This window comes from Mandrillus leucophaeus, unplaced genomic scaffold, assembly GCF_000951045.1.
Source record: "Mandrillus leucophaeus isolate KB7577 unplaced genomic scaffold, Mleu.le_1.0 Scaffold986, whole genome shotgun sequence".
NCBI lineage: Eukaryota > Metazoa > Chordata > Mammalia > Primates > Cercopithecidae > Mandrillus > Mandrillus leucophaeus.
The window spans coordinates 363,810-432,799 of record NW_012110763.1 but is presented as its reverse complement, the minus strand read 5'-3'; the positions used below and the strand labels follow the sequence as shown (position 1 = coordinate 432,799).

At 51.2% G+C, this 68,990-nt stretch overlaps 4 protein-coding genes across 7 annotated transcripts in view; 1 reads left to right on the top strand and 3 right to left on the bottom strand.

Annotated features, from left to right (window-relative positions):
- The window catches only part of CD6 (CD6 molecule), a 57,467-nt gene extending 50,487 nt beyond the window's left edge, over positions 1-6,980 (bottom strand). For all 3 annotated transcript variants that reach the window (XM_011971097.1, XM_011971099.1, XM_011971098.1), the window contains exon 1: positions 6,709-6,980. In XM_011971097.1, coding sequence (XP_011826487.1) covers positions 6,709-6,757 — 49 coding nt within the window. In that variant the 5' untranslated portion in view covers positions 6,758-6,980. The remainder of the gene's footprint in view (positions 1-6,708) is intronic.
- An 18,547-nt stretch (positions 6,981-25,527) lies between these two features.
- Positions 25,528-39,972, top strand: SLC15A3 (solute carrier family 15 (oligopeptide transporter), member 3). Its single transcript, XM_011971095.1, has 8 exons — positions 25,528-26,309; positions 30,302-30,591; positions 33,246-33,393; positions 34,928-35,038; positions 35,788-35,956; positions 37,442-37,600; positions 39,036-39,191; positions 39,686-39,972. Exons 1-8 carry the CDS (start codon positions 25,752-25,754, stop codon positions 39,838-39,840), a joined length of 1,746 nt encoding a protein of 581 aa, XP_011826485.1. The 5' UTR covers positions 25,528-25,751; the 3' UTR covers positions 39,841-39,972.
- TMEM132A (transmembrane protein 132A) lies at positions 39,896-52,969 on the bottom strand. Its single transcript, XM_011971096.1, has 11 exons — positions 52,508-52,969; positions 49,816-50,030; positions 49,376-49,594; positions 48,091-48,422; positions 46,381-46,530; positions 45,178-45,373; positions 44,936-45,079; positions 43,295-43,497; positions 42,286-42,562; positions 41,610-41,801; positions 39,896-41,192 (listed from the first exon to the last, which is right to left on the bottom strand). Exons 1-11 carry the CDS (start codon positions 52,605-52,607, stop codon positions 40,149-40,151), a joined length of 3,072 nt encoding a protein of 1,023 aa, XP_011826486.1. The 5' UTR covers positions 52,608-52,969; the 3' UTR covers positions 39,896-40,148.
- A 791-nt stretch (positions 52,970-53,760) lies between these two features.
- Positions 53,761-63,641, bottom strand: TMEM109 (transmembrane protein 109). Of its 2 annotated transcripts, XM_011971092.1 has the most exons (4): positions 63,248-63,641; positions 57,269-57,513; positions 56,214-56,316; positions 53,761-55,430 (listed from the first exon to the last, which is right to left on the bottom strand). In XM_011971092.1, exons 2-4 carry the CDS (start codon positions 57,503-57,505, stop codon positions 55,039-55,041), a joined length of 732 nt encoding a protein of 243 aa, XP_011826482.1. In that variant the 5' UTR covers positions 57,506-57,513; positions 63,248-63,641; the 3' UTR covers positions 53,761-55,038. The 2 variants fall into 2 exon arrangements, with proteins under 2 accessions (XP_011826482.1, XP_011826484.1); XM_011971094.1 differs by lacking the exon at positions 63,248-63,641 and having other exon boundaries at positions 57,269-57,516.
- Positions 63,642-68,990: the final 5,349 nt, after the last annotated feature.

Here is a 68,990-nt window from a genome sequence, read left to right as displayed (position 1 = left end):
TGCAGTGAGCTATGGTCTTGACACTGCACTCCACCCTCAGCAACAGAGTGAGACCCCATCAAAAAGAAAGAAAGAAAGAGAAAGAAAAGAAAATAGAAGAGAAGGAAGAAAGGGAAAAGAAATGGGTGCAGTGGCTCACACCTGTAATCCAGCACTTTGGGAAGCTGAGACAGGCGGATCATGAGGTCAGGAGATCGAGACTATCCTGGCTAACATGGTGAAACCCTATCTCTATTAAAAATACAAAAAATTAGCTGGGTGTGGTGGCACGCACCTGTAGTCCCAGCTACTCAAGAGGCTGAAGCAGTAGAATCACTTGAACCTGGGAGGTGGAGGTTGCAGTTGTTGGAACCGAACTGTCGATTCCCTCCTGGGCAGGGGTCGCCGCGAAGGATCACCGACACGAGATTCACAGCAGAGAGTTATTTATTACTAGCGCGCTAGGGTCCCAAGCTCTAAGTTGGCCCTGGGACCCCGAGTGCTTGTTACAGGTTGTTTATATAGGCAAACACAAGTTCAAACACAGCTTAAGGCGCGAAATTCAAACAAAGTTTTAGGCGCAAAATGATTGGGTCTAGCTATAGCCTGAGCAAGGGGTCTTGTTTTAATTGGTTAGAGCAGGACCTTATGAGGTTTTTTCCTGGAGTTGTTGATTCCGGGAACTTCGAGGCAGGGTGGGACCCCTGGAATTGGCAGGGTGGGACCCCATGAAGTTGTTTCCCGGAATTGGCAGGGTGGGACCCTATCAGGGTGGGACCCTATCGAGGCAGGGTGGGACCCTATCTAGGGCCACCTGGTGCTAACTTTTTAGGTTTTATGAGGCCTAGTTTCACAGTGAGCTGAGAGCGCATCACTGTACTCCAGCCTGGTCAACAGAGCGAGACTCTATCTCAAAAAAAAAAAAAAAAAAAAAAGGAAGGAAATTACGTTAAGCAAATTGCCCGGTGGATGATGCGTTGGCCAACACAACACTGGGAAGGTGGACTGGAATAAAGTGCTCTGGGAAGAGCTACTCTGGATAACTTACCATGAGTCTGGAGAGGGGCCAGTGCTGAGGACAGGATGGAGGGCCTGGAGGCCATGGTGGCTGAGGCAGTAGATGCAGCCTGGGGATCCCAGCCCCACCAGGGTCTGCTCAGGGCAGGCCTGAGCACATGGCATGGATGTTAAAGCTCGTGGTGTCCCATGTGTGGTCCAGGCAAGTAGAGGGTGGCCACACACCTGGGAGGTTTATCCTTCAAGCTCCTGTCCCAAAGGACAGTTGGGGCCACCTGTTTATTCCTCTTTGCCCCAGAGAGAAGGCTGATTCCTTAACTCAGAATCTAACAGCTGGGGGCCAAATTTAATTCTTGAATGTTCTATAAATATAATAAATAAGGCCTTCATGTGGTCTGAATGAGGAGGGCCGTGGGCAGTGTTTCTCACTCATTCTAGATCCCTCTGTAAAGTCCGAGCTTCAGCACCCTAGAAGCTACCCCGTTCCATGGCCCCAATACAGTGAAGGCCACGCTAACTGTCCTCATCAGTCATTGACCTGTGGCCAGAGAGCTAAGCTGGGAGAAAGATGCAGAAGCCTGTCATACATTATTTATGTATCTATGAGATGAAGTGTTGCCAGGCAGGAAGAATGTGAAAAGAGGTCAGCATAGAAAAGTAAACATGTGTGTTTAATTCAGTCCAATCAAGCGATAAGGCCAGATGCAGGGCAGATGTAGGGGATTAGGTTTGTATAACTTGGATTCAGAGGTCATAGGTCAAGAAGCCAGCCCAGTTGGAGGGCACAGACTATCAAAAAGGGCAGAAGCGCATCCATCAGCAACACAGGGGAACCGTATCTTATGTTTTGGCAAAACAACAAAAACGCCGACCTCAGCTCAGTCCACTGAGATGGAAAACTTCAACCTGCTTGGCGTACCCCAAGTTACCTGCAATGGCGACATTGTTTTCTCCTTAGTCAGTGGCTTTTAAACCCAGGAAGATTAGAATTTAGAAAATAGAGATGATTAAATAAACAAACACTCATAGTATGTATCCATTGGTGTTAAATGTAAGTTGAGTCAAGTTCCGTGAGTTGTATAAAATCCTATATTTGTGATATTTAAAAACATTTGGCCACTGAGTTCCTCAGGAATGTGAGCAGGTAATTGACTTCGGTTCAATTTTGAAGCAGAAAATTTAAAAGAATTCGACAATGTCTGTAAACATTAGAATATTTAAGAGAAGTTGATATTCGCTTTAATAACTCAGAAATAGAAAGTCAAACACCACGTTCCCACTTATAAGTAGGAGCCAAACAACGTGTACTCACGGACGTACAGAATGGAGTGACAGACATCAGAGTCTCCAAAAGGTGGGAGGGTGGGAGGGGAGTGAGGAATTAAAATTACTTATTGGGTACAATGTACCATATTCCAGTGCTGGGTACACTCCAATCCCAGACTTCACCACTACGTAATATAGCCATGTAACAAAACTGCACTTCTACCCCCATAGCTATACAAATTTAAAAAATAACTTAATATTCACTTCGCTTATGCTAGCTTTTTAGTTCTGAAAGCGTTTTCTAAAATTCTTGGGAACATTTTGTTTCTTGCTCTATAAAATATGGAATTCATTATATTTGTAAATGTGGTTTAGAATATCAAAGGCAGTGCTATCCAATATAAATATAATGCAAGTAACGTATGTAATGTTAAATATTCCAGGACAACCCTCCCCCTGCTTTTTTTATTGAGACAGGGTCTCCTTCATCGACCAGACTGGAGTGCAGTGGCACAGTAATGGCTCATTGTAGCCTCAAACTCCCGGGCTCAAACCATCCTCCCACCTCAGCCTCCTAAGTAGCTGGGACTACAGGCTTGCACCACCACTCCCAGGCTAATTTTTGTGTTTTTTGGAAATACAGGGTTTTGTCATGTTTCCCCAGCTGGTCTTGAGCTCCTGGGTTCAAGTGATCTTCCTGCCTTGGCCTCCCAAAGTGCTGGGATTATAGGCGTGAATTACCACAACAGACCAGGAACCTCATTTTTAAAAAGTAAAAAAAAATATGTAAACTTAATTGTGATAATAAAATTCATTTAGCCCATCATATCAAAAATATTATCATTTCGACATATAAATCACATAAAATTTGTTGAAATATTTTACATTCTTTCTTGAAACTCATCTTCAAAACCTGTTGTATATTTTACACTTCGCACATCTCAATTTGGACTCTCACATTTTAAATGCATGATTGTAGTGGCTACCCTATGGAACAGCACAGAACTAAGGGAGTTTGATTAGCTACGTTTGTGAGGGTATTTATTATTTAAGGATGTTAGGTCTGTTCAACTTCATTTGCTCAAATATTAAAGGCCCATTGTAAATCATCGATCAAAATAACAGGGCTTATAAAATAAAATATGATTAGTATGTTGAACTCACAAGTTAAGAAAAAAGTTCTTAAAAAATTGTTAATTAAAGAATTACTATTTTTTTTAAAAGTAGCCACAAACAGCCCTCGAGGACCTCGCCAGCCAGAGCGCAGATGGAGTTAGAGTCACGGAACTCAGCACTGCCCTGGCGGGAAAGGCCTGGGTCTTTGTTACTGCGTCATAGTGTCAGATCTGGCCAAAAGCTTTCTTGTAGATTGTCTGAACAAAGCACCCCCCTTCCACTGATGAGAAAACACGGCTGGCGAAGAAAAGCAGCACAGTCACATGGTGAATTAGAGGCAGGACCAGGGCAGAACCTGGGGTCTCATGATGCCACCCCAACCTCCCCTGTCAAGGGCTTCTAATTCATTCTCTCTGTTCCTTCATCCTGAGTTGTCTGATAAGGAAACTGCAAACTGGAGGCTTGCATCTCTAAGCAACAGAAACCAACAACACAAACCAAGTCCAGGCCCAGAACCCGGGCCGCCTGGGCAGGGGCCCAGAAGATAGGGCCTCCTGCTAGGGTTAGAAAGGGAAGAAGGAGGCTGGGCACGGTGGCTCACGCCTGTAATCCCAGCACTTTGGGAGGCTGAGGTGGGCGGCTCACGAGGTCGGGAGATTGAGACCATCCTGGCCAGCATGGTAAAGTCCTCTGCTAAAAATACAAAAATTAGCTGGGCATGGTGGCGTGTGCCTGCCATCCCAGCTACTCCGGATGCTGAGGCAGGAGAATCACTTGAACTCGGGAGGCGGAGGTTGCAGTAAGCCGAGATCGGGTCACTGCACTCCAGCCTGGCAACAGAGCAAGACTCTGTCAAAAAAAAAGAAAAGAAAAGAAAAAGAAGAAGAAGAAGGAGAGGGGAGGTCTGCCCGAGCACAGCAAGTCCTCAGCCAGGTCTGCCAGTGCAAAGGAGGGCAGGGTTCCACCTGCCTGTGGTCCCAGGGCAGAGCCAGGGAGCCCCACCCCAAAATAGTTCTTGGGGTAAAGGCCTGGAACTTCCATACGCACTTCATTCTCCCAGCTCCCTTTCCTCCCTCTTTGCCATCATTTTTCTTTCTCCTTCTTTTTCTCCTTGGAGGTCCTAGTCTCCTTTCCCCAATATGTTAGGCCGAACACAAACTCCCACAAGCAGATGTGGGTCAACCTTGCCCTCTGAGGTTGGGTTCTGCTAGGGTTTGGGCCTGCTGAGCCAGACACAGAGGAAGAAAAGCTGAGGCAGGCCTGGGGTGCAGCAGCTCAGTGTCCCTTGCATCAGCCCTGGAGAGAGACAAGGGGGTTGCTTGAAGGTGCCGTCTTCCTCCTGCCTGGAGAGGCCATATTTTTCAGCAGTAGGACATACACCTCTAGCAACCCTCAGGAGAGTTTACAGAAGCCGCGTTTAATGCTCTGAAATCACAGAGTGAGGAAATTATTCCCTGCCCACGGAGTTTTCAGTCCTTCTGCAAAGTCAAGAAGAAAATAGCTACTAGAGCCAGGAGGCCATCTCCTCTCCCCTCCCTCGTCACCCCTTTCACAGAGAGGACGAGCTCTGGGTCTTCACGATCTTTTCACTTTTTGCTAAAGCGTAATAGAAATTGGGTTTTGCCACCATTTGTTTTTATGTTTCTCTTTACCTTTCACCTATGGCAAGTGATACTGATTTTCCACTTATAACAGTGATGTAAAGTTTCCTTTCAAAACTGAGCTTGCATTGATAACAACAAGTGAGTCAAGTAAATATCAACACAGTTTCAAAAACATAAAGTGGATGACAGTACTGGGAAGGAGCAGGTCGGGCGAGAGCTGCCAGGGCGGGACACACTGAACGAAGGAGCTTGGAGGCTCCAGGACTACTTTGCTTGACCTCCCTGAGCTCTGCCCAGGTCTCTGGGTTCCCGCCTCTCCTGTGGGCACCATTCAAAGCCAGTTCTCCTGGCTGGCTGCTGGGCCAGCTGCCACGGCTCGGACGCCAAGGGCACCAATGCCTAGCTCAGCCCCTGGCCCTCATTCCCACTGGGAAGCTGAGAAGGAGCTGGTCTGAAGCCCTGGGTCAGGGAAGATCTTTTGGACCCGACTTTACTCCGGAGCCTGTGGCTGGGCTTCATGGGGAAGAGGAAAGGGGGCCGCTTTCGGACAGTCTGTTTCAGCTCAGGGGCAGAAGGCAGCCGAAATTCCAGAGCTGCTGCTCTGGAAAGTCCTGGTAGAGTTAGCAGGGCAAAGCTACACGCACAGAGCTGAAGGCACACAAACTCCAGCTCCCAGAGCCGAATGGCTTTGCCTGAACCAGTATGAGGCCACGGGCTTGGAACACAGGAGATCGAGGCAAGGGAGAGGAGATCAAGGCAGAGAGGAGGGCACCCCCTGCCCAGAGTCTCCCGACATATACCCAGTCCTCCAAGCCAGCTCGATGCCCCCTCCTGACTGGGTCTTCCTGGGTCTCCCCCATCACAAAATGAAAGCACCTGGCTCCCCGGCTGCAGGGTGGACCCAGATTCCCCTGGCCCAGAATTCTGTTTCCACACCGGTCTCCCAAACCCCAAAATGTGAGAGCTCAATGGGGTCAGGACCTCTTACATCTCCAGGCCCCTGCCCAGCTCCGGCCAGCTTGGACCCTGCGTTCAACAGGGGCCAGCAAGTATCTGGGGAGCACAGTCTAGTGCCCCAAACCTTCTGGTCATCTGATTCCCTGGCCCGGGTGGCCAGGTGCCTTGTCACTTGGGGACAGCTTGAGATGTGGGGGTGGCCTTCATGCTCACTTATGCCCTAGACGACCCCAACTGGTTGTGCCGAAGCCATGAGCGCCTGGCTGTCCGGAGCTCTCCCTGGCTTCCCTGAGTCCTGTTTCAGGGGGTGCTGTCCCGTGATTGGCCTAAGCCTGCCGACCCCAAGCCTCAGCTTCAGCATGGAAAGTACCACCGTCAATGGTCCTGCCTCTCTGGAAGGTGAATGGTTCCTTCTTAAGAGTTGGCAAGACATAGGAAATGGGGGAGTTCCTGAGCTTAAGGGTGGGAGGGGCACCTCCCTCCTCACACCCTGGGGACCCGTTGGTAAGGCACAAAGCGAGCTTCCCACATTCTGTCACTTCAGGAGGCTTCTCAGGATGGGCGCCTTGCCCAGGCACAGCCCCATCCCCTTGAGGGGCTCCTGTGTCCTATCCTAGCCCCAGATGCTGGAGCTCCCTGGTACCTGAGTATAGTCTTGGCTAAAAGATCCCAGAAAGGTGACCACAGGCAAACAACCAGAAAGGGGACTGAGAGGGCTGGATCTGGCTCCTCCAGCACTAGTGGCAGGAGATGAAGGAAGGGGGCCTACCTGAGAGGGCTGCTGTCAGCAATCCAGCGATCCCGAAGAAGAGCCACATGTCTGGAGCTGTCTCTGGCTGCTACACGTGGCTGCCTGTGGGAAGCACCATTTTGGGGCCGGGAGGTGGACACGGCCGTTGTGCGCCCCTGGCACAGGTCTGCTCTGCCCTTCGCTGTTCCTGTTCCTGTGTCTCTCTGCTCTCTCCCCTCCGACACGCATGCGATCAAACCCAACCTGTGAGTGTCTCACGCCTCCCTGTTCTGCTTGTGGTTTTGGTCTGCAGGAAGCTGGGCTGCTGTTACAGGGGCTGGTGGGGAGAGCCCCAGCTGCCGGTGCTGGGAGCCCACCCATCCAGGCTGCACCCCAAGAGTCACGGAGCCAGACACAAACATGCACACGCATCCATGCAGACACACTTCCCTGAGGGTCTTCTAAGAAGGCAAGTGGAGGGGCCATGCCTCATTTCTGGTGGCCCAGAAGAAAAAATTGATAATGTAGTAGCTGCTCAATCAGTACCTATTGGAAGAGGGAGGGAATGACCCTGTCATTCTGGGTCCTGTCATTGCCTGTCCGGGTCTGCGCGATTTGGCTCTCATGGATTAAATCCTGAGTTTTATCTTAACCTTAGAGGCAATGGTGGTTGGGAAGGAGGGTGTGGTCTTAATGCACTTTGGAGATAAGAGCCTAAGTCTCCCCTCAGAGAAACATAAATTGGGAAGGGCCTGAGAGATGACCATCCCACAAGTCCTTCTACAGGGAAGGGTGCCAAGGCCCTGTGGGAGCCGCCCCCTCAGATGGCACAGTGGGGCCAGCTCTCCCATCTCCAGGTACCAGACTGGGCATGCCTCTGTGGGAGTCAGGCATGGGAGCTGGGTCTACAAGGCTGAGCAGGCTTTTGAAAAGCAGCAATGGTGGGAGGCCTCTGGGCCAGAAGGAACAGCAGGAGTGAAGGGCTGGAGGAAGGAAGCCCAGGGCTGCTGAGAAACCCCAAGTTGCCCCATTGCAGTGCAGCAGACTGACGCTATAGGAAGAAGGCAGGGACCAAGTGTGTTTAATTCACCACGGTACTCCCTGTGGAGCATACAGTAGGAGGCGAATAAACGTTTCTTGAATGAAAAAAGGAATAGATAATTCGGTTGTCCAAGCAGGACCCTGGAAGTGGTCAAATCCAGAAGAGGTTTGGTTCCAAATCCTGGCCCTGCCCCAGTTGGTCCCATCCCAGGTCCACTTCTCCTGGCCCTCCACTTCCTGCATCCTTGCTTGTCTTCATTTCTCCAACATGTGGAATGGGGAGGGGTCCTCCTCCATTGGGTTCGGTCCTAAAGGTGGGTGTATGCATTTGATGCGGCAAGTATTGGAGCCACGGGGAGCCAGGTGCCCCCAGAGTTAGACTCCGCCCAGTCCTGCCCCAGTGCTGGCACCTGCTGCCACTGCCCTCTGGTGGAAGTCACTGACAGCACAGGTTTGCATGGGTGCCTCAAGCTCCCAGATGCAATTCCATTCATTTACAGAGACTTGGTGTGCAGAACTCTGGACAGGACTCTGTGGAAGCGAAAGAGAGGAAACCATATTCCTGCCCTCAAGGAGCATGGAGTTCACACACACGTGACCAAACCACAGGCCAGGGTAGGACACACATAATGTGAGGTCTCCTGGTCCTAAGAGAAACCCGTTTGAAATGGGGCCGGGAAGGATAGCTAGACTCCATTTCTGACAATATGGTAGACAGCAGATGCTGAAGAATTCCTGTAATACAAAACACCACAAAAATATTGTAAACCATCTTTTAAAACGTGTAGCTGAGGTGGTGAGAAATGAAGAAAATCATCAGAGATCAAAAACGACAATAAGTCTGGGCAACATGGTGAAACCCTCTCTCTGCAAAAGGTGCAAAACATTAGCCAGGTGTGGTGGCACACACCTGTGGTCTCAGCTACTTAGGATGCTGAGGTGGGAGGATCGCTTGAGCCCAGGAGGTCAAGGCTGCAATGAGCCAAGATTGTGCCGCTGCACTCCAGCTTGGGCAACAGAGTGAGACCCTGTATATGTTAATATATAAAGACAACAGGGCTGGTCACGGTGGCTCACGCCTGTAATCCCAGTACATTGGGAGGCCAAGGCAGGCGGATCACGAGGTCAGGAGATCGAGACCATCCTGGCTAACACAGTGAAATCCCCATCTCTACTAAAAATACCAAAAATTAGCCAGGCATGGTGGCAGGTTCCTGTAGTCCCAGCTACTTGGGAGGCTGAGGCAGGAGAATGGTGTGAACCCGGGAAGTGGAGCTTGCAGTGAGCTGAGATCGAGCCACTGCACTCCAGTCTGGGCTACAGAGCGAGACTCCGTCTCAAAAATAAATAAATTAATTAATTAAAATACATAAATAAATAAATACAACAAAAATCCAAAGAGATCACAGCCAGCAGAGAAGTATCTGTTGATCCAGTTGACCAAGAGCTTCAGTCTTATGAACATGGACAAAAGTTAAAGCTGAAAAACAAAATCGAGTGAACAACAAAATCCAAAATCTCTGCCTTAAACAAAGGTCACTGAAATACAACATCCACAGTGAAGAACTCGGAGAGAAAAATTCCTTAAAGCGAGCTGACACAGAGCTTGCCCAACTCAGCATGGACTCTGAGTGGGAGAAAAATGTCAACCCTGAATGCCCCTCACCACAAGTCTACCCACTGATAGACCTGGAGGTGAAACTCATGGTGCCTGTGTGGCAAAAACAATCACAGAAAAAATAAGCAGAAGATTACATAAGAATTTAAAGTGAGGTAAACAATAGCTCCTTAGACACTTGGCAGAAACATATGGTGAAAATCCTGTCTGGAGTAACTCATCCTATATTCATGACTCAAAGAAGTCCCACAGAGAAACTTCCATGGAACATGAGTTCACATATTTGTAAAACAGAAAAATCGTAAAACACAGGACACGAGGTGCTTTAGGTGACAGGGGCACCAACCAATAAACTAAAAATGCAGACCTTCAAACACATCTTAGATGTTGGAATTATGGTATATATAATGTAGAATCAGGATGTTTCATATGCTTCAAGAATTAGAAGTTGGTAATTGAAAGTATAGATATGGAACAAGAGACTATTAAAAGTGACCAGGAAGATTGAGGGAAAAAAAGCAAGCAGTTATGTGAGAACATAATTTTTGAAAATAGAAGCCCAGTATACAGATTAAACAGTAAATTAAGGCCCAGCACTTTGGGAGGCCGAGGCAGGCTGATGACTTGAGGCCAGGAGTTCAAGACAAGCCTGGCCAACACAGTGAAACCCCAACTCTACTAAAAATACAAAAATTAGGCAGGCGGGTGGCACATGCCTGTAATCCCAGCTACTCGGGAGGCTGTGGCACAAGAATTGCTTGAATCTAGAAGGCAGAGATTGCAGTGAGCCGAGAATGTGTGACTGCACTCCAGCCTGGGTGAGAGAGTGAGACTCTGTCTCAAATAAATAAATAAATAAATACATAAAAATAAACAGCAGATTAATATGGCTGAAGAGACAACTACTGGGGTGAACAATAGATTTGAAGAATTTACCCAGGATGAAGCACAGGAGGACAAAGTGACAGAAAATATGAAAGGGCTAAGAGATATAGACAAGGAACAAGGATTTAAATATCTAATTAGAGATCTAGAAGAAAATGGAAAATTTCTAGAATTGATGAAAGACACAATCCTCAGATTCTGGAAGCTCCCCCAACCCAAGCACGATAAATAAAAAGAAATCTACACCAAACACTTTTGGTAGCAAAACTGCTGATCACTAGACAGAAGATGGATGAACTATGAAGTAGATGGGCAGCTAATATCTCAATACCAACAATTAAAGCCAGAAGGCAATGGAACAACATCTCAAAGTACTAATAAAAAATAAGTGTCAACTCTGACTATCTTTCAAGTATAAGGTTTAAAAGACACATTTTCAGATGAAAACTGGAGACATTTATAGCTAACAGACTCTCACCTAAGGGAATTCTAAAGGACGTTCTTCAAAAACAAGAAAAATAATCTCAGAAGAAAAGGTCTTGGATTCAAGTAAGAATGGTGAGCAAAGAAATATGTAAACACAGAAGTGGATTAAATAAGCACTGATTGCATAAAATAATTACAAAAATGTCCAATTTATGGAGTTAGAGAAAAAATGAAATAGGCTGAACTCGGTGGCTCATGCCTGTAATCCCAGCACTTTGGGAGGCTGAGATGGTTGGATCACTTGAGCTCATGAGTTTGAGAACAGCTTGGCCAACATGGCTAAACCCCATCTCTACTAAAAATATAAAAATTAGCCAAGCGTGGTGGCTCACACCTGTAGTCCCAGCTACTCAGGAGGCTGAGGCAGGAGAATCGCTTGAATCTGGGAGGTGGAGGTTGCAGTGAGCTGAGACCGCACCACTGCACTCCAGCCTGGCTGACAAAGCAAGACTCTGTCAAAAAGAAAAAAAGGAAAAGAAAAGAAAAGAAAAGGAAAGAAGAGAAGAGAAGAGAAGAGAAGGAAGGAAGGAAGGAAAAAAAGAGATAAAACTAAAGAACCATAAAACAATAACAAATTGGTGAGGAGTGATCACAGTGGGAAAGGTCTATTATTTGGTGGGAGGGCAAAATATTGACTAGCGTTTGAGATTTTTCAATTAAACATGCATGTTAAACTAGCTGAACAATAAAATGGAAACTGTTGGGGAGAGAAGCCTGCTATAAAGCCAAAGAGGGCAGGAAAGGAAAAGAAAGAAACGAAAGGGAGAATAGGATAAACTGAAGGGTTAGTAGGTTTCAGCAGGTAGCTCAGATGTAGGGTGGAAGGAAGGGTGCTCCTGGCAGGGCACAGGGTAAGTAGAGGCAAGACAGCATAATGTGGGTGTTGCTGGGGCTGGATTGACGTGATACACCCCAAGCAGCCCGTGTTTCACAGACTTGAAGCTTCAAAAATGAAGCTGAAAAGTGCACCCAGCTGGGTGTGCAAATCAATGAGCTCATTTTTATTTACAACTCTTGGAGCAGGACCTTGTGAACTCAATTTGCAAGGGACACCCAGTGGCTCTGCATCCTGTGGAGAGCTCAGGAGTTTTTCATCCAGACTGTATCTCTCTCCTGACCTTGGCCCAGCAAATTGGAATAAGCAACATTATTGAGGGAAGCCCGACTCTCCCACCAGAAGGAAGAGAGGAACTAGAACTGAAAGGCCGCCACCCCCACCATATGGCACAGGGGAAAGTTTAACGCTGACGGGTACTTAGTGAGCACTTCCTATTGTGCCAGACACTTTACATGGAATCTTAACCCTCAATTCTCACTACAACTCAGCCAAGTACATTGTGTCCTTAGCATAGCCTTGCAGATAATGACACTGAAGTTACGGAGGTAGTTTGCTCAAGATCCCACAACTAAGAAGTAGTAGGGCTAGGCTCTGAACTCAGGTCTGTTTGGATGAAGACCCTGGGCTCTTAACCACAGGGGTGGATTGTGGTACAAACATAAAGGCTTTGGCTGAAACATGGTACCACGGGCAGGAAAGGCTCTGGTTCTATCAGACTCTAAATTTTGGACCGGCCCTGCTCCTGGGCCAAGCCAAACCCACTCCTTAGTCTCTTGAATCCTGAAATTTCTCAGTCCTGACCACAGTTTCCAAACCAGCTTCAGCCAAACCTTGTGTTTCCTGAGGCCCAGGATTTTCTAGCATGTTCCAAATATTTAGCATCTAAATGTACATACATTAACTCTAATCACTTAGTCACTCATTCAACACAACTTTATCATGTGTTCTAGGTGCTGGAGACACTATGCGGACCAACACAGGCAAATATCCCTGTTTTTACAGAGCTTACATTTTAGTGGGAGAGAAACATAATAAACAATAGACACAATAAATACATTATATGGATAAAAAGAAACAGCCATTTAAGAGAGGCTAGGAGTGCTGAACAGAGGTTACTATTGTAAATGAGTATAGCTTAGCTTAGCCTCTTCCCCCTCAAATGGAGCCTAGAACAAGGGCTTTTTGGCGACAGGTTATTTGTGAATGTGATCTGAGGGAACAGGTTGAGGAATAAAGAGAAGAGAAATAGGAAAAGAAGGAAAGTCAATAAAAGGATGTCTCATTGAGTTGACCACACTATGGACAACTAGTAGTCCATCTCAGACTTCTGAAATGGTTCTTGTAACTGTCTGCCCATACGTGGTCTCCATTCCCACCACCCATTGCACCAGCACTGATGTGGCAAATGGAGAGAAACTGGCTAATGTCCTCTTGAGAGTCATAGGCCTCCCTGTGGTAGAGCTTCTCTACTGGGCGTTAACATACATCGTGTCCATCCACATGCCTCTACCCCAGATATCCTTGCCTCGGATTTTCCAGTCTTGTTCCTTCCAGGCCTCTGCCCAGGAGCCCATGGATATCCATATTTCTACTCGTTTCCATGTACAGTGAATGAACAAAGTTACTATCCCATCTCTGCCCACTGCCAGTATTTCCCTTTACCATTGTCCTTCAGAGCCACCTCTGAGTGAGACTATAGCTTCTGTCCATTTCTGGTTAGTAACAACCTCTTGTGCCACCCCATTTGTGAACCAGGTCTGAAGTTTTCCAATTCTATCAGAAGGAGCTTTCTCAAGGCCATAGATGTGAGTTAAAAGAGAAATATGGGGCCGGGCGTGGGGGGTCACACCTGTCATCCCAGCACTTTGGGAGGCTGAGGCGGGTGGACTGCCTGAGCTCAGGGGTTCGAGACAAGCCTGACCAACATAACCATCTCTACTAAAAACACAAAAAAATTAGCCAGGTGTGGTAGTGCACACCTATAATTCCAGCTACATTGAACCTGGGAGGCGGAGGTTGCAGTGAGCTGAGATAGTGCCACTGCACTCCAGCCTGGGTGACAGTGAGACTGTCTCAAAAAAAAATCTAATGTACTCCATAAACATATATATATATATACATACACATGCCTACTATGTACCCACAAAAATTAAAAATAAAAAATGTTTAAACAATAAACTAAGATATTTAAAATATTTATTTAATACAATTTAATACATTTTAAAATATAAACAACAAACTCATTACATGTCAATATAAATAACACTTTCTGTGAAAAATTACTATATATCTCAAGCCCCACAAAAGTATTGGGGGCCAGGCATGGTGACTCACTCTTGTAATCCCAGCACTTTGGAAGGTCGAGGGGAACAGATCACCTGATGTCAGGAGTTCAAGACCAGCCTGACCAACATAGTGAAACCCCGTCCCTACTAAAAATACAAAAATTAGCCAGGTGTGGTGGTGGGTGCCTATAATCCCACCTACTTGGGAGGCTGAGGCAGGAGAAAGGCTTGAACCCAGGCTGTGGAGGTTGCAGTGAGCCAAGATGGAGCCAGATGTCAACCATTCTAGCCTGCATGACAGAACGAGACTCCGTCTCAAAAAAAAAAATTATTGGGATATGATTATTTTATATTTTTGAAAATGTCTTGAACATCCAGCTTTGTGGAACCCACCTGGATTTTCATATCTGCTTCTTCATTTAATTTGTGGAGATACGTTATTTAGGTTGAAGTGTATGGGAAAAAATCTGATATCACAATATGGAGTAGATAAAAGGAGGAGCATTTTAATAAGCTTTTAAAAATAATTCTAGATATTCTTCTCTGATACTACAAGAAAAGTTCACAAGTGATAGTTTCTAAAGGTTAGCTCCAATATGAAATCTGAAATCATATCAATGACCTTTCATATATTTTTAAAGTCTATTGCTCTATCTTGTTCTTTGAATGGATTTCTTATCCATGTATGATTTTGTAATAACATGCCTCAGTCATTGTAGAATATACTGTTCTACAGTCCATTTTTAAAGTGCATAGTTCTATCTTGTACTTTGAATGGATCTCTTATCCAGGCATGATTTTGTAATAACATGTTGAAATATTCCCTTACACAGTATCGAAAATCACATTCATCGATATCATCTCTGGTCCCATCAGAAAACTTTGAGTATTGGGAAGATGTCAAGATCATGACATGGGTTTTCTAACATTTGAATTTTTACTTAAAAGCTCTGATTTCATCACTGGCAACAAATACTGTCATTGTCTTTCAAGTGACAGGCTCACTGTGTTCATTTTCAAACAATTGTCAGTCAAACTTTTAAGTCTGAATAACCATAGTTTCAAGTAAAAATGGTGTTCCGGGGGGAAATATTCTAGTTCAACTGGCAAATCCAAAAATAGCACAAGTGCTTTTTTTTTCCCAGAGCAACCTTCATACTGTAGTATTCAGCAGGCGTGATTTTTGCTTACTTCTCATTTGTCACATAGAATAAAGATTGTGCTTTAATAATATTAATAATTTTAACTGCTTCATTGAGGACATTCTTAAGTAAAAGAACGCATCCTCTGGATGCATGAGGATGAAAAAATCCAACACCTACTACTGCAGCTTGATGCCACTGCTTTTTTTTTTTTTTTGGCAAAGTGTCACTCTGTAGCCCAGTCTGGAGTGCAGTGGCGTGATCTTGGCTCACTGAAACCTCCACCTCCCAGGTTTTAATGATTCTCCTGCCTCAGCCTTCTGAGAAGCTGGGACTGCAGGCACGTGCCACCATGCCTGGCTAATTTTTGTATTTTTAGGGTTTAGCCATGTTGGCCAGACTGATCTCGAACTCCTGGCTTCAAGTGATCCGCCTGCGACAGCCTCCCAAAGTGTTGGGATTACAGGCGTGAGCCACCGCGCCCAGCCTGGCACCACGGCTTTGATTCATGTGAAGGCACAAGTGGTTTTACTCATCATTGCTTTTGCTCCAGGCAAATGATGTCGGTGAAAAAGGCAAATTGTATCTTTAAGTTTATATGCAAATAATTTTGAACTCATGGACCACTGAAAGGGTTTCAGGGATCCTTAGGGGTTCACGAACCTCATTTTGAGAAGGGCAAGAAGAACTATGGTGCTCAGAGCTGAAATTTAGCATCTTGAACATCCGACCTAGTTCTTCTCCTAAGCATTACCTGAGACACGTATGCTCTCTTCAAGGGGCAGCCCAGCTGTCGGTTCCCCCTTGTGTATAGGATTCCAAGGTGCCTGATCAGTTTCCATTGAAGTGTGGTGTCCACTGAACCCAACAGTCTGGGAAGGAACTAATCAGCCTGGGGTCTAGCAGAGTGAGGTCCCTGATACCAAATTTAACCTTTATATAACAATCAAAGCCTCCGAACTACATTAGAGGAACTCTGGAAAATTCGGAAAAGAAAAAAAGTCACCTATAGTCACACTACCTTGACAACCACTATCATGCTGTAGCCTAGGGTGGCCTAAAGGTTGACTCTTCCTGAACTTACTGTTGTTGAAAAAATCCCAAGGCTATTTTTTTGTCTTGATGCTGCTAAGCCACATCGTTCTGGCCCTTTCCAGTTGGGTCTTAGGTTCCCAAGAGGGGGACCTGATAATTCAGATCTGTCCACTTCATTCATATAGAGCTCCCCTGTCAGTGGTCCAGAATCCATTGTCCAAGTGGACTAACGCTTCTAGCTTCATGTGATCTGCACATAGAATACATCCATGTCAATGGCTCTTTCCTAAATTCCCTGTTGCGGCTTAGAAAACGGTACCCCAAATAAAGTCCTCCACAGTAGCCTCAGAAGCAACTGCTTTTCTCTAACCTTCTGCCCTCCTGTCTCTCAGTCCCATTCTCCCCTAAGATTCGCCATAGAAACTGGAATCCCTCTTCCCCAAGGCAGATCATAGAAACAGAACCCTTTTCCCCCAAAGTCATCCATGAAGCCTAATTATATTACTGTACTCTAAGTTTCCCTCCACCTTTCTGTATAAAACCTGGCCATCAAGAAATTATCTTGGTTTGGCTTTGTTTGACTGTATGTAGGTCGTAAGACTCCCATTCCAGAGACAGCCCCGTCCTACACCCAGAAGGAAGGAATGCAGCACAGAGAGGCCAAGAAGAATCTAGAACCCGGAATACCAAGAAGAATCTAGAACCCAGAATACCTAGAAGAATCTAGCCAGACAGGCCTTGTTTGATTGTATGTAGGTCGTAAGACTCCCATTGCAGAGAGAACCCCGTCGTACACCCAAAGGAAGGAATGCAGCACAGAGAGGCCAAGAAGAATCTAGACAGACAGGCCTTGCTGGGTTTCCCCACTCAGTCCGTTAGCATTGGATCATACCCTTAGGGAGCCTGGATAGCTCAGTCAGTAGAGCATTAGATCTTACCCTTTTTGTTCAATTCTGTACCTACACGGCTGTCCATACTTTGTGGAACCTAAGCATCAAAGTGGACAAGTTTCCTCGTCTCTTTGGGTCTTCACTCTGTAGGCTTCCGTGTATACACATTAAATACATCTGTATGCCTTTTCTCCTATTTATCTGCCTCTTCTCCGAGATTTTTCAGTGAACCTTCAGAGGGCAAAAGGGAAGTTTCCCCTTGGTGCCCCCACACCCTGTGGGAATCTTGGATGACAGCTCTTGATGGTGAAACCACCCGCATTGATGATGCATCCTTTCTATATTCGTTTTCTAGGCTGCTCTAACAAATTACGACAAACACGGTGGTTTAAAACATCAGAAATGTCTTCCCTCACAGTTCTGGAGGCTGGAAGTCTGAAATGAAGGTGCTAACAGGGCTGCCTTCCCTCAAGAGTTGCTAGGGGAGAATCTGTTCCTGGCTTCTTTTACCTCCTGGTGGCACTGGGAGTTCCTTGGCATCTCTTGGCTTGTGGCCTCTCTTCTGTGAGGGTCTGTCCAATCTCACTCTGCCTTTCTCTTGTTCTGGCACTTGATATTTTAATTTTTTCCCAAACCTCTTGTGTCACTTCCTAGGGCATTTCTGATAGCTGTTAGGGTCCATCCCAATAATCAAGAATAAGCTCCCGTCTTCTAGATCTTCAAGCAAATATTTCACCCTACGAAGTAATATTCACAGGTTTCAGGGATTAGGATGTGGACATACACTTTTGTGGGAGAGGCACCATTCAGCAGACATTTATTTGCAGCAGCAGCTTTCAGACAGGAATAACTTTGCCCCTAGGGGATGTTTGGTAATGTCTAAGACATTTTTCGGTTGTCACAACTATGGGGGATGGAATGCAGCAAGCATCTGTGAATAGAGGCCAGGAACACTGTTGAACACCCTGCGGTTCACAGGACAGCTCCCCACAGCAAAGAAGTATCTAGTCCAGAGTGCCAATGGTGTCGATGTTGAGAAATCCTGACTTACAGTAAATTAGCATTATAGTGTATTCTATCTGAAAAGCAACTGCTGTCATCCCTGTCTCTAACTCTTTTTCATGATCACCTTTATTACATGTGACATTAAATCTATTCTATCCTATACTTATTTGCTTGTTTTCTCTTTCCCATAGCCACAAGGGCAGAGATTTTTGTCTGTTTCATTCACTTGTGTCCTCAGCACCTTGAACAGCACTCAGCACATCGTGAGCATTCTCAATTTATTTATTAATTAATAATGGTGCAGTTATTTCCTCTTTCTCTCTCTCTCTGCCTCCAGGGTCTTGCTTTGTCACCCAGGCTGAAATGCAATGGCACAATCATGGCTCAGTGCAGCCTTGACCACCCGGGCTCAAGCGATCCCCCCATCTCAGCCTCCTGCCCGGCTAATTTTTAAATTTTTTGTAGAGATGGATTTTTTATTTTATCTTATTTTTTGAGATGGAGTCTTGTTCTGTCGCCCAGGCTGGAGTGCAGCGGCGCGTCTCAGCTCGCTGCAACCTCCGCCTCCTGAGTTCAAGCGATTCTCCTGTCTCAGCCTCCTGAATAGCTGGGATTACAGGCACACGCCACCACTCCCAGCTAATTTTTGTATTTAGTGGAGATGGGGTTTCACCATATTGGTCAGACTGATCTCGAACTCTTGATCTCAGGTGATCCTCCCTGGCCTCCCAAAGTGCTGGGATTGCAGGCATGAGCCACCATGCCAGGCCTGAGATGGAGTTTTGCCACATTGCCCAGGCTGATCTCAATCTCCTGGGCTCAAGCGATCCTCCCACCCTGGTCTCCCAAAGCTCTGGGATTATAGGCATGAGCCACCACGCCTGGCAGGTACAGACATTTCTTGAGCCTTTACTCTATGCCAGCCACCATGCTGGGTTATCTCTTTTTGATACTCAACAAAACCCCTCTAAGTTAAGTATAATTTTTCTCCTCCATTTCTCAGATAAAGAAACTGAAGAAGTTAAGTAATTGCTGAAGATCACACAGCTCTTAAGAGGTCAAGCCAGGGTCCTTCCTCTGGTGACCTAACTCCAGAGTATTCCCTTGGAGACCATGTGACCTCTATGTACCAGGCATGGTGCCAGGAAACAGAGAGGAAGAAAACAAGAGCCCTGTCCTCAAAAAGTCACTAGTCCAATGGGAGAAACAGGGAAGTAAGCAGGCCCGTGTGACATGAGTCGCCACAAGGGATGATGAGGGAGAACTGAGACAGTCTGGATGTTTGTCCCTCCTAATCTCATGCTGAAATGTAATCCCCAGTTTTGGAGGCGGGTCTGACAGGAGGTGACTGGACCATTGTGGCAGATCTTTATGAATGGCTTATCAACATCCCCATCCCTTATGGTAACAGGGAGTTCTTGCCCTGTTAGTTTGTGGGAGATCTGGTTGTTTGAAAGACTCTGGGCTCCCCCCCCTTATCTCTCTTGCTCTCTTTCTTGCCATGTGACATGCTGGCTCCCCTCCTTTGCCTTTCATCATGATTACAAGTTTCCTGAGGCCTCACCAAAAGCAGATGCTGGCACTATACTTCTTGTGCAGCCTGCAGAACCATGAGCCAGTTAAATCTCTTTTTCTTTTTCTTCCTCTTCTTCTTCTTTTTTTTAAACAGAGTCTTGCTCTGTCTCCCAGGCTGGAGCACAGTAGCACAATCTTGGCTCACTCTTACCTCCACCTCCCAGGTTCAAGCAATTCTCCTGCCTCAGCCTCCTGAGTAGGTGGGATTACAGGTGCCCGCCACCACACCCGGCTAGTTTTTGTATTTTTAGTAGAGATGGAGTTTCACTATGTTGGCCAGGCTGGCTGTGAACTCCTGATCTTGTGATCTACCCGCTTCGGCTTCCCAAAATGCTGAGATCACAGGCATGAGCCACCACGCCCAGCACCTCTTTTCTTTGTAATTACTCAGCCTCAGGTATTTCTTTATAGCCATGCAAGAACAGACTAACACAGGATCCCAGCCTTGAGAAATCAGGGGAGACTACTCAGAAGAGGTGACATCTGGGTTAAGTCCTGAGGGATCAGTATGCATGAGTCATGGAAAGTTCTAGGCTGGAGGAGCAACTTGTGCCAAGTTCCAGATGAAAGGCAGCTGGAAGCTGACTGTGGCTGAAGGCAGGGTGGGAGCAGGAGACATGGAGAGAGAGCGGTCAGAGATGACATTGGGAGTTGGTCTGGAAGGGGTTAATCCTGAAGGGCCTGCAAAGTTGGACAAAGATGTTGAGACTTTGTCCCGGAAAATCCAGAACCAGGAGGGTGCCGTTGCAGGGTTTCAAGCATGCTGGCTTCAGTGCTGAACGTGAATCGAAAGGTCTTACTGCAGTGGTCCAGGAAGGGAATTCTGGTTGCCCAAACAGGGCAGTGTTGTGGGGATGAGAGAGAGATGGGTGGACACAAAAGACGGTTGCCAGGCAACATCAGTGGAACTTAGGGGCGGGACCCTTGGGGATATCTGCAACAGGGCGCAGGCATGACCACAGTCAGTTTTCTAAAAGGTTGGTGAGAATGAACACTTAATAAAATGATATAGGAAGAAAAAGCTATCTTCGGCAAAATGTTACCTCCCCCTCCAGATCTCAGTCTGTGGATGGCCTCACTCCTCCCGGATGCTAAGGGACAGGGAAGACAATATGAGGATGCATCCTCTACTGTCATCCTCCCCACTGGGGGCCATGGCCTTCCACAGGCCAGTCCACAGTCTATGTCTCATCCTCAGCTGTGGCCTTGGGAATGTCCTGCTGATTCATTCTGGCCCCATAGGCTTGGAAAGGTGTCTGCTTTGTCCAGCTCCTTTCAAGGCACCTAGCTGTCCTGGTAGTCATGGGCATGGAGCCAAACAGCAGTTCTCAACCTTGTCCTGCTGCACCACAAGTAAATGATATTCCACGGGCAGCCACGTGTCTCCATCGGAAATGGGAACGATGTGTGGACAATTCAGTGGTAGGTTACCTGCAATTCCTGGTGCACCTGCTACACACTGGGGCATGCTGGGACTGACCACCCTGGCGTGAGCAGGATGTTGAGATTGGCCACTGCAGCACAAGAAGCTGCTGTGGATGAATGCCTGCATAGTAGTCCGAAAATTCCCCAGACTGTCACTGTCCTTCCCTCTGCTTTACCTCTCCTCATTCTGTGGCTGTTATGCTTTTATCCAGGTGGCTCAATTTTTTAATTTCCACCTATTGTCAAGCCCAGAATCACCTTATAGGTGTAGAGAGGATGTTGGCCAGGTATAAGACAAATCCAAATTGTTCTGCAGGTGTGAGGCGGACCTTGGCTAGATCTGGGGGATAACCTTGCCTCAAATGCAGGGGCCACCTCTCGGTCCTCCTTGCAGAGTCTTGATGAGTCTGTGTGTATTTGATGCTCACCTGTGACTATAAAACCTGTGGGCAGTGTAGCAGGATGGTGCCAGGGCATTACGAAGACATTGTACCTGGAAAGTGAAAGTTGGATCAAGGTTTCATTGCTTCATTTTTTTCAACCACATAAAGTAATCATGCTGGGTTTTAAAAGGTAGAGCTGGGGGCCTCAGAGGTTAGTCAAGTCCTACTTTTGAACTTCCTAAAATCCGACGTCGCTCACCCTGCCCTGGCAGAGTGCCATCAGGAGAATCTAGGAGACTCGAGAAGCCACTTCACCTAACATCCTCATTGTGATCTAAGAATGCTCACCTGTGCTTCTCACACTCAACAATAGCTGTGTTAGATGTACAGGTAAAAAGGCTCATTTTCACCAGCCTCCAACCAAGGCATCTGCAGGGGCACTTCAGCATGCCACTACACCAGACAGCGTTGCTGCCCTTGGCTCGCGGTGGGCATGCAGGCCCAGAGATGCCAGACCCTCTGCAATTGCAGGAGTAGCCAAAAGTCTGGATCTTCATGCCAATACTTCTGATTTATTTTTATTTTATTTTTTATTTTTTTTGAGATAGAGTTTCGCTCTTGTCGCCCAGGCTGGAGAGCAATGGCGCAATCTCAGCTCACTGCAACCTCCGCTTCCTGGGTTCAAGCGATTCTCTTGCCTCAGCCTCCCGAGTAGCTGGGATTGCAGACATGCGCCACCATGCTCGGCTAATTTTGTATTTTTAGAAGAGATGGGGTTTCTCCATGTTGGTCAGGCTGGTCTCGAATTCCTGACCTCAGGCGATCCACCCGCCTCGGCCTCCCAAAGTGCTGGAATTACAGGCATAAACCACCACGCCCGGCCAATACTTCTGAATTTTTAAGGAGATAACTAAAACTTCAAAAATGTTTTTAAATTAAAAAACAATATGGCTGGGCAAAGTGGCTCATGACTGTAATCCCAGCATTCTGGGAGGCCGAGGTAGGTGGATCACTTGAGGTCAGGAGTTTGAGACCAGCCTGGCCACCATGGCGAAACCCCGTCTCTACTAAAAATACAAAAATTAGCTGGGCGTGGTGGCAGGCACCTGTAGTCCCAGCTACTTGGGAGTCTGAGGCACGAGAATCACCTGGACCCAGGATGCGGAGGCTGCAGTGAGCTGAGCTCACCCCACTGCATTCCAGCCTCCAGTCTGGGTGACAGAGTGAGACTCCATTTAAAAAAAAAAAAAAAAAAGAGAGAGAGAAACAATAACAAAGGCTACAATAAAAACTCAACATCACGTGACTAAACACTATCAGAGCCAAACTACATAGGTCTGTGGGTCACGGCCATGGCCCACCAGCTCTGGGGCTCCTCAATTCTAAGATTCTGCTCTCCAGCTCCCTCCCACTGATCATCAGTGTGGTGACTCGTGCCATGGGTGACAGTCATGTCTACTTTTGGAACATTACTTCCCCTATCTGCAAGAGGCAAGTCACCCCTACCTTCTCCCCAGCTAAACATGTCCCTGGGACTTTCTCCAGTGAACTAGCCCAGGCCCTGGCCCCCTTGTACCTTGGAGATGGAGGCTGGGCAGTAAGAAAGACGCTGGGCAGGGTGCAGTAGCTCACCCTGTAATCCCAGCACTTTGGGAGGCAGAAGCGGGCGGATTATCTGAGGTCAGGCATTCAAGACCAGCATGGCCAACATGGTGAAACCCCTTATCTACTAAAAAATACAAAAATTAGCTAGGTGTGGTGGCACATGCCTGTAATTTCAGCTACTCAGGAGGCTGAGGCAGGAGAACTGCTTGAGCCTGGGAGGCAGAGGTTGCAGCGAGCTGAGATCATGCCACTGCACTTCAGGCTGGCCGACAGAGCGTGACTCTGTCTCAGAGAAAAAAAAAAAAGATGCTGTACTCCTCTTTTCTCCGCTGCTTTCCTCTCCTGAGTTTTTCTCTGCAGGCCACACTGCTTTTAGAAGCCTTTCCCTTCATCTACCACCCCCTGAACATCACTGGCAGCAGGCCAGCACTCTCTCAGCTGTCTGGGTAAGACTCAGCTCTCTGGGCTGAGTCTGAGCTCATCTGCCAGCCTAGCGATCTTGCCAAGAGAGGAAGGAACTGGATCTGATGTGATCCGAACTTCGTCACCATACCGTCACAGCTGGTGACCTAAGCTTCCTCCAAGTCGAGGGGTGGTGCAGCTCCACTGAAGCCTCCTCTTCTCACCTCCAGGCTCTGCCCACCTCAGGAGAGCACGTGGTCCTGACCACAGCAACTGAAGGAAGACCAGGGGTGGAGAGCTCTGTTTTCTCACCATCCTCTCGGCCTGGCTTCTCTAACATGTTAAAAACTTACGGTGGCTCACGCCTGTAATCCCAGGACTTTGGGAGGCCAAAGTGGGTGGATCACAAGGTCAGGGATTAGAAACCAGCCTGACCAATGTGGTGAAATCCCATCTCTATTGAAAATACAAAAATTAGCCGGGCATGATGGCATGCACTTGTAATCCCAGTTACTCAGGAGGCTGAGGCAGGAGAATCGCTTGAACTCGGGAAGCAGGGGTTGCAGTGAGCCAAGATTGTACCACTGCACTGCAGCCTGGGCAACAGAGCAAGACTTTGTCTCAAAACAAACAAACAACAACAAAAAAAAAACCTCACTTTTTTGCTAGTACCTATAGCGCTTTTTTTTTTTTTGCTGGTATCTATAGCTTTTGTGAGACTCAGTTTATTTAGCTTTTAGCCTTCCTGATATTATTCGTACGAATTTTGTCTTGGGACACTCTTTCTATTCATTGATTCAGCCAATACTTATTGAGCACCTACTGTTTGCCAAGTACTGGGCAGCCATTGAGAATAAAACAGTGAAAAGTTAGAAACCGTCTCTGATCTGATGGAGGGCCTATTCTACTGGTGGTAACCGAACAAGCAGTATGTGCTCTGAAGACATTAAAACAAGACAATGTGATGGAGGACGCTGAGAATCCAGTGGGCAACTACTTAGATGGGAAAATCAGGGAAGGTCCCTACAAAGGAGACATATCTGCTGAAACCTCAATAAAGAGAAGCAGCCAGCCATGCAAGGATCTGGAGGGGAGCAGTTATGGCAGAGGGGTCAGCAAAGACAAAGGTCCTGAGGCAGGGAGGAGCTTAGCATGGGAGGGAAACTTGGGAGGCCAGCTGGCTGGACTCGAGTGAACATGGGCTGAGATGAGGTCAGAGGAGAGCAGAGGCCAGATCCCCCTGGGCTCCTAGGTCAGGGAGGGGCTGGTTCTTAGGAGTGCTGAGGCTGACTCTGATTTAGTCTGAGGTCAGTGTCCCTCTCAATCCCGATTCACTTGTGGTGCTCTATGGCCCGCAGGCTTGTGGAAAGTGTCCCCACTTCCTTCCTTACAGCAGCCTCTGCGCAATCCGAATTGCACTGTGAATTTCCCCGCCACTCAGGAGCCCGGGCAGGGCTTCACCCCTAGTTCAGTCACCAGGAACCAGTCTTTTTCCACCTTCCTGCCCTAGCCCCACTGGGTCTCAGTCTCTGCATCTGTGAAGTGACTGAGTGTGACCAAATGATGCAGGCAGCCTTTCCACTTCCTTCTACCCGTGGCGCCTTGGAATTCGATTGGAAGAGGGTAAAGCAAAAGTGGGATCCTGGCGAGAAATGAAACTGAAAGAAAAAATTCCTCCTGGCTCTAGGGAGGCCAGCAGAGGGGGTTTGGGGTAGCAGGCAGAGGTAGAGGAGGAGGGAGGTTTTTAGAAAGCTGACGGGGCAGGAGCCCTGTGACCCAGGCTTTCACTTCTCCTAAACACCCAGTTGCGCCATGTGATGCAGGCAGGCGACTGCGGATAGGGCCAGTGAAAGGGGAAGCGAGGGGAGCCCAGAGTTTCTCAAGCTGAGCCTGGTGGGAGGGCTGCAGGGGACTGGGAGGGGAGTGGAGGCAGTGGGGGTGAGGGGAACAGGGAGGAGGTGGAGAAGACAGCAGGGGCAGCAGGGTAACTGGGGCAGAAGGAGCCCCCAACCCACCCCAGGGCAGGCTGGGAGTCATAAGGAGAGGGGACAACAGGAAGGGGCGACAAACGGGGAGGAGGAAAGGGAGGCGGAGGGGCAGCTAAGTGGAGCAGGGAGGGTCGCAGTGTGAACAAGAGGAGAGGGAGGAAGGGTCAAGGTGGAGGGAGGAGAGGGGAGAGTCAGGGAGAAACAGCTGCAGGGGAGGCACGGGGAGGAAGGCTTAGGGGTAGGGGAAGGGAGAGGGGAGTTGAAAATTAGGGAGGAGGTAGTAGAGTCCGGGTAGTGAGCGGAGGAACAGGAAGGGTAGGGCAAGAAAGGGAGAGGGGACAGGAGGGAAGGGTGGGCCAAAGTGGTGAGAAAGGAGGGCCAGCCAGTTGGGTGGGGGAGAGGGCCGAGGCCCGGGGGCAGAAGTGCAGGGCTCTGAGGCGGGGAGAGGAGAGCCAAGGGGGGCCCAGCCCGGAGCCAGGATGCCCGCGCCGCGCACCCGGGAGCAGCCCCGCGTGCCCGGGGAGCGCCGGCCGCTGCTGCCTCGCGGCGTGCAGGGCCCTCCACGGTGGCGGCGGGCCGCGGGCGCGGCGGTGCTGCTAGTGGAGATGCTGGAGCGCGCCGCCTTCTTCGGCATCACTGCCAACCTCGTGCTCTACCTAAACAGCACCAACTTCAACTGGGCGGGCGAGCAGGCGTCGCGCGCCGCGCTGGTATTCCTGGGCGCCTCCTACCTGTTGGCGCCTGTGGGCGGCTGGCTGGCCGACGTGTACCTGGGCCGCTACCGCGCGGTCGCGCTCAGCCTGCTGCTCTACCTGACCGCCTCCGGCCTGCTGCCCGCCACCGCCTTCCCCGACGGCCGCAGCTCCTTCTGCGGAGAGATGCCCGCGTCGCCGCTGGGACCCGCCTGCCCCTCGCCCGACTGCCCGCGCGCCTCGCCCAGCCCCTACTGCGCGCCCGTCCTCTACGCGGGGCTGCTGCTCATCGCCCTGGCCGCCAGCTCCGTCCGGAGCAACCTCACCTCCTTCGGTGCCGACCAGGTGAGTGGCAGGAGGCCTGCCCCGGCCGATTCCGGCGGGTGTGGAGGGAAGGAGGGCTGACCCCCAGCGTGACCTGGGACAAACCACGTCCCCTGCCTGCGCCTAGTTTCCTGATTTGAAAGAAGAGGGGTGCTAGCCCTTGCAGAACCGATGGCAACCGCAGTGGGAATAACCATGGTTATTTTTGTTTGTTGGTTGGTTTTATTTTTTGAGACGGAGTTTCACTCTGTCGCCCAGGCTGCAGTGCAATGGCGCGATCTCAGCTCACTGCAACCTCAGCCTCCCGGGTTCAAGCGATTCTCCCTCCTTAGCCTCCAAAGTAGCTGGGATTACAGGGGCCTGCCACCAGGCCCGGCTAATTTTTTTTTTTTTTTTTAAGTAGAGATGGAGTTTCACCATGTTGGTCTCGAACTCCTGACCTCAGATGATCCACCTGCCTCCGCCTCCCAAAGTGCTGGGATTACAGGCATGAGCCACCACGCTGGAAGGGTTGGTCTTCTTTGAGCTACTTGTAGGCCCTATGCTAAGCACTTTCACTGTTTAACTGATTTAATACTCTTCACCACCCAGGAGGTAGGAAGTATTATGCCCATTTTACAGAGAAAGACACTGAGAGGTTTCATGGCGTTAATTAACTCGTCCAAGGTGACATGGAGGGTCAAGCAGTCGAGTAAGGGCAGCTGGACTCCAGGTCCCACCATGAGCCTCCTCTGTGTGTTATGGGGATGTGCAGGCAGGGCAGGATCGAGCCAGCCTCTTCCTACCAGCAGTGCTGGAGGTTGTCAGGCCGACTTGCTCAGATCCCAGCTCTGCCCGTCACTAGCTGAAGGCGCATGGGCAAGAACTTATTTATATCCCGAATGGGCTGCCTGGTCTTCTCCCTTAGCTCAACCTCTGAGCCTTTCTCCATTCCCCCTTGGACAGAGCATGACACGTAGAAGAAATTTTTTTTTTTTTTTTTTTGAGAAGGGGTCTCGCTCTGTCGCCCAGGCTGGAGTGCAGTGGCCAGATCTCAGCTCACTGCAAGCTCCGCCTCCTGGGTTCACGCCATTCTCCTGCCTCAGCCTCCCGAGTAGCTGGGACTACAGGTGCCCGCCACCTCGCCCGGCTAGGTTTTTTTTTTTTTGTATTTTTTAGTAGAGACGGGGTTTCACCGGGTTCGCCAGAATGGTCTCGATCTCCTGACCTTGTGATCCGCCCGTCTCGGCCTCCCAAAGTGCTGGGATTACAGGCTTGAGCCACCGCGCCCGGCCCACGTAGAAGAAATTTAATAATTATTTGCTAAATGAATGAGTAAATGCCCAACAACACAGCTATATTTTGATAGCTGTTCCCAGTGTGATATCAGACAATACTTTAGACTAAAATGTAATATTATTAAAATAACTACATATGGTGTATATGAGCAAAAGCCAGATGCAGGACTGCATACAGATAGGACTGCAGCCATGTGGAAAGACAAGATGTCAATGAAAGGAAACGGGAGAAACATTGTCACAGTAGTATGATCAGGCCACTGGACTCATTGCACTTTCTTCTTAATTGTCTCAGTTTTTCAAATGTTCTTTGATTGCATATATTATACTCATAAAGGGGACATCTTTCAAAAGGATCATTTCATCCAGTTGGCACCCACAATTCAGCACCTAAGTAGTTTCCACTGTCCTTGGCAAGGAGTCACTTGTCCAGCTTGTTTAGGATCCTTTGATGATGACTTCGTGCCCCCAGGACAACCCTGGCCATTTCTTTTTCTTTCTATCTTTTTTTTTGAGATGGAGTCTCGCTCTGTTGCTCAGGCTGGAGTGCAGTGGTGCGATCTCAGCTCACTGCAACCTCTCCTCCCGGGTTCAAGCAATTCTCCCTGCCTCAGTCTCCCAAGTAGCTGGGATTGTAGATGCCCACCACCACGCTGGCTAATTTTTGTATTTTTTTAGTAGAGATGTGGTTTTGCCATGTTGGCCAGGCTGGTCTTGACTCCTGACCTCAGGTGATCCACCTGCCTCAGCCTCTCAAAGTGCTGAGATTACAGGCGTGAGCCACTGCGACCAGCCAACCCTGGCCATTTCTTACTTGTTGTTGACATTCCTTCAGACTTAGAGACCCCCAATATTTGTCAATGGGAATCTCTCATCTTCCTTTAATCCTGTTATTTCGTTGATATCCCACTAGCACCCCCAACCCAGTACCCTTAACCTGTGTCCTTGACCCTGTTGACCTCCAGAGAGCCTCACCCATCCAGTACCTCCTGTGGCAGAATTGATCTTCTGGAGGCCAGGCCACTGAGCAGAGCCTCCCGTGGCACCAATAGTGATAGAAGCTCCTGTACATTCTCCCCTTGGCTGGGCATGAACTTTGGGTGGAGCAAAGGCAGGCCACAAGGCTGCCTCATGAAGTCGGGACCTGATCCCTAGGACAGTGCAGAAACACCGAAATGGTTTGAGGCAGGAATGCACATCACTGGATTTGAGGTCTTCAAAAATGACTCTGGCTGCAGTGTAGACAGCGTATGGGTTAACAAGAGTGGGTACTTCACAACAGGCAGGAAGCTGCTGCAGAATTCAGGGGGGCAGTCAGACGGGGGATGTGGGGGTGGGTGGGACTGGCACCATCTGGCAATAGCTATACCCCAGGAGCTGTGTGTTTCACACACTTGCTGATTTCAGAAAGGGCCATCCATCACTCTTGACAAAGTGTCTGCTCATTCTAAAAGAACTCATTTATATCCTGAATGGGCTTCCTGGTCTTCCCCCTTAGAGTTATAATAGTCATATTCATTTACTTCCAATTAATAAATGGAAGCGGCTGCTTCTAATGGGACCTATTCAATTTTCTACTTGAAAGTCTAGAGCGAGAATTATCAGGGAGCTGGCATGCCCCTCCCTTCCCATTGCCAAGAGGACCCCCAGAATCTCCAATGGAATGTGGTTTTAAGTGCATCCATGTGGACTATAATTTCACTTTTGAAAAAGGAAAAATAAATACTTATATTTTCCTCAGTGCAACTACAGAAAGTAAAGTTTGACAAAATCTCCCCAGCTAGTGGAAATTTAAATCTCTAGGTGAAAGGCAGTAATGGATCCTGAGATTTGCAGGGATATCAAAAGGGTGACTGGTGTAGCAATGTAGAGAAGCATTTATTCTCTCCATTGAAACGGCCCCTAGTCCTCACTGCTTTTTTTAAAAATGCAGATACCCAGGTCCTGTCCCAGACCTGCTGAGTCAGAATCTGGGACCTGGGTCTAGGAGATTTGGGAGCAGCCAGTGCAGCTAACTGGAGCCAACAGACCAGAAGGGGCCTGGGGCCTGGCTGTTGCTGATTGATCCAAATCCTGGGTAAAGATTTTCAGCCCATCTACCCTTGCTGGGAGGCCTGAAAAAAAAAAAATGCTTTTTTCACCAGGCCAGAACTCACTCTTGGGGCTGTGCCTGGGACCACCTCTGCTGCATATCAGAGGGACAAAAATTGGGTGAAAGGATGAGTCACAATAGGTTTCTCTGCTTGCCTCTCTGAATTGCAGAGGAAATTCTCACTCAGACTTCTGCTCTTCCAATAATATGCATACAACATTTTTAATAATGTGCAACAAAACTGAGATCTTTACTGGCTTTTTTCTGATTACAGAAGTAATGAATAGTGTAGGTTGCTCAGTCAAAGACAAAGGGATAAATCAACCAGAAATGAACAAGTGGCATCCGAGACATCTGTTGTATGTGTTCCTCTGCAACAATAAAAAAGCAATGTGTGTCATGGGTATGCAAAAGCAGCTGGGCCAAATGTCCTGATCTTTAGCAAGTGACTCCCAAGAGAAGGATTCATTCATTCATTCAGCAAATATTTACTGAGTATCTGTTTAGTGATCAGAGACTAGGAAAGTGTCGGAACACCCACCACCCACTGACCCCAAGAAGTGTCTCTGTACGAGGGAGGGGTAGGGTACACAGAGTGCCCCGAACCCCTTTGGCCCTCACTCTCAACCCTTCCTGAATGGCAGGTGATGGATCTCGGCCGCGACGCCACCCGCCGCTTCTTCAACTGGTTTTACTGGAGCATCAACCTGGGTGCTGTGCTGTCGCTGCTGGTGGTGGCTTTTATTCAGCAGAACATCAGTTTCCTGCTGGGCTACAGCATCCCTGTGGGCTGTGTGGGCCTGGCATTTTTTATCTTCCTCTTTGCCACCCCTGTCTTCATCACCAAGCCCCCCATGGGCAGCCAAGTGTCCTCTATGCTTAAGCTCGCTCTCCAAAACTGCTGCCCCCAGCTGTGGCAACGACACTTGGCCAGGTAAGGAGGGGCTCTGGGTGCCAGGAGCCTCCAAGCTTGGAGAAGCGCTGGACTGCTTCTGGGGAGGGATGGTCTGGATTGCAGATGTTCTGGTTCGGCTACAGTGATAGCTTTTTACGATGATCTGCTCTCTAGTGGGCCAGAGCTGCCCACTGTGACTGAGGACGGAGGTCAAGGTAGTGGTGGTGGTGGTGGTGGTATTATTGGTGGCCATCTACGTATAGAATGTGTGAGGATGGGGCTGGGGGCAGTGGCTATCTCTCTAAGCACTTTGGGAGGCTGAAGCTGGCGGCTCTCTTGAGCCTGGGAATTTGAGGCCAGCCTGGGCAACATGGTGAAACTCATCTCTACAAAAAAATTACAAAAATGAGTGGGGTGTGGTGGCGTGTGCCTGTGGTCTCAGCTACTCGGGAGGCTGACATAGAAGGATCAATCGAGTCCAGGAGGTTGAGGCTGGAGTGAGCCATGATGGTGCCACTGCACTCCAACCTGGGTGACAGAACAGAAAAAAAAAAAAAAAAAAGAAAGAAAAGGAAGTGTGAGGATGATCGGGGTCTTGACAGTGAAGATGGTAGTAAGGATAAGGATGATGGCATTGGTATCTACACTGAAGACACAAACATTGGCAATGGGGATGACAATGGCATTAAAGGAGGGGATGAGGGATGATGGTTCCAGTGAAGGCTGTTGGGATATAATGTGAATAATTCCACATTACCCTATTACTAACCATCACAGCGTCTTAGGAAATCGACCAAACTCACTCCCTCCCCATTAGCTGACATCCAAGGGAGGAAGGTTCTGAATGACCTTAGGTCCCATGGCTTCCTTTTGCTCCTCGCCTTCCTGAATTAACTGTCTACTTATGCTAAGCAAATCTGTCTCCAGACCTTGCAACCAGTTACAGCTCCTGTCAATAGGATCTAGATGAAAAAAGTGAAGAACATGCTTTCCCCAATCTGGCATATTGCTAGAGATTTGTAAGTTGTCGGGAGCCAAGAAGTGTGGTGGTTTTCATTATCTATCACTGCCTAACAAACCACACCAGATCTTACTGATTTAAATGACCTTGTTATCTCCTCTCCCAGTTCTGAGTGACTGGGCTCAGTAGGGCAGTTCTGTTTCTCATGATGGCACTGGGGTTGCAGTCATTTGGGACCTGGAAAGGGCTGGAACATCTGAGTCTGCTCACTTACATGGCTGGCGGTCAATGTGGGCTGTTGGCTGGGAACTCAGCTGGGACTATGTGGACCAGAGCACCTTGGTTCCCCTTCATGTGGTCTTACCGTGTGGCTTGAACTTCTCACAGCATCTTGTGAGGGTTGCAGGAGGAGGGAGCATTCCAAGAATGCAGAAGAGGGAAGAAAGCAGAAGTTACAGGTCTTCTTAAGGCCCTTAAGAGGCGCTGAAGTCCCAGACCACCACTTCTGCTTCATTCTAACAGGTCAAAGGCATCACAGGGCCAGCAGGGAAACAATGGCAGGAAAAGTAAACTCTGCCTGTTGGTGGCAAAATGGCAGCACACGCTGGGAAGGGTGGAGTTGACAGTGACTGTCTTTGAAGATGACCACACTAGTATTGTCCCTTTTGGAATCTCAAAGGACGATGCAAGGCTCTTGGACAAAAAGAGGTCAGAAAGCTCTCAGGACAAAGGGCAAAGGGTAAAGTTTGCAGCAGTGATTGATCAATCCTGTCGCCGACTGATGTTCCCTCTACCCCCACCTCTCCACTCTCTATGCCTTGTCGTGGAGGGAGAGGGTTGTCATGTTGACTGTTGAGGAGGATGGACTTGAGACAGCAAGTGGGGGGAATTTTGGTGTATCAAATCTGTGATAGCATCTCTCGCTCTCAGTCAGGCTTGGACTGGGACTCCCCTGGTTCCTATGGCAAATTGATGCTACAAGCCAAAAAATCCCTTCAGACTGTTTTCCACAGTCTCTGGTCTTACTTCCCTCAGGACCCAGAGGGGCCGCAACTCTAGAGCGGAATGAGTCTTGGCTAGGCACGTTTGCAACAAAAGAGAGGATAGAATAATACTGGCAGTGGTGGTGCCAACACTGAAAAAGAGTGATGGTGATGGGAATGGAAACTCTGTGGAGAGGATGATTCTGCTGACAGCAGCCACCTTACTAAAGGTGATGATAGGAAGGATGCTGGCCCTGGCGATGGTGGTGATGATGGCGAAGGTGGGGTGGAGGAGATGAGGGCACTGATTTCAGGGACATGCTGATACTGAGAGGAGGATTAAATTACAGGGTGATGGTGGGAGTGAAAACGGTGGCCGAGGTGGTGGGAAAGATTATGGCTGCTGTGTTTGTTTGTTTGCTTGTTTTTTGAGAGGGAGTCTGGCTCTGTTGCCCAGGCTGGAGTGCAGTGGCACAATCTTGGCTCACTGCAACGTCCGCCTCCCAGGTTCAAGCAACTCTCCTGTCTCAGCCTCCTGGGTTGGGACTACAGGTGCACACCAAAACAGCCCGGCTACTTTTTGTATTTTTAGTAGAGACAGGGTTTCACCATGTTGGCCAGACTGGTCTTGAACTCCTGACCTCAGGTGATCCACCCGCCTTAGCCTCCCAAAGTGCTGGGATTACAGGCGTGAGCCACCAAGCCAAGCCTCGACTGCTGTTTTATCTGCTGTCCCTGAGGTCCCACAGAGACCGTCAAGGTGCCCACCTGCTGCCTGACCAGAGGTCTCCCCAGCCTGGGGCTTCCCCGCAAGAGGACATCGCCAACTTCCAGGTGCTGGTGAAGATCTTGCCCGTCATGGTGACCCTGGTGCCCTACTGGATGGTCTACTTTCAGGTGAGCACCCCTCCCCTTTTTCTCTGGGGGCCTGGCTCCCCACTCACCACCTGAATGGCTTCGGTTCTCATCACAGAGGCCCAGGGCATGTGGAAAGGGGGAAAGTCTGGGAATTAAGTGAGGTGCTGCCCCGTACCAGCCAGCATGGGGCCTGGCACAAAGCCATCTCAGCAATCCAACTCCCTCGCGTGGTGTGGTAAGAGGAACTCTGGAGACAGCTTCCTCCTGCTACACCACCTGCGGGAATTGAATTACTGGGATGGCTTTGTGCCAGGCTAGGTCCTTGAATAAGTCACCTCATCTCTCTGGGCCTGTTTCCTCACATGTACGACGGGTGGCTTAAATGAGAGGCTTTTCCAGCTCTGCCGCATTCAGATTGTCCGACTTGGTAGCTGAGGCCTAGAGAAATTGTGTCAGTCACCCAAGGCCCCACGGCAGGCAGGTCAGGGGCAAGCTCACAAAAGTGGGTACTTTGCAACGGTGGTTCCCCAACCTGGCTGTGCTTCAGAATCACCGGCAGAGCTTTTAAAAATATGCTGTGTTTTAAAAACAGATTCCAAGTCCGACCCTAGGCTATTGAATCAGAATTGCTGGGGAAGTATCTAGTTTAAGAAACTTTTCAGATGATACTGACATTCAGAGTTGAGAACTATTGCCTCCCACTCACCGTATTACTCCCAGTGGGGAGGTCAGTGGTGTGTGTGTGTGTATATGTGTGTGTGTGTGTGTGTGTGTGATTGTTAGGAGGGTGGGCAGCAGCTTAATGCTAGCCCCCAGGCCATAAGATCATTGCCTTTCATGTCCCATTCACAGGAACATTTGTTGGAGCTCCCAGCCTGCTACTTAGGGGCACACAGAGTATGTCTATGATGAGACAGCGGCTTGTGGTGGGAGGGTGTCCATGGCTGATTCTTAGTCATACCAATCGGATACTGACTTCTTTCCATACCAGTTGGTAAATGGCTGCTGCCCTGAGCAGCCCACATGCCCTCCTCTGCCCTGGCGCTTCCGGTGGGAGTCTCCTGGATCCTACTCCATTATGTAGCAACTAAAGGGGCAATGCCTGGTATGGGACGTGGCCCCTGGGCCCTGCTCCTGCAGCTGTGTCCAGAGCCATTCCGGCAAGTCCATGTCTATGCAGTGCTTGTGTCAACCTGTGGGACTCAGCTTGGTTTCAGTGTGAGATGAGAACTCCCTGCGGGGGCAGCCGTTACCTTTCCCATTTCAACAAACATTTATCCATGCTTACCCTGTGCTGGGCCCTGGGGACACAAATACGAGTCAGACCAGCTGTGCCTGGGCTCCGGGACAAGGCTGCACGCACTGCCTACAGGCCTGAGAGCAGAGCGCAGGAAGCTCCCTGCTCAGCCCGGCTATGTAGGAGAAAGGAGAGTGGGAAGGTGACTATCTCCCTGAGACTGGGAGAGGGGACAGCTGCCCCGCTGCCCTGTGCTCTGGCTGAAGAATGCCACCTGGGAGCTGGGAGGGGGCACGCCCAGTTCTGTTCCAGGCTCATCCCCGTCTCTCTTGGCAGATGCAGTCCACCTACGTCCTGCAGGGTCTTCACCTCCACATCCCAAACATTTTCCCAGCCAACCCGTCCAACATCTCCATGGCCCTGAGAGCCCAGGGCAGCAGCTATACGGTGAGAGATAAAGCATGTGTTCAGCACCCAGTTCAGGCCAGGTAGCAGCTTCCTCTGAGAACAGAGGAGCAAATGAAACTGCCTTCACACTCCCCTTTCCTGGCTGCAAGGCAACCTTGGGATACAGGAAAAGCACCTGGAGGGTGGGAGAACTTGTGTCACAGCGCAGGGATCCTGCCAAGACGCTCACCTGCTTGAAGGAATTCGGGCCGGCTGCACACCGCCATGCTGCCGCTCTGAAGCAGGCCTCGCTGCCGAATCTGCAGCCTCAGATTAAGCACACTCAGGTCCCTTTTCAGCTCTTCCTTGTCTCCTGTTTCTCTGGGACCCTTAGATACCTAGATCTCTGCCTTTCCCAGAGCTTTCTAAACCAGTTCCTTGGCATTTCAGAGACTCAAGAAATGAATGATCTACAGAGCTGGCAGATAAATGAGAAATTTGCCATTGTACTCCATTTCCGTGCCTATGGCAGACATCACTAGTCAATCATGACTTTTTTTATGCTGAGCCCATAAATGTTCCGTAATCAGCCACTACCAACTGATAAAAGTTAGAATACAAGAGGAACCTATCTGCCATCTCTATATAATCCCACTCCCTGGCTACACAACTGAGGAATGTGAGTTCCAGAGAGGGGAAGGAGCGGGACCCCTGGGTCACTCAGGGCCAGTCTAGAGTCCAGGTCTCCTGACTGCAGCCAGGCTCCTTCCACGCTGCTAGCCTGCCTCTCTTGACTTCCTCCCGCCCAGATCCCGGAAGCCTGGCTCCTCCTGGCCAACGTCGTGGTGGTGCTGATTCTGGTCCCTCTGAAGGACCGCTTGATCGACCCTCTGCTGCTGCGGTGCAAGCTGCTTCCATCTGCTCTGCAGAAGATGGCTCTGGGGATGTTCTTTGGTTTTACCTCCGTCATTGTGGCAGGTGTGCAGAGCGGTGTGGGGCAGGGGGCTGAACTTTGGGCTTGAGGAAGTCTGGTTCCACCATGGGCTGATGCTGAAGTGGTAGCCTGGGCCAAGTTTAGCCTCTCCCAGTGGGTGTCCGTGTTGGCTTCCCGGAGGTGCAAGCTGAAAGAGACCCTCCTATCTAGTCCAGCTGCCCCTCATTTTGGCAGAAGAGGAAACTCAGGCCAAGAGAGGAACAAATATTTTCCCCAGTGAATTGTAAGTTCCTTGAAGGCAGGGATTGTTATTCTTTTTTATTCACTGCTATGAACATGCATGTGGGCCCTCCATAAATGTGTTGAAGGAATTTTCCACTTAGTGGCAAAAGAAGACTTAAAAAGAAATTTCTCTTCCTTCTTCGTTTTAAAAGGATCTGGAGCCATTTGTTACAACGTGGGGGTTGAGGGTGGGGGTGGGAGGGGGCAGCTAAAGAAGTCTTTCACACTGTTGCGCAAACCTGAACCCTTTTTACTTGTAACTTTATAACCCTGAAGTTCCTTAGAGTCTCTGAGGGGGAACAGGTGAGTCTCTAAACTCACCTGTTTTAGAGACCAGGTCTCTAAAATGGGGACAGGTATCATCTGGGCCCTGAGCAGGGCTCTGCCCTCGTGGAACTCAGTCTGATGGGGGTTGTTGTGAGGATTAAAGGAGATGAAGTCTGTAAAGCACTCAGTAGTGTGCCTGGATCACAAGTGTGAGCTGGAGAAATGAAACCTCCATATAAATGGTATTGTGTTGAAAGTGTGAAAACCCAACTAGATTTTATTCCAGCTATATCCTTAAAGCAGTTTGTCCTATTTTATCCTCACAATAGTCCTGTGAATGTTATTCCTGCTTCTTGCATAAGGGAACTGAGTCTAGAGAGGTTAAGTGATTTGCCCAAGGTCACACAGCTAGCCAGGCTGGGAACCCAGGTCCCCCAACTCCATGTCCAATGTTCATTCCACTAGAGCACAGCTATCTCCCAAGCAACGCGGGAGAAGGAGATAACATAATTAAATTTGAAAGCCAGGTTAGAAACACTACAGCAGTACTTGACGTTGCAGTAGAGAAGTCATGTGATATCATGGAAAGTAGGCCAGCTTTGAAACCAGACACACCAGAGCTCAAATCCAGCCCTGACTACTTATCAGCTGTGTGACTGTGGGCTGGTTGTTTACCTGTTGCACTTTTTTCACCAGCGAGGATGCATAGTAAATGCCTAGCACATAACAGGTTCTCCATTAATGAGAGTTGTTAATGAGTGCAAAACTCAGCTCGGAGCTTCTAGCAGCCAACTCCAAAAGGGAAGAGCTGGTCACCTCTTGGCCTCCTCCTCCACCCCGAGTCCAGGATTCTTTTCCTTGCCTGATGCTTAATCTTTGGCTACTTCATGAGCACCCCACCCCTGCCATGTACAAGCTCTGCTGTGGGCTAAGCTGCCTGGGGTGGGCCTGACTATAATCCCCCTCTGCTCCTCCACCAGGAGTCCTGGAGATGGAGCGCTTACACTACATCCACCACAACCAAACCGTGTCCCAGGAGATTGGGGAGGTCCTGTACAACGCGGCACCACTGTCCATCTGGTGGCAGATCCCTCAGTACCTGCTCATTGGGATCAGCGAGATTTTTGCCAGCATCCCAGGTACCCTGGACCCCCTCCCCTGCTCCTACACCAGTGATGGGCTCTGCCCAGTGGCACCTCAAAGTCAGGGGCCCCAGGGCTGCAGCCTCCAGGGCCCATCTGCACGGAGGAAGGCAGTGTTTTCTGACCAGGGCTCTGTCACTCAACTGGGATCTAGTATTGGCACCTGGTTCAAGTCAGCCACTGTGACAGGCACTGGGGATTTGGAGGCAAGCAAGGCACTTCCCACACCAGCTCTCCACGTATTCCCCTGGTGCCAGGTTCTCCACCCTCTGTGTCTTTGAAGTTGCTGTTCCCTCTACCTTAGATTGAAGGTGAACTCTGATTTCCCCTTCAATTCTGAGCCTAAATACCAAGGTCCTTGGGAGAAAGGGGCCCTCCCTTCCCGCCCCGTGTTCATCTCTCTATCATAGCACACAGTACTCTGGGTCATAATGATGGATTTCTATGTCCTTCGCTCCCCACCCTCCCAACCCCCTTCCCTGGGCTGGGAGCTAGAGCTGCAAGGCTGGGGCAGGCCCTTCAGGCAGCAAAAAAAACCCAAGAGCTTCCTCAGCTGCGGGCCCAGGGCTAGGCTGGGTCAGATGTAATGAAAAAACTGACCCTGGGAGCTCACTCAGATGGGGAGAGAGTCAGGCAAACAGTGAGCCAGTGGAGTGCTGTGGAAGTCAGGGCAGAGTGTGGTGGGAGCCCTTAAGCATGGAGGGGAGGCAGGCAGGTGAGTGGGTAGGAGGAGGGGTCTTACAGGCTGAGGGAACAGCATAAGCAAAGACCCAAGCCTTTGGGAAGTGTGGGGGATAGGACTGGAGGGGCAAGGGAAGTGCAGTGGAAGTGTCGAATTTGTGGGCTGGGCCTGCATCTTGGGTTTTCTCCTGAAGGCAACAGTGCCCCTCCCCTTCAGGGGGTTTAGGCCGGGAAAGGACCCCATCCGAGATGCTTTAGACAGATGCTCCTGGCTGTGTGAGGAGGACAGGAGTCAGGGGAGTTTAAGAGGCATTTGCAGAAAGTGACCAGGACTGGGGTTGGACCCAGAGAAGAGGAAACAGAGAGAAGGACATACATTTAGAATAGATTTCAGAGGTTATATCAAAACGATTCGACGATGACATTGAAGGTGGGCAGAGATGGTGGGGAGAGAGAGGAAGTAAAGATGGTGCTGTCACTGAAATGAGCGACCTAGCAGGAAGGGGAGGAGGGGAGACAGAGCTCCTGGGGCAGCACATGGAGCATCCCGGTGCAGGGGTTCAGCCAGGAGGCAGGTGAGCAGGGCAGAGGGAAAGGCGACATTGATGCATAGGTGCTGTCATTGCCACTGAGTGGACAGGCATCCAAGGGAAGCCTGGAGGGTGGCTTGGTGGGGGCAGCAGGCAGGGGCCTGAGCCTGTTCTCTGCACCTGCACCAGCCCCTGAGATCATCTCTGCTCCCTCTCCACAGGCCTGGAGTTTGCCTACTCAGAGGCCCCGCGCTCCATGCAAGGCGCCATCATGGGCATCTTCTTCTGCCTGTCGGGGGTGGGCTCACTGTTGGGCTCCAGCCTAGTGGCACTGCTGTCCTTGCCTGGGGGCTGGCTGCACTGCCCTGAGGACTTCGGTGAGTATGGGGCCTCCCCAGGAGTGGGACATGGGTGGAGGGAGGCTTGGAAAGGAGGTGGCAACTGCTAAGTGCTTTGACTCTGGGCAGAAGCAAGAAGAGGGCTAGACTTGGAGAATGGGGTTCTAGTCTGGGCTTGGCCAGTCACCCACAGCATGGCCTCCCTCCTTGGGCCTTTGTTTCCCCAACTGTTGAACTTAGTGGACCTCCAAGGCTCCTTACTGCTTCTGGAACTCTGCCATTTCTGGCTGAAAGGTTACCTTTCTCATGGTGTTTGTATTTCACACCCCCTTCTGAATAGCTGAAGAGGAATTGTAGATACCCCTGGAGACCTTCAGGAAGCCAGACATTAGCGGGTATCTGTCCAGTGTCTTCAGATCCCACCACTGCCCACATGGCCTCAACTGCCAGCCCCAGGGCTGGGACATGGCAGGCACAGGGTGCAAGTCAGAGGATCCCTGTCCTGACCCAAATCTAACCCCTCCTTTCCCCAGGGAACATCAACAATTGCCGGATGGACCTCTACTTCTTCCTGCTGGCTGGCATTCAGGCTGTCACGGCCCTCCTATTTGTCTGGATCGCTGGACGCTATGAGAGGGTGTCCCAGGGCCCAGCCTCCCACAGCTGTTTCAGCAGGGACAGGGGCTGAACACACCCCATTCCAGCCCCTTTGCTTCACTCCACCAGACAGCAGCAGTCCCAGCTCTGGTTTCCTTCTCGGTTTATTCTGTTAGAATGAAATGGTTCCCATAAATAACGGGCATGAGCCCTTCCTCACGACCATGGTCCATGACAAGGGGCAGGGCAGAAGGGGCCTGGGTGGGAGTCCTTGCGGGGGACCAGGCAGGGGACTTGGATCACCAAGCACCAGACGAGCGGCGGGGGGCAGGCGAGAGGCTCGGTGGGACCTCCACCGCTGTTGCCCCAGCTGGTGGCTGACCAGGTGGCTGTGGAGGGTCAGGAGCTGCCCCGGATCCTCTCCATGTAGTTGCGAAGCTCCTCAGGGTCCTTCAGCCCCATGTCCTCACACACCCAGCGGATGTCCTCCTCGCCTGCCACAAGGATGGACTGCACAGCAGGAGCCCCTACAGGCTCCTCAGGTGGCTGGGCTGGAGGGGCTGGCGCAAATGTCACGAACTCTACTCGCTTCCGCCGCCCCCCAGCCTCCTTTCGGGCCAGGGTGCTTGAGGAGCTGGTGGTGCCCTCAGGAGGGCCAGGGGCCAGAGTAGGGGCCTCCCCTCCTCCCCCACTCTCACAGGGGCAGCCCCCCTCCCCCTTGGGCAGGCCAGGGGACTGCCGGTCCAGCTGGCGGCTCAGTTCCTCCTGGTCAGTGCCCAGCCAGACCCAGTTGTGGGGCTGGGGGGAGGTGGGATCAGTGGCACTGTCGGGAGGCTCTTTGCGCTGATAGCGCAGGATGAAGATCACACCATTGACCAAGAAGACGAAGATGGCCACGCAGAAGATTCCCAGCAGGGCGTACATGCCCAGCTCTAGGTCGGTGACACGCTGAGGGGCAGGGACCATCTCCTCCTCCTCTTCCTCCTCCTCCTCCCTGGCTTTGGTGTCCTCCTTCCTGGCCTCCTCCTCTGCCCGCTCAAACTTGCCCCTCACACCTATGTTGTCCCCGACACTGCCTGCCGCCTGCCGTTCACCACCCATGGTGGCTTCTGTGGCTGGTGGGCTCCAAGCAGGGCTGGATGGGAGGGCAGGGGCTGGAGTGGAGGCAGGAGGCAGCCCCAGCCAGGCGGTGCCAGAGGCCAGAGGCACACGGTGGCGGCCCCGGCGGCAGGGCTCGGGCGGGTGCAGAGCCACATGCAGCGGCAGCCCTTCGGCGCCTGCCCCACTCACCACCACCCCGAGCTGGGCGCCCTGCTCCTCAGCTGGCAGGATGGCACCAGGCTCCTCGGCTGAGACGGACAGTCCCAGGTCACGGCGGTCGTAGAGCTCAGCCGGGGCCACAGTGTGATCAGAGAAGGACAGCCATAGGGAGAGGGCCACCTCCTGTGGGGCACACAGACACAGGCAGAGACACGCGAGGGCACGCACGCATGCACAGAGAAACCACTCCCACAGAGACAGGCCACATGGAAGAGAGACCAGAGAGAAAACAGAGACACAGGCAGATAGACAAAACACAGGGAGAGAGGGGACGCGTGTCAATCACCTGTCTGCCACTCAGTCCTAGGGTCTGAGTTATTGGGAGGGTCCTCAGTTAGAGCCATCTAACCAACCTCCCACCATCTCCAGCCACTGCTTGATCACCTCCAGCTGCAGAGAGCTCACTACCTCACAGAGTCAGTCCTCACTCTGAAAACCCTAAGGGGTCAAGCTGCCAGGTTCCCCTTCCTCCCATCCCCCTCTACCATGAGCCCCCATCTGGAGATGTTGACCTCATCCTCCTGACCCCCCAACTGTCACCTGCTTTGGGGCGGGAAGGGCTGACTGTGCCCAGCACGTGGCTGTGACCTCCCCGGGGTGGGCAGTGCCCCGGCTCAAGGTCAGCGAGATGCCCATCACTGGCTGCACCCTCAGCTCCAGCACTGAGACCTTGTCGTCCGTCACAGCCAGGGCCTGCTCCCCCAGGATGGAGTCAGACAGCGGGGAACGCACCTGAGGGTGGGAAGGAGCTGGAGGTGGGGGAGCCTTCCATACAGACAGCCCCCACCCAGAGGGAACTGGGTGCCCCCAACACCCTTACAGGCTGCTCTCCAGAGGTGGGGGGGTCTTTGCCACGGACAGCCCCCACCCAGAGGGAAAAAGGAGCTCCCAGCAGCCTCTTTGGCTACTCTCCCTCTACTCTTTGCACCCCAGTGCATACTTGGACTCCAATCCCACACCTAGGGGACAGTTCCCTTTTCCCTCAAGACCTGGTCCCCACATTACCCACACCTCAGCCCTCCATAGCTAGAGGGCTTCCTCGCTTATGCGGCCACCCCATTCTGAACCCATCCCCAATCCCACTGCTCTCAGACCTAGACCTCACAACTCCCCCACACACTCTGGACTCCTGGCACACTTACTCCCACCCGCAGGCATTCTGGGGGCCCCTCCACCCTTCTCAGGGGGTCTGCTCTCCTGGTCCCCGGCTGCTTACCTCAATGGAGGTGACACCGGGCTCCCGGCCCACTAGGACGCGGCCGCCCTCCAGCGAGGCTACACGCGGGTCCAGCACGCGGGCATGTGGCGCCACAAGGTGGGACACGTCCAGCAGCCAGTTGGGGCCAAGCAGGTGCGTGAGGCGGCGGCCGCCGTCCAGCGGGTGGGCAGCGAAGGGGGCGAGGAAGCGCACACCGGCGCGCTGGTACTGCAGGTGGCAGCCACGGGCGCGCCGCTCAGTCTCATCTACCGCCTCTGCGGCGGGTTCCGCAGGCCTGCAGGGCGGGGAGGCCGGAACTGGCTGTCAGGGCTGCCCGGCCCCAGCCTGCCCAGGGCCCAGCTGCTGAAGATCCCCAGCTCCTCCCCAGCGGCTCCTAATCGCCAGCGGCTCCTGTTTCTCAAAGGCAGACATCCGCCCCTCTTGGGGTCAGGCCCTTCAACCCCCAGCCCACTCCGGAACAGCGCTGTGCCTCGATCACTGCTCTTGCTCCCAAGTGGACCCCAGGGCAGACACTCTCTTTCGGGGACCCTGGGGGCGCTCCCTCTCTGAAGGGCCTGGAAGCTAGATTCCAGAGGCGTGGGCCACCTCGCCCTGGGTTTTGGGGAGCCCCCTCCAAGGGTGTTCATTTCGTGAGCTCTGTGTCATCTTAGGCTCTGAGGGTATAGCAGTGACCAGCATAGACAGACCCCGGCTTCAAGGGGCTGACATTCTCGGGGGAGGAGCGTGGAAAGGATGGACAGGCAATATTAACCAGTACTGATGTAGATTAGGAAGTGGAGGGTGCTACGGGAGAAATGAGGCAGGGAAGGAGAGGGATGCGGACGTCAGCAATTTCACAGAAAGCTGTCATTGGTTGGGCGGTCCAGGGTGGAGGTGGGCAGAAAGAACTGCAAGCAACGCGGCAGTTTTTCAGACCCCGACTTGGGCCCATGGCTGTGTCCCCTGCGCCCTCTCCGTCCCAGTGTGACTTGCCAAGGCCTGCCAGCTTCCTCAGGCCTCCACTCACCCTTCGGCAGAGCTAGGTACCCTCCAGCCGCGGACCTGCTCGAGGGTGGTGTCGGTGAGCTCGATGCGCAGTGGTAGCAGCGGGGCCCACACCGTCAGCCGCAGCGAGGCTCGGAGCCGGCGCCACCAGAAGTCCACCCGCACCCCCCGGGCGCCCCGGCTCTCCTTGCCAGCCACGAACACGGCATCACAGGCCTCAGACACCTGTGGAAGGGCAGAGGGCAGGCGGGCGGGCTAAGCCACTAAAGATAGGTGTGAGGTTGGGCCGGGTGGGTGGCTCATGCAGGTAGTCCCAGCACTCTGAGAGGCCGAGGTGGGTGGATTGCTTGAGTCCAGGAGTTTGAGGCCAGCCTGGGCAACATGGCAAAACCCCCTCTCTACAAAAAATACAATACATCAGCCAGGGGTGGTGGCATGTGCCTATAGTCCTAGCTACTGGGGAGGCTGAGGTGGGAGGATCCCTTGAGCCTGGGAAGCTGAGACTGCAATGAGCCGGACTGTATCATTGCATTCCAGTCTGGGGACAGAGTGAGACTCTGTCTCAAATAAATAAATAAATAGATTTAAAAAAAAAAAAAAAAAAAAAAAAGGCATGGGCCAGAAGAGAGCAGCCCGGACCTCAGGCCATAGGATGGGCTCCCACTGAGTTCGGCTCTGTGTCTCATGGGAATGCATGTTGCAGCAGGACTGTTGGTTAAGCCCCTGTTCTTTGTGTAAGATTTTACTGTAGGGGCCATTCCTTGAGTTTCCCTGGGGCTCAGTCAGGGGAACTGGCCATTGCATACCAGTCTGCCTCCTGGCAGAGCAGGGGTGTGAACCCAAAACTTTGGCTCCTTATTCATGCTGGCCTTTGACATTGCTCTTGGAGCCCCCTGGCAGCCAGCTACAGCCAGGTAGGCAGAGGTGGGGCAAAGCAGATCTCCCCACCAAGGCCCTCCAGCAGGAACCACACACATTTGAGCAAAGGGCGCCACAAGTGGGGAAAGGCGCCTTCTCCCTTCAGGTGGCTGCGATTTGCATACATGCAGGCTCCATGCTTCCCCTCTTAGAACTTCAAGATAAGAAAGTTCCTCTACCCACCCCCCTTTTTTTTGGTTCACAATCACCAGAAATAATAATAATAATTTTTACCATTGTATAATTATTACATCATATTATAACAGCAATAGGCACCATTGTTTCAGCTCCTGCTATCTGCCGAATACTGTCTTAAGGTGCTTTTAATTCTTACAACAACCCAAAGATATGTTCCCATTTTAAAGTTTAGGGAATGAGGCTCAGAGAGGTTAGGAGATCAGCCCATGATCACACAGCTGGTTGACAACAAGGATGTGTTTCAAACTAAAACTTTCTGATCACAAAGTACGTGCTCTCAACTCTCAGGCCAGCTCACCTGCCCATGCAATAATAAGCATGAAAGTGTCTAAGGTTGGGGACTGTTAGGGTTACTTGGCTCCCACTTGATTTGGGAGAGAGGTGGCTGGAACAAAAGAAATTGAAGCTGTGGTTCCTCCCATGAGGTTTCTGGTCTTAAGAAGAAGCTGTTCTCTTGGGGACCCACATGAGGAAGGAGGAAAGGGGTGTGTGTGTAACTGTGCCCACACAAATGCAGACTCACATGAGCTGGGTACCTGCCACTCACCTGCAGGACCTGCGTGTTGGCCGACTCACAGCCGACATGCTCTGTCACCTCCACCAAGGCCCCCCCGCCGTCCACAGTGACAAGGCGCACGGGGACATGCTGGGGCACTCCAGTCAGTGGTGCTGTATTCACCAGCTCCTCAGCCTGGGGGTGGAGGAGGAGCTCAGCCCCAGGTCCCTCAGCTCATGGGCTCCTGGGACTTGGCCTCCAGCCTCCCCCAGCAGAGATGGAGGTCTCCTTACCTTGGCCAGTGGGATAAGGGCTCTGATGTCTCGCTCTGACACCAGGATCTCCCACACCATTTTGTCCTTCTCTGCTTCAGGGGCCTGGCCGGGGTACTCCAGCTGCCACGTGACGGGGCGAGTGACCGCTACGCCCCCACCAGTGCTATTCTCCACCACGAAGTCCACCCACAGGAACTCAAACAGTTCAAGGGAACTGCCAGCCAAAAGAGAGAGAGAAGCCAAGTACTCGCTAGCTGCCAGGTATGGCCTCAGCTGTTCCTACATTCATGATTATCCCAATTTTACACAGGAGAAAACTGAGGCACAGAGGTTATATAGCTCACTTAAGACCACACAGCAAAAAGTAGCAGGGCTGGGATCTAAACCCAAGCATCCTCGCTGCAGCCCAAACTCTGACCCACTCTTGGCCTCTCTAAGATCCTTGAAGCCACTTAACCACCTCCCACCCGGCAAGGTGGCTTGCTCCCCTGCCTGCCGGGGCCCGCTTCCCCCAGACCTCTGCTTTCCACAGCCACTGAGGTGGCATGCGGGAGATTCACTTCCAGGTCCCAGGACCAAACACTCGACCCTCTCAATGATAAGCTTCCTCTGATCAAACAAACATCTATGTGCTGGGAACCGTCCTGGGTGCTTGATATGCAGTACTTTATTTTCAAAAATGCTAAGGGATGCATTATTATTCCTATTTCACAAGTGAGGAAACTGAGGCTTGGTTAGGGGAATGTTCACTGGCTTGCCCCAGGTTTTGCCCATCCCGAAAGCATCAGAACCAGAATTCAAACTGGGGCTACCGAGTCCATGGCCCTGACCCAGGCTCAGGGCATGAATAAGAAGAGTTCAGAACTGCAGCTGGGCTTTTTGGGGAAATGTGAATGGCCCAGAGAAAGAACCATTTGGTGGGAGCAGAGGGATGGAGTAGTGGCTATGAGGGCTGTACCTGGGGGACAGGATTGGTTGGCATCCCTTAGAATAACACTCACAGACACTTGCTATGCCTGGCACATGGCTGGGGCTGGGAAGATAAGTGGCCGAATGAATGAATGAATGATGCCTGCTTTGTGCTTTGTGCCTTGAAAAAGTCTGTCCTTGTGTCTCCCACCTGGGGATCTAGAGGCAGCATGGCAGCTCCCAAGTCTGCCCACCTGCACTCTATAACCAGCCCTCCCTCCCTTGCCCCCTGGGTGGAAGGAAACTGCCCACCTGGAATCTGGCTCTGTGAGCCCAGCACGGTGGCAGGTGATGAGGGTGGTGTGGTGCTTGGAACCCTTGAAGCGGTCCAGCTTGGCAGTCCACAGTGTGGGCTGGGCTGGGCGGGCGGCTGTCACATGCAGCCCCTTCTTCACCTTGATCCTGGGGAAGAGGGTATAGGCTCAGTTTGGCAAGGTGGATGCTGAAGTGTGGGCTGGACTGAAGGGGAAAGACAAGGGGCCGAAGCCCTCTGACCTCCCCGGCTCCAGTCTGAATCTCCTCTTCACCATCCTCCAACCCAGAAGGACCCCGCCTCAGTGCAGCTCACACCTTCCAGCTCTCCCCTACCCAAAGACCACTTACGTCTCCCCACTTCCCATAAGGTCAAACCTTAGCCTGGCATTCGGGGGCCTTCCAGGGTCTGGTTCAGCCTTACCTTTGGCTGTGACATCTCTCCATGCACTCTCTGCTTCAGCTACATACAAGTTCTTCCCCCCACACACAGCACTCATTCGTGGCTCCAAGTCTTTGCCCAGTCTGTGCCTTCAGTCTGCTCTGCCCTTTCTTACTTTACCTGCTGATGCTTTAAGCCACCAACAACTCACAGACCATTTCCTTTAGAAAGCTTTTCCAGTGGTGGGATGAATTTCCCCCTTACTGCACCCAGTGACCCAAGCTCCCACAGCACTGCGAACCTCCCTCAGTGCTTACACACCCACATGCCTTCTAATCCAATTCATGCCCATCCAGCTCCCTTCCCTACCACTGGGGGCCCCTTTCTGCCAGACAGGGACTGGCCCTTGCTCGTGTTTGGATCTGCAGAGTGAAGACACAGGGCTTGGCAGGCCGCAAGTGTCTAGGAAAGATCTGCTTAATAAGAGTGAGAATAGGAGGGCGTAGGAGATGGGGAGACACAGAGACGGGACATGCACAAACCCAGGCAGGGCTTGAAACGAGGTCTCGGTTTCAAAGCATGTCTGCAGACCACTCTTCAACCCTCAGGAAAGGTCTCATTACGAAGTGAACCAGTCCCAGTGCCTCACCGTAACCAAGCCCAGGACTATCCTGCCTAGAACTCAGGCTTCTCAGAATCCTAAAGCCTAAGAGATGTCTCACCCATGAATTCCTGCGCTAGACTCCAAAAGCAAGTCGTACTCTGCAAGCCCTTGCCCGGTGAACTGGGTAGGTGGGTGGGGGCTGCTTTGGGGGAACTTATTACAGAAAAGGAAATGACACAAAGAATGAGGGCCTTCCTATGGGGAAGACCGGGCTCTGTCCAAAGCCTAGGGACCTACGGCGAGGGTGGCAAGGAGGGAGAGCATGTAGGTGAACATGATTGGGGCAAATATCCCTCCGGAGCACTGGGGCAAGAGTCCACGCTTAGGTACTGCATTTTCCAGTCTCTAAGCCCTTTGCGGGTTCCCCTCCCTGCAGCCTTGCAGCTGCCCTGAAGCTGGACCATGTTAGCGCCATTGGATAAAGGAATCTCAGGGAGGTGCCAGGGAGAGGGGCAGCTTCCTACTTCTGACTCTAATTCCAGGGCTGTGCCCATGGTGGGCTCCTACCAGCACAATTATGGCTTTTTACCTGGAAGGAGTTTGGTGGACACATGTTTTGCAGAGGTCAAGGATTCCAGCAAGGACCCCAAGAGAAGCAGGTACCTGTCCCTAGTCTTCCCGCAGAGGTTCCCACCCTCACCCATCCCCACGGCCTGGTGCTCACCGCAGGGTCAGGAGGCTGGCTGTGAAGTTGTGCCGAAGCAGGACGGTAGCACTAAAGAGCTGGCCGGGCCGCACTGGCACGTCAGGCACCCGCAGAGTCACAGCCTCGTCCAGTGGTACCTCCTGGTACTGCGGGGGATCTGCTGGGCGCAGCTCCACACCCCCCACTGGGAGGGCCTGCTCCCCCGGGTCGTTCTCCTCACCGGAGCCACAGCCCCCGGGGCCCTCAGCCGCAGGCTCAAGCGTGTAGGCCAGCTCGGCCCGTGTGGTGGAGGCCTGGGAGAACCAGTGCGAGGGAAGCTCCAGCTCCACCACGCAGGCGCCCAGGGATGGCTGTGAAGACATGACAGCAGTAATTGGAATGCGGGTGGGCGCAGGGCGAGGAACAGGATTCTCAGCACCCACGGCAGGAAACCCAGAGCTGGAGGGGCTCACGAAAGGGAGGCCCAGCATGGGCCGGAGACATCGCCTGGGTGACATAGCAAACCGGCGACATGGCTGGGGCTTCAAACCAGGTCTAGGTTTCAGAGCATGTCCGCAGACCACTCTTCAGACCTTGGGAAAGACCTTTGCGGGAACTTATTACAGAAAACGACACAAAGAATGAGGGCCTTCCTATAGGGAAGAGCGGGCTCTGTCCAAAGGTTAGGGACCTACGGCAAGGGTGGCAAGGAGGGAGAGCATGTAGGTGAACATGATCGGGGCAAATATCTCTCTCTGGGGCACTGGAGCAAGAGCCCATTACTTTGGGAAAGGTCTCATTACAAAGTAAGCCAATCCCAGTGCCTCACCCTAACCAAGCCCGGACTATCCTGCCTAGAATCTAATCTTCTTCTCAGAATCCTAAAGCTCAGGAGATGCCTCTCCCATGGAGTCCTGTGCTAGACTCCAAAATAGTGGAAACAGCAATTATAAAAGTAATACTAATAACGCAAACACACTGGCGGAGTGATTACTCTGCCATAAGCTATCCTTACATTCATCTCACTTACTCCTTCCTCCAACTCCAGATGAGGTAGGAATTGTTATCGCCCCATTCTTCAGATGAGGAAACTGAATCTCAGAGAGATTAAGTTACTTGCTCAAAGTCACACCAAGGACTGAACTCCCTCTGGGGCCCTAAATAACCTTTTCATAGCACTGAAAGCAGTAGGGGCAGAAATGGAGTCGGTGGTCCACAACCCCCACGCGTCCCAAGAGTGGGGGCTTCCTCTCTGCGGTGGGCCCACCACCTGGCTGATGCAGCTGCAGCAGGACCAGCCTAGGTGGGGCCTGTCTATACTCACCTGGAAGCGGCAGGCTTGGTGAGCAGTGCCCGCAGGGTGCGTGGCATGGAGCCGGGCACAGGGCAGGCTGCCAGACCCTGGTGGCCAATCCTGCCCTTTGAGGTGGAAGAGAACCCGGGCGTGTGGCTCCGCTGGAGTCACAGCCGCTTCCACTGACACGGCCCGCACGTCCCATGGGACTGGCCGTTGGTGGGGCTCAGTGACTCGAGGAGGGACCACCTGGAGGGAGAATGAGAGGGCTTAACAAAAGAGGAGGTTGCGGGGCAAGATCTAGGAAGATGGGATCCCAGCTTGGCAGAAGAGAACCCTTGTGGGCTTCAGTTTCCCCCTCTGGACTATGAGGAGCACAGCAGGGGCTGGGGAAGGCTCCCAAGCCATGCCCAGCAGACCTCAGGCCCTGAGTCCTGTTAGCCTGAGAGTCCCTGGTGCCCCCTCCTTACCTGCTGAGTGGCAAAAGGTGGGTAGGAGGCCCGGAGAAGTGGCTGGGCCCTGGGCCAGGGCTGCAGGAGCAGAAAAGTCTCAGATCGGGAGCTCAGAGAGGAGTTGGCAGGTGGGTAGTGGCCCACCTGCTGCACACGGAAGTGCTCAGGGGCGTCTAGGAGCTCCAGGGCTGCCGGCAGGTAGACAGGGTCCAGGGGAGCCTGGCCACAGTCCACTGAAGAGGGATAAGAGGGAGAGATGGCAACAGCTTCAGAGCTGGCAGGGGCTGACCTGAGCGCCATGCTGGGGCACAGTAGTTGTGAGCAGGGGAGGGAGAAAAGGGCTGTAAATGTCCCTTCCCCTCTCACCACCATTTCACAGATGACGTCACTGAGGCTTAAAGAGCCTCACGCAGGTAGCATGTAGCAAAGCCAGGATTCAAATCTGAGTCCAGGACTGGACACTTCCCAGCCATTCCTTCTACTTTCCACAGACCTTGGCTTTCTTCTCTCCAACAGCCTTCTCAATGTCTGCTTTTCTCCAGCTCCTGCCCTCTATCTACTCGCCTCTGACACCAAGGCACTTCTGGGGTACAACTCTCCCCAGACTGGGCCAGTGTGGTAAAAGATGGTAATGAAGTGAGCTTTCTCTGCCCTGATTCCTTGGCCAGGCTTTGCTGGGCATCCACCCCTCCTCCCCCATCATTGCCATGGCAACCTGAAGCATCTTTCCAAGCTTGCTCCCTTCTTCCCTGAACCGACTGGTATCGAGTGCAAGTGTGGGATGGACAGGTGCGGAAGGTGCTGAAGAGATCTGTGAAGGCACTTGCTTGCCCTGGGGGTGGGGTGGAGACCATGAGCCTGGGGCGACTGTCAAAATAATCAATCATCAGAAGGACAAAGGACCACTAAGGCCATATTGGTTTGCCCTAACTATGAGCACTAATAATAATAATTAGCATTTTGTGAATGCTATATGCAGGTGAGAATTTAAATACTATATGTGTATGAACTATTTGAGTCTTTGTAATAATTCTGTGAACCAGGTTCTATTATGATGAATCTCATTTTGTGGATGTAGAAAATGAGGCAGAGAGGTTAAGGAACTTGCCTATGGTTCCACAGCTGGAGAGTGAAGGAGCTGGGAGTTCATCCCAGGCATTAGCCACTAGACCATCCGGCCTCTCCACCTGCCACCTCTCTCTCCACTCTTCACTGCCACGGTGCACCCTGCAGGCTTCATGCCCTGGAGCACACCTCCTCTCCTCAGCTCTGCCTGGTGGCACCTCCCTCCTCATTCAGGGCCATGAGTGAATACGGCCTCCTTCTGAAGGAAGCCCTCCTTGGTTACTCACCTTCCCACCAGTCTCCTGTCTTTTGCAACCCTGGGTGCCTCCTCTGAATTAGTAATCTTCCTATCAACCAGGGACCTTGTCGTGCTCATCCTGGAATTCCCCCAAACTAGGAAGCTCTCCCTAGAGAGGATTTCCTGGGAGCCTGGAGACCTGAACTTAAATTGATGAACCTTGGGTCAGGCATTAACATTTTGAAGCCTGTTTCCTCACTTGTAAAACGGGCAGAAGCATTAGGTGACACTGTGGACAGGACAGGGCTGTGTAAACTGTGGAGTGCTGTCTGGAGGGGGGAGGCATTATTGCTGCTGCGTAATGGATTTGACAAGGTTTTCCTCCTCTCTCTAGTAGGACTCCCACCGGGTCCCTCGGGCTGGGGAGCAGGTGGCTGAAAGCAACCCCACAGCTAGCTCCCTCTCAGCCCCACAGCTGGACTGTGGGTGGGGGTGGGGGAATTGGTTTCAACCTCCTTCCTGGCCCTCCCCACCAAGGAGCATATAACTGAGAGGCTCTCCCTGCCCCCTGCCCCCTGCCCCAAGCGTAACAGGTGACTACTGCTCCCTAGGGGCAGCCACTGGCTTCAGATTTGCCTCCTACTCCATTGCCTCCGTAATTACAAGATGCTCTTAGCCTGACTCCCACGGACTCCCATCACCCAGCGCTCGGCTCTCTCGGTGGGGAGGAGGGCAGAGAATGTTTCACTGTCCCCCTGGTCTTCTGTGGCATCCTTTGCCTTGCAGCCACAGCCCAGCTAGCTCAGGTCAAGGGAGTCCGACTCCCACCCCGAAGAACAGGGAAGTTGCTGCCCTTTCCCCCAGTGACAGGAATCCTCCCAAGGGCCCTGGAAGGCAAGGATGCGGCCATCCCTGGAGACGCCAAAGTCAGGGAGCCCCTGGAGGAAGGCGGAGGGAGGGCTTGTGTATCTTGCAGGTCCCAGGCAAAGGGGCTGCTTTCCACTCCCGAGGGGGGTGGGTTGGTGTTGGCGGAAGGAGGCTAGGAGGGTGCAGCGCTACAGACCACAGATGAGGGAGTGGGGATGACGTTAGTGCGCCCGGGACCGGGGCCACTGGGTTCGATGCCCGGGCTGAGGGGCCCCTCGCAGAAGGTGCGGGACAGGGAAGCTCCGGCGCCGGGCTGCCCCGGGTCGCCGCGGGTCAGGAAGGAGCTGCCGGGTCGTGCAAGGTGAAGGAAACCTTAGGGGCGAGCGGCTGGGGAAAGGTTCCCGAGGGCAAGACCTCTCCGACCTTCAGGGCGCTGCGGGGCGACCCCGCTCAGGGTTCAGTCCGAGAACCCGAAGGTTCGTGGCTCCCGGACATCACTCGCTCCCACTCGCCCCGGCCCGGCCCTCCCCTCCCGCTGACCTCTCACGACGTCCACGGCGAGGGCCACCAGGAGGCAGAGCAAGGGGCCGTAGGGCCCCCGGGGGGCCGCTGCCGCGCGCCCGGCCATCAGCGCGCACATCCTTCCCACAGAAGGCGGGGACCAGGCGGGCGGCTCAGGTGGCCCTGGTCCCACCCGGCATCTCCCGCACCCGCTCCGCGCCAGCCACACCTGGCCCGCTGGGTCCCCGCCGCCGCCGCCGCCGCCGCCGCCCGCCCCGCGGCTGCAGTTCCCAGACAATGGAGCGGGAGCAGCGGGGTGGGAGGGAGCGAATCGCAGCACATGGGCTGCCCCCTCCGCCCCGCCGGGTCCTAGTGCCCTACGGATTCCCCACCCCTGCGCGCTCCGGCGACCCAGGTCGGGAAGAGGGCCACGTCCCAGGAAGCAACAGAGGACGGCCGCCTCTGTGTTTCTCCCTCTCGGAAGCTTCTGACCAGGGAAGAAAAAGCCACTTCCTCTGCCTCACCCACCCCCACAAGCAGCTCACCTGTGAAGGCATCTGACACCTGAATTCAGGGACATATGGGATGGGAGCTGTAGGGACAGCAAAAGAGTGAGGGAGTCAAACGAGGCCAGATGCCAACCACCTGAGCCTGCCCTGACACAGCCCTAGGCCACCGCCGTGGAGGAAGGGCTCTAGGTGCGGGCAGCTCTAGTCTCTTGACCAGCTCCACCTGGGGAGCACCCTGCAGAGCCTAGGAAGGGTGAGGGTTGCTCAGCACTCCCGAGGGAAAGCCGGCCTCAAGGGTCCTGATCCAGCGTTGCCTACCAGGCAGTTTGGGGAGAGGCCCAGAACAGGAGCCCTGGCTGCACACTCTCACGCCCTGGGCAGCTTACAAAGAAAAACATGTCTGAGGCCCTCCGCAAAATTGGTCCAGCCTGTGGGCCAACTGGAAACCTTGGCACAGGAAAGTCCTCAGGTGGGTGGTGAAGGGGAGGGCAGGCAAGTCTTCTCCAGGCTGCCCACCCACCTCAGCACACCGCAGGGAAGGGGTGCCCCCTCCGCCCAGCACGCGCACACATTTCCAGCAGTGCTGGTCGTTCCTACGTTTGGAATGGAGGCACACCTTCCTCATTCCTTGTGCCCCTGGAGGGAAGGGTACCTGGTACCAGCCTGCCTTTTCAGCTCTCCCCTCTGCCGGCTTCACACTGTCCCCACAGGGAGAAGTCGGGAGGCGGAGCTGCACTACAGAAATGGGTTTAGCAGTAGAGGAGACATCGAAGCAATCCAGACTTGGAGTAAATACATTTTATTCAGAACAAGATAATAAAATAGCGTGCATTTTATTTAAAACCAACCAAGCGCTGATAAAAAATATATATATATCACTGCAGCTGTGATTCCACATCAAACCTGAACAGTAAGAATTGGGCATATTTTCTTCACATCATGTGCCAGGCCTGGCAGAGAAGGATACCCACCTCCACCAGAGCCTCAAAGGAAAAGTGGCCCCTAACCACCAAGATGGGGCACCCTGGTGGAGAGGGGCAGCTGGCAGCTCACCCTGCTCTTCACAGACCACGCGAAGGGAAAGGAGCTGCCTGTGTTCCTCCCGGGCTGCCGGGGTGGACGCTGGTCAGCAACTCCTTCTTGGTTTCAGGGAGTGGAGCGATGGGGACAGAAGTGCATGCAGTTGTGCAAACAAGGAGGCGGGTCCTCCTTCCTCCTTCAGGGTCTCTGAAACCCCCATAGGGCATATAATGCCCAGCAAGGTCCCACTTGCAAGCACATGCCTACAAAGCAGCAGCCATCTTTTGTTCTGGCTGATGGGGAATCAAGATTCTGAGAGTGACTGCTCTTCTCTTGACACAAAACAGCCACAGAGCACTTTCCTACATACAGTATGGCAGCGGGCAAGCAGAGGGCCCTGCTGGCTCGGATTAAGGCACTTGAAACAGACACAAGGTACATCCTCCTCCCCTCCAGCCCCCACAGGCCTCAGGGGACCCTGTTTCCCCACCCTTTATCCTTGGGTCCCATTACCCCTGCCCCTCTCCACTGCTGGGCAATGAAGAGGACAGCAGCGTGCCTTACAGGACCATGGTTTGGTGGGAGTACAGGCTAGGAGGATGAGGAAAACAAGAAGGGAGCTGGAGATTTGGCCAAGGAGCAACTTCAGAAGGACAGAAGAGCAAGAGCATTAGGAGGAAGCCAAGGCAGCAGCAGAGGGAAGCCAGTTAAGTCATGAGAGACCAATGGCAGTGATGTTTGCTGGTGCAGATGCAGAAGCCAGGGGGAGGCCCCTCCAACCTTCCCTGGTGAGGCAGGCTGGGAGCAGAGAAAGGGTTAAGAGAGCAACTCCAGACAGAGAACCTCAGAAGACAGGGCCGCAAGGACTGGCAGGGGGAATGGCCTTTCTCTGTTTCTCTTGGCTGGTGGGGCTGGGGCAGGGATCAAGGTTCTGAGGCTGAGACAGGGCAAGAAAAGGGCAGGGGGCTGGTAGGAGGGCTGTGTTGCCCCGAAGCAGCTCAGCTCTTTGGTATGACACTGGAGGTGCGTGGGGCCTTCTGCTCACTCCTCCTCCACACTGCGGGCCCCCTTGGCCGCTCGCCTCTGGCGCCAGCGCAGCTCCTCCACCTGGCGCTCCAGCCCTCGCACCTTGGCCTCAAGTTGGGCCCCAGAGGCTCGGGAGCCAGTGAGCCGGCTCAGCAGGGCGTAGAGGATCAGCAAGGCCAGGAGTAGCAAGGCCCGGGTGGAAGGGTCGGGCACCGACCTCACCAGGGCCACAAAGCCGGCCAGGAAGATGACAAGCTTCAGGCCCCACAGGATCCGCCCCAGCAAGGCCAAGACCAAGCCGAGGAGCAGGGACAGCAGCCAGTACGCGACCAGGGCCCCTGCTCCCCACAGCAGGAAGGTCTGGACTTGGCCAGGGCTGAGCTTCAGGCCCTGGGCGAGGTAATCACCTGGAAGCCAAAAGAGTCAGAGTCAGCCAACCTGGAGAAGTGGTGAGGGGAGAGCGGGGCAAGAGCTAAAAGGGTGAGAGGCGCTAGCCACATTGCAAAGGAATAAGGTGTTCTAGTAGACTCAGAGTGATATGGGTTGGAATCTCAGCTCTGTTTCTTGCTGGCTGTGAGGACTGGAGTAGATTACTTGCTTCTGTTGAGCTGCAGTTTCATTTACTAAATGGGAACAATTCTACTGCCTCCCTGTACTGTGGCTGGCAATTAAATGAGATACTACAGCTCAGCACGATGCCTGATAGGAAGTGAACAACTGGCACGTGGGGGTGGAAGTTATTTTTTAGGGGGTCCAGGTGGGACAGGGTTTTGCTCTGCTGCCCAGGCTGGAGTGCAGTGGCGTGATTCCGGCTCACTGCAACCTCCACCTCTTCGGTTCAAGCGATCCTCCCACCTCAGCTCCCAAGTAGCTGGGACCACAGACACACGCCACCATGCTTGGCTAATCTTTTATAGAGACGAGGTCTCATTATATTGCCCAGGCTGGTCTCAAACTTCTGGCCTCAAGTGACCCTCCTGCCTTGACCTCCCAAAGTGCTGGGATTACAGGCGGGAGCCACCACACCCGGCCATGGTAGTTCTCGGCTTGCTCTTTGGCCGTGTCTCTGCAGGATCCTGGGAAGGGTTAAGCAACTTGGGGAAAAGGCTAGACCCTGACAAAGATGAACTCCCCCAAGTAGGAAAGTACAGGCAAAGCTCTGGCTGACTACCCAGTGCTCCAACACTCACCAGCCAGCCCCAAGGCATTTAGCAGCTGTGCGGAGATCCCAGACAGAGCAAAGAAGGCCACAGAAATGGCTGATGAGATGGCCCACAACACTTGGGACGAAGACTGTGGAAAAAGCATGGAGCGAGATGAGTTCATAATTAACAACGGTCCTCGCCTTCAAACCTGATCACCACTGTCCAGGCAAGGACTGCAGGAATGTCTCAGACCTGTTTCTCACCCAGTGGTGACAGGCCTGGGTCAGAGGGGTAGGCGCCTTGGGGCTGGCTAAGGGGTCCCTTCCACACCCACCTTCTAGTGTACAGGGATGGCCAACAGGCCGTCTCTCCTTCCTGAACCGGAAACCAGGGCATCTGGGACATCATTTAACTGCTTTGCTGGGATACTCCGGAGGGAGTAGTAGGTGTACTTGTGTGTGAATGACGGAGACAATTAAATACTTTTAGTAGTCACCCTGTAAAAGTGGAGCCCTGCTAGCCTTCCAGGGAGTCATGAAGGTGTGTGGAGAACATCTGTAAAGGGATAGGATGTTTCAGTGAAAAAGGAGTCTATCAGCTATACTATATTATGGATTTAAAAAATGATTGTCTCAGCCCTTCAGTCCAGCCTATCAAAATTATGTGATACCACGCTTGGGATGCCACTAGGTAAAAAAGATAACCCTGCCTTAGGCTCCCAATAAGCCCAACCCACTTCTACAGGTGAAGGAATGGATTCAGGGCTTGATATTTTCCCATTTCGAGATTCTAGGTCAGATTTAGACCAAAGTGAGACTCTACGGTCACCCAGTAACATGGGTTTATAAAGATGGCTCATTTTCCAGCCTTTCTGGCAAGGAAAGGGCAGGAGCCAGGAAAAGATAGGGGTGGAGCTAAAAGGCCCTAGGACAGGAATCAAATAACGAGGAATTCAAAGACAAGTGCTGTGTGGCTTCTTTTTGTGGAATTTGGGGCTCTCTGCACCAGAGAAGATGTGGAACTAAGATGAGTTGGCCATTACCAACCTCTCTTTTACTTTTCTTTAATGTGTGTAGTCACACAGGGACTACCTTCCTTACCTCTGACACCAGGTGCATGGTCTCTGGCCCAATCCAGGCATCCAGTGTCCCCCGTACAGATCGACCTATCTGGGTCAAGAGATCAACTGGGGCCTCTCTCTTCTGCTGGCCCGGTGGTGCAGAGTCTTGATGGGACTGGGCCAATGCTGAGTGGAGGAGGATGAGGGCCACTAGGACCATCAGGATGGCTTTGAACAGATGCTTTCCCCATCGTGAACTGATGCTGGAGGCTGCCATGACTGGGTCTGCCAGGAGAGAAGCACAGCATGAGCTGAGTGCCATGGTAGACACACTCACCCTCCCAGCTCTCATTATCCCAACATCCTTCTCCGCCCCTACCTCCAGCAAGCACCAAGCTAACCCTGGAAAGAAAGTGCTGTTAGCTGGGAGAGGAAGGACTGGGACTTCCAACTGGAGCTGGGTACAACCATCTGACTCACAGGTTCCTCTTTCACATTCTTTACCACTTGCATGTTAATTAACCAGCAAATATTATTCAACACTTTAGAGTGGGTGAGAAGATCTCTCTCAGGTTTGTGCCAGTTCTAAAAATCTGAAGGCCTGTCCCTGTATCGTAGGTGCTATAGGCATAAAAGAATTATAAGACTCTATAAAGGCTCTGTCCCAAGGAGCTTATAATCTACTTAAGATAAAGCTGGTATAAAAAACAACTTAAAAATAGCACACAAGTAGGATTACTGCCATATAATGGTATAAAGAAAAGTGCTCAGTTATGTGCTCAAACAAGAATAACTGCACATATGTCATCTTCTCTGCAGGACCATCATGTGAGGTGGCTTTTATCCTCCTCATCCCTACAAGTACAGGTGAAAGAAACTGCAACTCAGAAGTTAAGCATTTTCCCATGGTCACTGGGCTACACAGAAAGGCCAGGATTTGAACCCAAGCTTCTGCTTCCACCCATCTTCATTAGGAGTCAAGTTATATCATGGGTCTCAACCATGGCTGCTCCCTGGAATCACCTGGAAGCTTCACAAGTACTGATGTCTGTGTCCCAAGCCCAGAGGCTCTGATATCATTGTCTGGGTGTGGCCTAGCCTTAGACCTGCAAGAGCTCCCTAGGCAGTTCCCCTGTATGAAGTTGAGAACCACTGATACAGAGTGATCTCACCTCCCCACCCCCAATGGAGGTGCTGTAGTTTGAAGAGCAAAACTCATGTTGAGATTTAACTGTCCTTGCACCACCTGCAGAGCCTGGGAGCTCCCGGCCCAGCCAAGGATGTTGGATCTCATGATCCTCAGTACTTTTTTGACACCCCATTCCCCTCAGTAAAATAGTTTGACCCCTTCCCCGCCAAAAAAAAAAAAAAAAGAAATTTAGGGGTGAGGGATAGCATTAGGAGATAAACCTAATGTAAATGACGAGTTAATGGGTGCAGCACACCAACATGGCACATGTATACATATGTAACAAACCTGCACGTTGTGCACATGTACCCTAGAACTTAAAGTATAATTAAAAAAAAAATTATATTAGACTCTCCATAGTTTGGAAAAAAAATTCCATTTTGTAAAATAAGTAGATTGTACTAGATTCACTTTTCATGTCTAAACATTTTCTGTGATTTTATGAATTTGATTAAATATCAATTGAATTTCCTTTCCAAATAAATGAATTCCAACATGGAAAAAAAAAAAAAAAAAGAAATTTAACTGTCATGATGATGGTATTAAAAGGGAGGACCTTTAAGAGGTGATTAGGTTATGAGGGTTTAGCCCTCATGAATGGATTAATGCCGTTTTCTTGGGAGTGGATTAGTTATCCCAGGAATGGAGCTCCTGATAAAAAGGATTACTTTGGTCTGATTTCCTCTCTGTCTCATGTGCTGGGTTCTGCCTTCTGCCATAGGATGACCCTTGCCAGATGCCAGCGCCATGCCCTTAGACTTCCCAGCCTCTGGAACTGTGACCCTAATGAATTTCTGCTCATTATAAACTACGCCATCAGTGGTATTCTGTTATAGCAAGCAGAAAAGGGACGAGGACAGTGGGCAAGGGTATAACAAACAACCTTTAAAGAAAGATACTATTAATCAAAAGCTAACCTTCAGCTAGGTCTTGCCATGCACCACCTCGCTCATTTAACTGTCACAACAGCCCATCCGCTGGGTGTTGCTATTTTCCCCCATTTTACTGATGAATTAATTGAGGCAGGTTAAGTAGTAAGTGGGGAAACCAGCATTTGAATCCAGGTACTTCTGACATTGGACCCCTCACACACAACAACTCTGCTGTATTGTCTCCAACTAATTCTCAGAAGTGATTTCGAAAGTCATACAGGCTAGGCACGGTAGCTCAATCCTGTAATCCCAACACTTTGGGAGGCCGAAGTAGGAGGATTGCTTGAGCCCAGGAGTTTGGGAGCAGCCTGGGAAACATAGGGAGACCCTGTCTCTACAAAAATATAAATAAAATTCATTAGTCAGGTGTGGTGGTGCATGCCTGTATTCCCAGCTATTTGGGAGGCTGAGGGGGGAGGATCACTTCAGCCCAAGAGGTCACGGCTGCAGTGAGCTGTGATCATGCCACTGTACCCTATCCTGGCCAAGACAGCAAGACTCTTAAAAAAAAAAAAAGTCACACCACAGATTATTCATGAGTTAAAATAAACATGGCATCTACCACTCATCTCAGTGAATTACTGGTGAAAATTACCTAACAATTTTGTGCTTTGTGCTCTGGTCTTGTAACACAATGCCACAGACAAGTTAAGATCCAACAAGTGCCAACTCATTGAAGCAGGTAAAGATCAGCCAAGAAAAAAGTATGCAAGTTCAACTTCTATTTGCCACTGTGCTTGAGAAATGTCAGACAGTGCCAGCAAATTCCCCGTTCTCCTCCAGGCTCAGAAATGAACCTGCAGCTCCAGGAGTTTTCATGATTCAGACCTGATGTTCAGAGGCTAAGCCATGCCCCTGAGGTAGGAGCAGTCAGGTTTTTGAAGTTTTTGCAGTTACGCAGGCACTCAGTGAGGTGAACATAAATCCAGAGCTTGAGGATGGACGAGAGAGAAGAGAAGGATGTCCCAGTCTTGCTTAGTGGGAAGGAGGAGTCTAGGAAAGGGTTCTAAAAAATACTACATTTAGGGTACTTTTTGGTCCAGAAACAGCTGCTCTAAACCCTTCCTGAAGCCTGGAGGGTCAAGCAGGGCTGAAAAACATGCAATTCAAGGCCCTCAAGCTGGGAAAGCCTTCTACTCTCTTTGGCACAAATCAAGAACCAGATGGTTCCTGCCTGCCAGTGGTCAGAGATGAGGAAAGCACAGGTCAGTTCCTGAGTTATCTAGGTCATAACCATGTTAGGGACTTAAAGAGCAGGGTTGCTATCTTGGGTCAGATCCTTTATCCAAGGACCTCCACCAGGAGGGATCAAATGTCGTTTCCTCAGCCCTAGGAGTTCAGGGTGCCATGAGCAGCTCCTCCCACAGCAGCCTGTCTTGTTCTGTGCCAGCCCCAACTTTCCAGTGGCCGTCTGCCCCAGTCAAAGGGAGCTAGGAGACCTTGAAATAAGCCCTCTACAGTGAGGCTGGCATTGTCATGCCAGCTGATGATCTGAAGTGCACCAGAAACCAAATCTAATAGGATTGTGTAGTGTACCCTTTGGAGATAATGAGTGCAGAGATTGGCTGGCTGGTCTGCTTTTTCAAATTGTTTTCTTTAACAGGACTCCTCATTTTTTTCCAGGTGAATCTCAGGCAGTATGGAATCACTGCTATTAGGCCTCCGCACTTTGGCCTAATCAAATAGTTTTACTAAAGGCGTGGAAACCGTCTCAGCCTCTGTGAGGAGGAAGCATGTCTTAAAACTTCTTCACATTCTGCAAGGCCTGGCGTCAGACAAATAGTAGGCACTCAACAGCAACTCATAATACAAAGTTTATACATATCTATATGTATACATATGTTGTAATAATTTTTGTGTGGTGCTTTATAATTCACAAAGTGCTTGTTTTTTCATCACTTCTTTTAACTCTAACAACAATCTTTTAAGATATTATTACCCTCTTCATTTTACTCAGAAAAGTATGGCTTAGAGAGGTTGAGTGACTTATCCAAGATCACACAGCAGAGCTGGGACTTGACTCCAGTACCCAGGATCTCCATCTTGCCTTTTTGCTTGTCCCACAGCCACATGCTGCCTTGATAGGACATAGCCCCTGCCCTTATGGAGCTGAAGTTCATCAACAAGCTCAAAGTGAAGGACATCCAGACTCCTCCGAGGGAACACATACAACGAGATCATCTGCCTTCTGGGCTTATAGGCCTTGGTTTTGTACCAAGAGGTATGAGAGGACAGCAAAAGGTGGGGGACAAAACCTGCCACTTCTGTTCGGCAGCTGCAATATGGCTCAGGTGGGTCTGGAGAGCCCAGCCGGGCTGGGGAAACAGCTTTACTTACTGTGTTAGTGAGGGGGCGCCACTGCTTACGTTTAGCTGTGGTTTGCTACAAGGGTAGGATGGGGCATTTCACGCCCCTCCTCCCAATCAAGGCTCCTTCCTCCTCTTCTCTTTCCTTTTGTTAGTTTCATTTCATGCTATGAATCACCAGGTGGCAGGACGGGCGGCAAAAAGTGCCCTCTACCGGCTCTGACTGTCCCGCTGCTGCTCATAGCTGCCCCTGAGGAGCGGCGGTTCTCAACTTTGGTTGCCCATCCGAACTGCCTGTGCAGCCTATTAAACGAGGATGTCTGCCCCACCCAGGGCTACTCACTCAGACTCTTCCAGAGAGGGACTCAGCCCTTTGTTTTGCAAAGCTCCCTAGGAATTTCTGATGCATAGCCAGCAGCTCAGGGAAAAGTCTAAGCAAAGCTTCAAAAGTGCAGCAGTGTACAAAGGACCTCAGACTTCCGTCCCAGGCTCAAGTGTGCCACAGACCAGAAGTCACTACCTTTACACCTGTTACTTAACCTGCCTGAGTTGCAGTCTCCTCAAACGTAAAAGTGAGTGAAGCCGGGTGAAGAGTTGCTGTAAGGAGTTAAGATATTTCTTCAGCAAGCGCTTTGTAAACTAAACATCTATAGAAATGTTGCAGCACACACATTACCACTGACTATATATCGTAGCATAATTTAGCATTTTATCAACCTGCCTTCCCCATTACACCAAGCGCCTCCCGGTTAGACTTGACATCTTGGAATCCCGAGCGCCTAGTAGGAAAGATGACTAATAAATACTTGTTAAATGAATATTAGCAACCCGCCAAGAAATCGTGAGGGTAGAACCAGAAAGCCATGGAGAGGTGAGGAGGGAGGTTATTTTAATAGCAGATCCAAATATACAGCAGCCACACGAGAAGCACAGCTGAGTCTAAAGGAAGGTCCTAAACAGGGCGAAGCTGCCACTGCAGAGAATGAAGTCAGTGCCCTCCCAGGTTGGGGGCAGCTCCCACTAAACCCCTGACAGCTGCTGCCCAGCAACTGTTTGGGGGCAGGGCGACGGCAAAGGGGCAGCTTCCCGGCCGCTCCGCGCTCTCCCCAGGGCCCAGCCTCCCGGAGACAGGGTGTCAGTGGCATGTGCTATTTCGAACGGCGCGTCCCCTGCCAAGCGCTGAGGGGTGGCGTCGCTGGCAAGGGACGTGGCGCGACCCATGAGTTGGGAGCCCCCCGAGGAGCTCGAGCCGAGGCTGCAGGAGGCTGGGCCGTGGGTCGGGACTCGGGGGTCGGGTTTGGCGCTAGCCTGGTCCCCACGCCCGGGAGCCGCTCCACCTCCGCCGGACCTCGGTACCTTGCTGCAACCCTCTTCTCCCCGGAAACATGCGCCTCCCGGGTTGCCTGGAAACGACGCCCCCGGTTGCATAGCAACGAGGATCCGGGTCCCCTGTTTGTTTCGCCCACTGGGCGCGCGGACCCCTCCCGACTCGGACTCTCCAGGCCTCGCCGCTTTGCCTGGTGCCGCCTGCAGCGGCTGCTGTCTCCCCTTCCCATGCCCTGCCCCGCATTCCGGCCTCGGCCCGCACTCACCTTTCTCAGGCCACTGCTATCCTTCACGTGCGACTTCGCTGAAACGCGCCACCAAAAACGCGCCTCAACTCCGGGCGTTGGTTTACCTTCTCCGCATGCGCAAGGCGGGATGAGCCCGGAAACTAGCCGGCCTTTCTCACAATCAAAACCCACGCCGGGAGCGCATGCGCCCCGCTTTATCCATTGCGTTTCTTTTTTCCCCACAAGCATTCCCACCGAGAGAAGAATGGGATCGGAAGTTCCAGCAGGGAACGGAAGTCTCTGGCTGGAAAGGGGAAATAAATGACTATATGTGGGCTGCAGAGTGGGTAAACTGGATCTTTGAAATCGGAGTGGAAGCTTTTCCTCCCCTTGCCACCGCTCGGCATTTTGGGTAATGTAGTTCTCGAGCTACAAATGTTCCCTGGGGCATTGTGGGCAATGTTGTTCTAACCGGGCTGCTAACGAGCACCTGGTCTTCCTAGAAGCTTCGCGCTAAAAAGGCACGAAAGAGAAAGGTATTAAAGGAGCAATTAAAGGCACACTGCGCTAGGAAAACGCGTGCGCTCCCCCAGAGAGAAAATTCGTAGGCCGGGCGCGGTGGCTCAAGCCTGTAATCCCAGCACTTTGGGAGGCCGAGACGGGTGGATCACGAGGTCAGGAGATCGAGACCATCCTGGCTAACCCGGTGAAACCCCGTCTCTACTAAAAAACAAAATAATAATAATAAAAAAAGCCTAGCCGGGCGAGGTGGCGAGCGCCTGTAGTCCCAGCTACTCTGGAGGCTGAGGCGGGAGAATGGCGTAAACCCGGGAGGCGGAGCTTGCAGTGAGCTGAGATCCGGCCACTGTACTCCAGCCTGGGCGACTGAGCGAGACTCCGTCTCAAAAAAAAAAAAGAAAGAAAAGAAAAGAAAATTCGTAAAATTCGACGGCTCCCAAATGCTAGTTCAGAATTTTAGAGAAGGAGAGGAACCAACTCCCACTCTCCTTTTTCTGCCACAAAGGCAGTGATAGGGACAGGGGGCAGATAAATGCTAGGTAGAAAAGGGCGGGTCCCTGGTGAAACCCCACCCGCAAGCCAAAAAGCCTGAAACCGTGGCCCAAAGTGAGAACTTCTATTCATGTTTTCCCGGTTGAATGTTCCCTTTTCCTAAGCCACCCATGTCTCTGCCCTGCCTCATCCTGTGCCTGGAAAGACTCCAGATTCATCTGGCAGAGAGGAGAAGCAGCTGGATGAGGGGACGACCATGGCTGGATGTAAGAGAGAAGCAGCTTGTCTTCAGAGGGACAGCCTGAGGCATAACTTCGGAGACGAATCTGGCTGGAGACAGCTGGGCTTCAAGGGAAGACTACATACCCGCCTGTCCCACCCATCTGTTTTCAGCTCCCCTTCCCTCTGAAATCCACTTTCATCAGCAATAAAATCCCAGGCATTTGTCCTTTAATTTGTTCGTACAACTTTATTTTTCTTGGACGCTGGACAAGAGCTGGGGAGCCACTAGTGCGGATACAAAGGCTGTCACGCTGGCCCTTTGCCCTCGCTGGTGGAGGGCAACCGCGGGCCCACTGAGCTGTTAACACTTAAGCCGTCCACGGACGGCAGAGCCGAAAGAGCACTGTAACATGCCCTCTGGGGCTTCGGGAGCCTCAGGCACCCTGCCTGGACGCTGCCACGGGGCTGCACGGAATTCGTTCCTGCCGGTGCCCGAAAGCACACACTCTGGCTCCTGCACCCACTCACCTGCATGCTCCCTCCTATGAGGGGTGGAACGCAGTGAATCTTGAGTGAGTGGAGTGTGATCCCACCGGTGCCGAAGAACGGCTGGCTTGTTCCAGCGCTTGTGCACTCCAGTTCCCGCCTCGTTCACTTGCGTACTCCCTCCCACGAGAAGTTGAGAGCAGCGAGCTGAGTAAACGGAGCACCCCTGTTGTGAGTCCTGTGAAAGGGTCAGGGCAATATCCTGCTTCAGCAGCACCGTTTAGGGGAATGAATAGTGCTTCTGAATGAGGTGATCCCTTGCCTGTCGTGTGATCCTGAGCACACAGCTTCATTTCTCTGGGCCTTCACTGCTTGACGTTCAAGAACTATAAAGGACCTAAAAATACCACTTCACGGTAGGTGTGAAGTTTCAAGGAAGCAACAATCATGAACATTAAAAAAAAAAAAATCCACGTTGCTGACCGAATGTTTTTATAACCATCAAGAGCTGTCATAGGAGAGCTTCCTTTTGATGTTAAAACTTGTTTCTCAAACTCAGCCCTCTAAAACGTAACTCTTCCCTGCCACCCCCAATCATTCAGCCTTCTAATTCTGCCTGCCTCCCAGAATACACACTGTAGGCTCCCAATCTGTCACCTCACCCAGTTGTTTCTTTCCATCAAATGTTCCTCAGACACATCCATCTTCATCTGAGCTCTTGTCACTTCCTGCCCCTCAGCTAAGAGTCCTTCTTCCAGAACAGGCTCTGGTAGCATCCTGAACCTCACTTTCCAGCTTTTCTAACAGTTTCAATTTTACATTTGCTTGTTAGATCCTTTCTGATGTGTAGGATTACCAATCTCAGGTCACAGACTTACCTGGGAAAGAAATTTAACCTTTTTTTTCTATGACAAATTAATTTCTTTTCAACTCTGTTTTCCATGTGGGTAGCAGAAACAATCTCAGACAGTTCAAGGTTCTTCCCATCCTTGATTTTCAGGTTGTATACACCTTTTGGAAAATGAACATAGGGCCAAAATTGGGGGAGAACATTTATCTAATCCTGGCCAGGGGCAGTGGTTCACGCCTGTAATCCCAGCACTTTGGGAGGCTGAGGCGGACAGATCACTTGAGGTGAAGGAGTTCAAGTTCAGCCTGGCCAAAACGATGAAACACTGTGTCTCTAAAAATACTAAAAAAAACCAGCCGGGTGTGGTGGTGTGTGCTGTAATCCCAACTACTTAGGAGGCTGAGGCAGGAGAATCACATGAATCCAGAAGGCAGAGGTTGCAGTGAGCCAAGATCATACCACTGCTCTCCAGCCTGGGTGACAGAGTGAGTGAGACTCCATGTCAAAAAAAAAAAAAAAAGAAAAAAGAAAAGAAAAAGAAAAAAAGAAAATTCATCTAATTATCACTGTCAGTCGTTTAAGCTGGCAACTTCTCCCTGCCTAATCTTCTGTCACTTGTCCACACAGATTGCCACTGAAGATACCTGGGAAATTGAGCTTCTTCTGGGTCTTTGGCCGATGTGTCCCCATGCTCCCCAGGCAGCAACAGCAGCGTTGGTCTGGGGGAACAAGGCATAGAGTTCCTTCCTCAGGGACCCACCAGCACCAATACATGTATCTCTTTTCCCTTAAGTCTCCCTGTTTCTCCAAAATCAAGTGCCCTGAATTTTTTCTATTCCCTGTGAACTGGCTTATGAAACGGAAAAGCCTTGAAGGGACTTCCTTTTTCCTGCATCCTGCTGTCATAGCCATAAACTCCCCAGCAGAGGGGCACCTCTGGTTTTGCTCATTGTGATATTACCAACACCTAGTATCATGCCTGGCTGACACACTACAGGTACTCAATAAAGACTGGTTCAACAATTAATTACTGAGTCTCCCTCCTTCTAGTCTGTCCCACTCCAACCCATCCAGTAAGTGTCTTCCAGAGGAAACCTCTAAAAGTGTGGTTATCACTCCACAGTTCAAATGCAAACACATGCTATTGTGCTGCCAGCCCAATCACCACCCAAGTTTAACCACCTTGGGTTCAAGGCCTCTCCTAAACGGATCCATTTTATTTCCTACCACACATCCAAGTACAGTACTTGAGATGCGTGGCCTGTCAGGCAACCTGTCTTTCAACCAACAATCAAAGTTCCTGCTACGTGCCAGGCACAATGTGGCACTCTTACACTCTGAGAGCAAAAGTAACCAGAACAATGATGGTTCCTACCATCATGAAGTTTACACTCTAGTGGAGAACCCAGACATCAGATACTTATAAATAGATAATTAAATGATTACAGTTCTTTGAAGTGGTTTGGAGGACAATTACAGTTTGCTGTGTGGACTAAATGTAAACCAGGGACCATGAAAAGGGCTCCAGAGGAAGTGACATTTAAGGCTAGGCTGAAGTTTACATTGGAGGGTTTGAGACAGGAGGGGGAAGAGGGAGGGAGGAGAGGAAAGTGGTCCGAGCAGAAGTTCTGAAACCAGCCAGAATGGGTATGTTTGAGGAATTGAAAGGTCAATGTGGTTGGAGAGAAGATAAAGTGAGACCATGATGGTCAGCATGGGCCAGATGGTACAAGACTTGGGGTCAAGTTTCCTCATCCAGAAACTCTCTCTCTCATTCATGGCCTCAGGAATGACCCCTGGTTGGGGCTCAGAGAATGATACCCCAAAGTATGGTGCTTTAGTATTGTTTCTGAGCAAATAGGCTTACTGCCTGATGCACACAGAAGCCAATACTATGGTACCAGCTTTTGAGTGGAGAAAGGCTTTATTGCAGGGCCACCCAGCAAGGAGACTGGAAGCATGGCTCAAATCTGTCTCCCTAATTTTCCCTAACTGGGGCAAGTTTTAAGGGGTCAGAGGGTGATATGGTTTAGCTGCATCCCAACCCAAATCTCATCTTGAATTCCTACATGTTAAGGGAAGGACCAAGTGGGAGGTAATTGAATCACAGGGGCAGGTCTTTCTTGTGCTGTTCTTGTGTTAGTGAATAAGTCTCATGAGATCTGATGGTTTTGAGAAACAGGAGTTTCCCTGTACAAGCTTTTTGTTTTTGCCTGCTGCCATCCATGTAAGACGTGATTTGCTCCTCCTTGCCTTCTGCCATCCATGTAAGACGTGATTTGCTCCTCCTTGCCTTCTGCCATGATTATGAGGCTTCCCCAGCCACGTGGAACTATAAGTCCAATTAAACCTCTTTCTTTTGTAAATTGCCCAGTCTCAGGTATGTCTTTATCAGCAGTGTGAAAACAGACTAATACAGAGGGCAAGGAAAAGAATTAGGAATTTTTGCTTGGCAGGGTCTGATTGGAGGGCTTCAAATTTGACTACACGGGTATGTTGAGGTGGATTTTCACCCTGGATCTTTCTGGTCAACAGACCCTTTGCTCCTGAAACAGTTCTAGCATTTAGGTTCTGTTCATGTCTAGGTCTTCTTGGTACTACAGGGAGGAATCATTGGTTCTGGGTGATGTTAGATGTCAAAGCATTTTCTATTGTGCATGTCCTGCTGACATGACTTGGAGTTTCGGCTCTGTCATACCTACAAGAGAACATGACATTCTATTATCAAAAGAGTAGGCCCAGTTTGGATTGGTCCTGAGGTTACAGCATGCTGAGCACTTTTGAATGAAAAGAAATGGGAAGGTCTTAGAAGCTGCCTTAGAACCAAGGACTTTCTAACCTTCTCTTGCCCACTGACCCCCATCCTAAGTGCAGGTAGAAGCTCTCTCTAGAAGTTCCCTTATCTCAGAAAATTTCTTCCAAAAGAAATGCAATTGTCTCAAATCCCTCTTCACAGGAAACTCATCAAATAACCAGGAAAGATTAACCACTAGAGAAGAATAAAAACTAAAAGTCATCAACTCACCACTACACCTAGAGAGACTTTTAATCTATTCTTCTGAGGGGAGCTATAACAGATTACCTGGGAGACTTTATGAGCATAAGACAACCTTTGTTCACAACGGAGCTCTGCCCCTCACCTTCCCACAATTTGTTGCCACCTCCTCCAGAGCTCATAAGAACTTTGTCCCAAGGCATTGTCTGTTCTTGGGG

What these genes read in the sequence shown, in the direction of transcription:
- SLC15A3 (XM_011971095.1), top strand. Translation starts at nt 25,752, where the DNA reads ATGCCCGCGCCGCGCACCCGGGAGCAGCCCCGCGTGCCCGGGGAGCGC. An exon ending in CCTCCTTCGGTGCCGACCAG is followed by an intron (nt 26,310 to 30,301) that starts GTGAGTGGCAGG and finishes CCTGAATGGCAG; the next exon opens with GTGATGGATCTCGGCCGCGA. An exon ending in TGGCAACGACACTTGGCCAG is followed by an intron (nt 30,592 to 33,245) that starts GTAAGGAGGGGC and finishes GAGGTCCCACAG; the next exon opens with AGACCGTCAAGGTGCCCACC.
- TMEM132A (XM_011971096.1), bottom strand. Translation starts at nt 52,607, where the DNA reads ATGTGCGCGCTGATGGCCGGGCGCGCGGCAGCGGCCCCCCGGGGGCCC. An exon ending in CCAACACGCAGGTCCTGCAG is followed by an intron (nt 43,498 to 44,935) that starts GTGAGTGGCAGG and finishes GCCCTTCCACAG; the next exon opens with GTGTCTGAGGCCTGTGATGC. An exon ending in CCGGTGTCACCTCCATTGAG is followed by an intron (nt 41,802 to 42,285) that starts GTAAGCAGCCGG and finishes TCCCACCCTCAG; the next exon opens with GTGCGTTCCCCGCTGTCTGA.
- TMEM109 (XM_011971092.1), bottom strand. Translation starts at nt 57,505, where the DNA reads ATGGCAGCCTCCAGCATCAGTTCACGATGGGGAAAGCATCTGTTCAAA. An exon ending in CCATGCACCTGGTGTCAGAG is followed by an intron (nt 56,317 to 57,268) that starts GTAAGGAAGGTA and finishes CTTTTTCCACAG; the next exon opens with TCTTCGTCCCAAGTGTTGTG. An exon ending in AAATGCCTTGGGGCTGGCTG is followed by an intron (nt 55,431 to 56,213) that starts GTGAGTGTTGGA and finishes TTTGGCTTCCAG; the next exon opens with GTGATTACCTCGCCCAGGGC.